The following is a 72,089-nucleotide window of genomic DNA, read 5'->3' on the forward strand; positions in this document are numbered from 1 at the left end:
CGGAAGCGCAGTAAATGAGGAACAGGCAGTGATCGCGTGATCTTGCGACTTGCAAAAAACTCACATGGTGATCTGAAGATGCTCCCTTTGATTAACTGCTAATAATGTAGTACCACTCTTGTTTGGCCGGTTATCTCGATAAGCCTTATTGGTTTTCCCTTTATTCGATGAAGATTCTTCAACTGACAAATGTTGATACCGCTTATTCATCTCATCTTCACAATCTTTCCATGTGGGAATCTTAGAATAATCAAGCCCCTCTTCCCATTCAGCTCGCGTTCCTGCGTCTACCTTTGACATGACTATATGGATCAACATGACGTTAACAATTTTACTGTCGTCACCAACAGACAACAATGATTCATAAATTGCCCTAGCATTGTCAATCAAAGTTTTCAACGACGAAGCAGAGGGTATGCAAGATAAATCAAATAGCCTTGAAACACCTTCGAAAAATATTAGGCACTCATTATCATATACACGTTTTAACGCATCGAGAGCCTTTTTATAATTACTATCCGTTACCTGGAATACCTTTACTGTGCCCAATGCTTCCTTTTCAAGACAGCCAAGCAATTGATTAAATTTCTCTACGTTTGATAGTTGATCATCATCATGCACAAGAGTTTCGAACAGTCCAATAAAGTTTTTGTACTCTGAATAAACGCCACTAAATTTTGGCAGCTTCATTTGCGGTAGCTGTCTATGATGTCCACCAGTTGTATTTAGTGTGTTGTCTTTTAAATCTTGTTGTTGATGTGAGCTTCTAAGCGATTGAAGAAGAGCCCGAGTAGTAACACATACATCTTCCAGCTCTTCACTCGATGCCAACTCCGGATTAATTTTGTCTAATGACCACTGTATATTAAATGCCCTTTTCACGTAAGCGTTAAGCACATCTAATCGACACTCTATCTGTAGTGGGTCTCTTTCTAGAGTTCCTTCAGTTATTGATACTTTAATTCGCGTTATATTGGTGACAAGAATACCTCGCTGCTGAAGAAGTTCCAATTCATCGTCATCTTGTACAAATTAAAAGTTATTACCACTTCGTTTTTTAGGAGGCATGGTATATGTGAAAACGACAAACTTATTGAGCTACCCTCGTAATGCTCACTATATATGAGCCGGCCACAGAACTTTACTACTTCTCAGTTAACGAGTTTACCGCTCTTAAAGAGGAATCAAAGATAACCGTTTCGGGCTGGTGCATGTGTGTGTAGACTGTGCTCCGCCACTTATATACAGCTATGCAACTGTGTATGCGTAGTTGTGCTTTCACTTATATGCCAAAATTCAAATGAACCATTTTAAGATTTATTATAACAACAGAATTTCAATTTGATTATTTTGCTCAAATAACACTGCAATATGTTACCTGGTATTGAGTACTGGCGAGCTGCCGTGTGCAGTTACAGAAACCCATGTGTTTCACTTGTTTGAAACTATATATTATTCTAATGGCAATTAACAATTAAGTCTAATCAAAAATCCAAGGAATCCGTGTGGTCCACCCGGGGGCGCCAAAATGAATAGTCAGAAATTGATAACTATTATTAATCTGTTTCCGTCAGGAAACAGCCACGAAAATGAGGGGCACGGTGTGGATCTGTATAGTATAATTTTTCAACTGCCTTCACTGGCTTTAATAAACTTCTCACATGCATAGAGCTTTAGCCGAGCGCAGCGGCTGCATGTGCAAATACAAGAGAGGAAAGCTTAACATAGGTTTTGATCTTAACATTATGTGTTTACATTCGTTTTACTTCATTGCTTAAAATTTTATTTATTTCATGATTTAATTTAATGTTTATCTAATACCGCGAAATGACTTAACACTATTTTTCCTGTTTGAGCTTTGGTTTTGGTTATTTTAACTATATCTGTTACAGTAGCTGTTATTTTTAGTGTGCTTATAATTAGATCTTTTATAATCAACTTGATATCTGTTATAGTATGGGTTTCAGTATTTTGCCTATATGGATAAAAAATAAAGTTATATGTAAAACAAATATTTTTGTTTGGTTCAATTTGGTTGTTGATATTTACAAATTTAGCTATCACATTACTCTGTTAGTCATCACTTCACTCTATAGTCAAATGTTTACATCGTCAGCATACATGTATAAGTAGAGGCAAAGGACATGATGTTTGGAAGATCGTTAATAAAAGGAACGAAAAGTAATGGACCAAGATGACACAATGAACACAAAGATACTAATTGTGAGTTTATTACCTAATGCCCCAATGCCCACTATCGTTGCTAATGAATGCTTTAGCAAGCTTGATTGTTACAGGTCGACGCTGCTGGCTTTGCTGGCTGCACAATTGATTGTCTTAGTCATAGTGATATGATATACAACAAATAGACTGGTCATTTCATACAACGAAAATGGACACCAAAATTCCGAAGCGACAGGCCCCAGGGCTCTCAGCGGAAGGCCCCGGACACTTCGTGTGCCTTCGAGTTTTTTGCGCTCTCATTCTTATTCTCATTTTGATGCTCGCGCACTCATTGCACGAGTTCGATCGTTCAGTTGCAGAGACGCGCATTTTGAAGAGGGTTGCGCCTGAGCTTGAATTGGTCTTTATATGTATGCGGGTTCATGCATTCTCATACAGGGGTGCATGTGTGCGTTTATTTCAATTCGATGCGGCCAGAATATTTTGTCTTTTGCTACTTTTCAGACTTGGTACCCTAACAATATAGGCTTATTCACTTTTGGATTAATGATAAAAATAAGAATATTATATGTTATAGTATATTTAATTTGTTAAATTTCTATGATAAAAATAAGAATTTTATAATATAATTTTTTAATATTTCAGCATAAATTTAATTTTGGTTTACAAATTCAAATCAGTGGTAGCAGTAAAATGTTTTGCATATATGTATGTATGTATTCCAATTAACAGAAATAAATCTACTGAGATGGGAACAGGGCATATCGTGGTTGAGGAAATTTCAAACCAAATCAACTTTGGTTGTTGTTCTACGAGCGGATGGTGCCTGCATACCCTACCGACGATTGAATTTTAATGGACCGGCAGACTGGCACGCTCACATTTTAAATGATAAGCCTTTGAATTAACAATAGACCATTGGAAAGGATCAATAAATGTATTCGCAAGAGGGGTTTTCCATTACTGACTGACCCTAAGGTTTTGGGGAATTTCTCTGTCTTCTAACAGGATCAGCAGCCAAACTAAAGTTGGGAATTACCCGTTACACACTTTTCAACGAACACAATATAGCCTTTTACTCTAAGAGTGACGGATACAAATAGAAAATAGTTACATTATTTAATCAGTTGAATTTCACAAAATTCTTGGTGCGATATCATTAGTATGGAAAAAGGATTTAGAAGATACACTACTGGCCAAAATAATAAGTACATACATAGGTATCGTGTTTATTTGTTTAGACATGGCTCAAAAGTTATCAAATGTAGGACCGCTAATAGATTATTTTTTAAAGGTTATAGGATTCTAAAACATTTAAATCAAAAATAAAATCGTGGAACCACTTTTATTCAATGCTAAGCATAAATTTGTGCTGGATAAACGTTTAGTCTGGTCAAAATAATATGTACACTGGCATTATTTCGAAATTTTAAAGGATTAAACCTATAATTGAGCTTAGGTATGTTGTGTTTAGTTGACTCCTTGCTTATTTAAGAATATTTAAGAAAAAAAATTCCATGGATGTGCCGAAAAAACGATGTACCCTTCTAACGAACTGATTTTTATGGTCTGCTCGCTACGAGTATCGTGCGGCTAGCTCAGAAGATGTGTGTTGTTTGTCCCACCAAATTTATATAAACGTGACCGCCCGATTGTCTAGTGAGAACGCACAGAATGGTAGGATATATTTACTATCTTTATTTGCCGACTTGGCCCGCGGCCCGGGACTAATGGTGACTAGCTGGTATCTCAACGCCTTCTTCGATGAGTTGTGGTTGCTCCACCGTCGCTCTCCGCTGCCTCGTTTCGTGCTGGTCCGGAACGCCTCCATTGTCTTTGGCCTCGGGGCTGTGAGGGTCTAGGGATGCGTTACCGTTTCCAGACTAGGGTGAACAGGCACTGGGCTCTCAAAGCATACGCCTTTCGCAGCCACAGCCTCCTGTCCCTGGATTTGTCCCGGCCGGTCACACCTGAAGCCTACACAGTTTCTACCTGGTTCAGGCATACGCCGGAAGGCCGTCAATGCAGTCCCTGTGGCAGGACGCTAGGTTCATGCTTCCGCCCTCGCCTCTTAGCCGTAGACTGGATACGCTTAAGTATGGCTTGGTTGCTGCCGGGCCTGCGATGACTGCTCGTCGTTTCTTGTGTCCTCGATGTCCTTGCTCTCCTCACGGCGCGAATCCTTGTCTGCGAGCTCTTGTGAGACTAGGTGCAGCGGGTCTTCGGCTCTCGGGATTTGGTCAGCTGCCTTTCTAGGACTTTGGCGGTGAACAACTGTGCTCTCGACGCATACGCCTCTCGAGACACCCGTGGTTCGGACGCGCGTCCTTCTTGGTTAGTCGCACCAGGGCCTGCACAATTTTCGCCTGACGGTTCAGGCGTACGCCGGAATTCGACAAGGCAATTGTTTTCGCACGGCAGCTGGTTCTAGACAACTTCCCTTCCGAGCCCACCGTTCTATGTCGAAGGACTCTTTTTATTCAATTCTGTCGGACTCGCCGAGCAATACTCCAAGCTCAAATCGCGACAAGAATTAGAACAAAGCGCCTGGACTTAGCCGCGTGATGCCTTAGGGACCTCAGCTACCTGTTTCTCAGCTCGGAGACTTTAACTCTAAGTCCCGAAGATCTTGATGTAGATCTCCTTGTTGACTCGGCGCGGCTGTGCTTCCTCCTGATGTTAACTTGACTTGTTTTGTTTACTGATTTGCTGCTTGTCAACTGATCTCGATGGATTGACTCCTTGTGATTGACTGATCCAGCTTCCTGTGCTCGGCCTGCTTATATAGGCCGGCGTATCCCGTTAATTCTCGGCTTCTCCTTTTTCGTCTTTGCGCACGGCACTATACTAGGGTCCAAAGTGCGCCGTCTTCTACCGTTATTCCCTCTCTCCAAACTCTCTCTCTATCTCTCTCCTCGTTTTCTCCAAACTCTCTCCAGTTATATTCTCCAAACTCTCTTCTCGTTCTCTCAAAACTCTCTCCAGCTTTATTCTCCAAACTTTCTTTTCCAACAGTGCCGTTACTACGCGCATTCACAGCGTATCCAGCAACTGAAAGGCTTCGGTATTCTAAATCTTCGCTTTTATTTGTGCGGAGTTATTTAAACTCTTTATTTAAACTTTCTTCTTCTCTCCAGCTTTTATCCTTGTAAATCCTTGTAGCCTTCGAGTCCTCCTGCTTCTTCAAATGGTGCCCTCGACGCTCACACCTCGTTCCTGAGTTCCACAGCGCCGATGCTCCATTCCTTTTCCCGCCCAAGACATTTCCCCATAGACGTCTCGTGTTCTTAGTATCTCTTTCCTTCTTGAATGTCCCGCCCAAAATGTTTCCCCCTGATTTTTCGCGTTCTAGGTATTTCCTTTCCTCCAAAGTTTGGTCACTCTACAGCTTTCCCGATCGGTCTTCCAGCCGATCTCGATAATTAGAATTAGCGCAGCGTTGCTATCCGGTGGTAGCGATATTTTGTAGTGTGACCCTTCCTGTGCCGACATCTCCAGTGTTCTGTGACGATCCCGCCTGACGGCTAGGCCGCCACAATATATATTTAAGCAATAGTTATCTAAGTTTCACATTATTACCATTAGTATGTAAGAGATTTAAAATGAAGTATTATAATTTAGTAATGGTTAAGCGGTCTTATGGATTTTAGGGTATAAAACCAAAATAGGTCAAGTTTGGTTCCGCACCACCTGCCCGAGGTGGCAACCATAGAGAAAAATACTGGAAAATAGGGAAAATACCAAACCTTCCTTGGTGAGAAAAGGTCCAAAAGGATGAGAGGGTCACACGGCGGTTTCCGGCACTGGGGCTCGGCTCTTGGACTTCGAAGCGATCGGTCGCGCACGCGGACAAAGTAAAAATAAAGGAAACACGTGTGAAAGAGAACGCGGTCGGTAGGAAATAAGGTTAGTGAATCAGTGTAATCGGCGCAGTGAAACACAGGGACGTTTTAAAAACCAAAGAATTAAATGGAGTGAACTCGTACGAAAAGAAACGTCAAGCCGGATTGTTATGCATTTTATTTTTACCCCGTACCCCTTTGTTCCCCGAGTGATTCAGGCCGTTGGCGACTGATGACCCAATTGGAAGCGGTAAATTATTTGCACCATATACATACACGTTATCCTGATCTACTGAATTTCACCCACTAACCTGCCTGCGTAGTGAGGCGGAAGATCCCCTCATTCTCCTACTTAATCCCCCTCCCCCGCGAAGTGGCAGATCCCTTCGTGCCCTACTAACCCCCGCGGCGAGACGGAAGATCCTCTCACGCATCCTCCTCTAATATCCTACCGCGAAGTGGCAGATCCCTTCGTGTCCTACTAACCCCCGCGGCGAGACGGAAGATCCTCTCACGCATCCCCCCCTAATATCCTACCGCGAAGTGGCAGATCCCTTCGTATCCTATTAACCCCCGCGGCGAGACGGAAGATCCTCTCACGCATCCTCTCCTCGTATCCTACCGCGAAGTGGCAGATCCCTTCGTATCCTATTAACTCCGACGGTGAGACGGAAGATCCTCTCACCGGCCCCTATTAATCCCACATCTTAACGGAAAGGCAGATCCTTCCGACTAATCAAACTTGTTTCCAGCCGGTCAACCACGATAGAATCCGGCTGCGGCCTCGCCCGAAGGTCCAGCCCGTGGGATTCTTGCCCCTCGGACCACGTATCTCGGCCAACCACGATAGAATCCGGCTGCGGCCTCGCCCGAAGGTCCAGCCCGTGGGATTCTTGGCCCCTCGAACCACGTATCTCGGCCAACCACGATAGAATCCGGCTGCGGCCTCGCCCGAAGGTCCAGCCCGTGGGATTCTTGGCCCCTCGGACCACGTCTCTCGGCCAACCACGATAGAACCCGGCTGCGGCCTCGCCCGAAGGTCCAGCCCGTGGAATTTTTCGTCCCGGAAGGACTTGGTGGTCTGACGTTATCGTACCCTCGAAGGTCCTGGAGCACTTCGGGATAATTGATCAAAAATCGTCGTTCGCCGCGCGAACATTACTCTCTAGCCCTATGTCTCAGTGACTTTACAAATTTCTTGTAAAAGGACCTCTGGATCCGACTGAGAGTTGTATCCTGGCCAGAGAGCATCCTTACAAGTGGCGCCCGAACAGGGACATTGAGGCTAACTAGAGCAACACCAAAGTGGCCTAAAGACCCACTAAGATAAAGATCTTTATCCCGAAGGATCCCTGCCGAGTGTTACAACTGTGAGAGCAAAAGAAAAGGCAAAGGAAAAGGAAAAGGAAAAGCAAAGGAAAAGGAAGAAGGTTCACGTATCACAATAAACCATGGCTAATACGAAGGAGTCCGACGGCGAGTACGAGGAAGCCGATTCGATAGAAAATCCAGGCGTAGGAGTACGATGGATTTATGCCCGGCGTAAAGATGAGTTAGCCGCTCTAGCACTCGAGTTCGGGTTTAGCGCCGACGGCACCGTAGCAGAAACGCAGAAGGCGTTCGCTACACTCGTAAGCACAGGATCGTTTCCAGAATCGGTGTGGAAACGACTCGCTCAACTACAGGAGCAGTACAGTTCGAGAGCCGTCACTCCGAACCGCCTAGGAGGCGACAAAGGGTTCATGCCGGGAGCCAAGATAACCCAAGTTGACCAGAATCAGGCTCCATATTTCGCCAGTCATAGTTTTCCCGGAAGACTGACAAGCTATCGAGGTGTCCATCCCGGCACGTCACGAGATTTTACCGCCTCATCACTCGGAAATCATGGCGTGTCGAAGCCGCCAGAGTCAGAAGTTCCACTCATTATCACTCTTCCTCGTCATTTACTAGCCGAGCGGATGCATAAATGGAATCTACGATTCGACGGGACGTCGGACCCGCTGACCTTGATCGCTGAACTTGAAGAGAAGATAGCAACCTACGGAATCAACCAGGAGGAAGTACCCCGCGCCATGTCAGAGATTTTGGAAGGTAGGGCAGCGCGATGGTTCCGCACGAGCCGCTTACAGACAGCTACGTGGGCAGAGTTTCGCGCCGAGTTCTTAAGTTTCTTCCTGCCCCCACGTTACTTCGAGCGACTAGAGGACGAAATCCGAGCTCACACCCAGGGAGCGGATGAGACGTTTAAGGAATATTTGGTCGAGTTGAGGACCAAGATGCAGCAAGCCGGATACCAAAAGGAAGAAGAACTCTATCGGATCTACGAAAATATGGCACCGGAATATCGTCTGTATATAAGACGCCACGAGTTCGCGACGCTGGAGCAATTAACCCAAATGGCAACGGAATACGAAAGTGTGAGGCAGCTGACGTCGAGTCGCGCAGGTATTCCTAGGACGACGACTGCAGACCGGGATAGGGCCAACGCCCGTCTGACGCCGAACCCCTTTCGAGGCCACGGGGTACCCGTTCAAGGAGGGAATGCAACTCACCGAATGATCAGACAGCCCCTCTCGAACGTCGACGTACAGCGAGCTTGTAGTAGATGTGGAGAAGTCGGTCACTTTAGGCGGGGTTGTACTAACCCACGTCTGAACTTTTGTTGGGACTGCGGTCGAAGGAACACATTGACCGTCGACTGTTGTCGCCGGGATACCCCGGGAAACGAACAACGTCTTCGCCGAGATGCGGGCGCAGCGGAGACGAATGCAGTAACAGCCCGGCACCAAGAAACCCACCATTAAGGATAAGCAACGGCCTGATCACTGCTTCCGTGCAGATCGGAGGCCGATGGGTGGATGCCACGGTGGATACAGGAGCGTCGAGGAGCTTTGCGAGTGAAGGGTACGCTCGTATGGTAGCAAGACCTGAGGAGATGCAGGAGATCATCACTACGATAGCGTTAGCTGATCGGTCAAGCCTGGCAGTGAAGAAGTTATGGCGTACTCGCGTGGAGTTAGCTGGCACGCGAGTGTGGATGCCATTCTTGGTGATGCCAACCATGTTGGATCGCGTGATATTAGGTATGGATTTCTTGGCGGCAATGGGAACACGGATACAGTGCGGAGAAGCTACCTTAAAGGTAAAATTGCGCCCGTCGGTGGAAGACCCCCGACTGCGGCCGAGCAAAGTCGATCGGATGTCATCAGAGGATACGAACTCGGAAATACTCGAAGGAAGGAGTATGACGGTTCTAGGGGGTCAAGAACCCGACGATAAGGACACCAGGTATGCAGAGCAGAGTGAGGTCCCCGCACACAACCGGATCATGCGTCAGATGGCCCCATCAGGAGAATTAAAGAACGACGGAGGAGACGGGACCGGGAGGCACGACGAACCGGGAAGGGCCTTGCAGGACTTTCCAGATGAAATCGACGAAGCAGAGGGCGAAGAACCAACGGCGGAAGAGGATGATCTGAGACCCGACCAGCGGGAATTCATCACTCGCGAGTTGGCGCTTTTCAAGGAGCTTCAAGGCGTATCACACGTGGCGGAGCATCGGATTGTAATGCGAGACGATAAACCCTTGAAACAAAGGTACTACCCAAGGAATCCGGCAATGCAGAGCGTGATCGACACCCAAGTGGACGAACTACTCCGCGAAGACGCCATCGAACCGTCACGGAGTCCACATAGCGCACCCATAGTGTTGGTCAAAAAGAAGACGGGTGAATGGCGCATGTGTGTTGATTATAGGCAATTGAACGCTCACTCAGTACCCGACGCGTACCCCGTCCCCAGGATCAACCATATTCTGGAGAAGCTACGACAAGCCCGATACATTTCGACGCTGGACTTAAAGCACGGTTATTGGCAAATACCCATGGCCAAGGACAGCCGTCAATTCACAGCCTTCACCGTTCCGGGCAGAGGCCTATACCAGTGGAAGGTCATGCCCTTCGGCCTTCACTCGGCCAGCGCAACCTTCCAACGCGCTTTGGATGGCGTGATCGGTGTGGACATGGAGCCGTTCGCCTTCGCCTATTTGGACGATATCATCGTTATAGGCGCCACGGAGGAACAACATTTGTCCAACCTGGCCGAAGTCTTCCGTAGGCTGCGGAGGGCGAACCTGAAGGTGAATCCAAAGAAGTGCGCGTTCTTTAGGAGGAGGTTAGTTTACCTAGGCCACGTGATTAGCGCCGAAGGGGTACAAACCGACCCGGAGAAAGTGACGGCCGTTACCAACCTTAAGTCCCCTACCTGTCTCAAGGAGCTCCGGCAGTGGCTAGGCATGGCATCTTGGTATCGCCGGTTCGTCCCTAACTTCGCAACCGTGGTCCAACCGATGACGGCCCTGTTAAAGAAAGGCCGGAAGTGGTCGTGGGGTCCCGAACAACAGAGTGCGCTGGAGGAGGTGAAAAGGAGGTTAACCACCGCCCCCGTGTTAGGATGTCCCGACTTCGACAAGACGTTTGTGTTGCAAACTGACGCTAGCGACGTGGGACTAGGAGCAGTCTTGTCGCAAGATATCGAAGGCCAGGAGAGGGTCATCGCGTACGCCAGCCGTCGACTCACGGCCGCGGAGGGCAATTATACGACGACGGAAAAAGAGTGTCTGGCCATTATATGGGCCATTAGGAAAATGAGGTGCTACTTGGAAGGGTATCGGTTCGAAGTGGTTACCGACCACCTAGCCCTCAAATGGTTGAACTCCATCGAAAGCCCCTCCGGTCGGGTAGCCAGATGGGCGCTGGAGTTGCAACAATTCCAGTTCGACGTGCGGTACCGCCGAGGCAAATTGAACGTGGTGGCGGACGCGTTATCCCGGCAACCCTGTGAAGTCTTGCAACAGATGACCGAGATGGAGACACCCTGTAAATGGATCCAAGGTATGCAAGTTAAGATAAAAGAGTGCCCCGAGAAGTTCTCAGACTACATGACGGAAAATGGACAACTATACCGGAATTTGGGACATAGAGCGGATGACGAGGACTACTTCCCATGGAAACTGTGCGTCCCTAGTTCAAACAGGGTCCGAGTCCTCCGAGAATGCCACGACGCGCCCACGGCTGGACATTTGGGCGTCCGAAAAACCGTTTCCCGACTATCGCAGAGGTATTTCTGGCCCGGCATGTTTAGAGACGCGAAGCGTTACGTCCAGCGCTGCGAGTCGTGCCAGAAGTTTAAAACCGCCCAGACGAAGGCGGCAGGCAAAATGCTAACCCGCGTAACAAGCGAACCGTTTGACGTTCTATGCGCAGACTTTGTCGGCCCGCTACCTCGGTCAAAGCACGGAAACACCATGCTCCTCGTGTTTCATGACGTCTTTTCCAAATGGGTGGAGTTGATCCCGTTACGGAAAGCTACCACCGCCCAGGTTCAGAAGGCATTCCGGGAACGGATACTGGGTCGGGTCGGCATCCCTCGGAAGTTCGTCTGCGATAATGGTACTCAATTCACCAGTCGCACTTTGAAAGAGTATTTCAGCACGATAGGGGTAGAGGTCCAATATACTGCCCCATACTGTCCACAAGAGAACCCTACCGAGAGGACGAATCGGACTGTCAAGACGATGATAGCCCAACTCACCGAGGGAGACCAAAGTTCCTGGGACGAGCTGTTACCGGAAATAGCGCTCGCCATCAACGCAAGTGTATCGGACTCGACGGGATACAGTCCCGCCTTTCTGACGCAAGGACGCGAACCCAGACTCCCTACTATGTTATACGACGAGGTCACCCCTGGATCGGCGGTGATATCTAAGGACCCCGCAGGAAAAGCGTTCCAACTCAGAGGAATCTTCGACATCGTCAGATCCAACCTCCAACGTGCTTCCCAAGAGCAAGCACGTCATTACAACCTTCGACGCCGTGAGTGGAGACCGAAGCTCGGTGACAAAGTGTGGGTACGCCAACATCCCCTCTCGAAGGCAGCCGAGGGTTTCGCCGCCAAATTGGCCCCCAAATATGACGGTCCCTACACCGTAACGAGGTTCACATCCCCTAACCTTGTTCTGTTGCGAAGCCCCGGAGAAAGACGTTCACGCTCCGCCAACATCAGCCAACTGAAACCCTATTACTCAGAGGACTTCGAGAATGCCGCCGCAGAAGAAGATGACGAGGCTACCCAGGGGGCCGACACGAGAGGTTAAGTAGGATACAAGGTCATACGGTAATTTCTAAGCTGAATTGTACTAACACACCCTATGTTATTATCTAAGTATTCTAAGTAGAGGTTTCACTGCACCGATAGGTAGGGAGCTTAATCAATAAGGGTCTCGTATCTATAAGTTTAGTCTCCGCTTTCAGATGGAAGAAGTCATCGAGTTGTCGGATGGTTCCGACGATACCGAATCTTTTCATCACGACCTTTCCGATCGCGACGAGTGGGTCGCGGAAGGATACAGCGGAGGAGATTCGGACACATCGGGGGACGAAGAGGGAGAGATCGCAGAGGACCAGGTTACCGACGATGGCCAAGGTGAAGAAGACCCACACGGCGGCGCTGAGTCTTCCGACGACCAGGAGCCTGGGGGTACAGGTGGGTCGCGGTTTGCGGGCATGTGGAGCCCTAAACCCGGCGAAACACGACGACCCGATCGACCATCGGCAGCGTTCAACGTCGAGGACGACTCCAGCAACGCGAGCGACAGCGACGAACGCGACGAGCCTCAGGATTACACGAGATGTCGTCGCTCACAGGGGCCAGGGTATTACGCACCGCGAGGAGACGACGAACAGCCGTGGACCAGGCGAGATCCTCGAGGCGGTCACCCGCGATACACCGAGTCCCACCAACGTCCCTCCATTGAACACTCGTGTCATCGTACGGTCGAAGACCAAGTCAGCCGCTGGGAAGGGCATGTCGCGATGATGCGCTTCGAGGTCAAGTCGGTCGTGTTTAAGATACCCTGGATGGTCCTTACGTGGACGAACCTCCATCACCACCGCTACCCCCCGCTCTGGATTGGGACGCGACGTTCCGTCCCCAGGCAGAGGTCCCGACGTCCCCCGTCGGCCGCCGTGCTCGCCGAAGAAGACCCGCGCGCAGGAGACGCAGACATCCCCGACTTGCTGGCAGCGTTCGCCGAAGCAGACCCGTGCCCGGTCTGTCCAGACGTCGCCAACTTGCCGACGACGCTCGCCGAGGGAGACTCGCGTCCAGGCGGTCCAGACATCCCCAGTCGGACTACGGCGCTCACCACGGGGACCGGAGGGCAGGAGACGAAGCGTTGCCGCGTGAGTTCGCACCACGGGACTCACCACGTGAAATATTTTATGGAGTGCGAGTTGGAAACCGACAGCGAGGACGGGGTAGAAGATCGCCCCCTGTTCCGTCGGGTATTCCAGAACTCGGAGGCAGCCGAGGCCAGTACGGCAGATCCGACCCGACGGACGAGGCCAAGGAGGACGACGTTGCAGTCCAATCGACGTCACACCAATCCCCGATCTGCGCACCGCCAGGAACACCACTGACCGAATGGGAGGACGGAGTTCTCGATCAGGTCTTGACCGAGATCCAGGGGACCGGTTGGGACGGGTCGTTCATGGAGGAGTTGACCTCATCCATAGCAACTCCGGAGGTACCTCGAGACGAGTTAGCCCCGTTACCTGAAGGTTGGATTGGGACGGGCGAACTGCGGCGATTGCCGACATCGGCCATTCGTCTGATCGCCGAGAGGGCGGCCGAACAAGCCGGACGAGGACATCGCGTTCGCTTCGCCGTTAAGGGACTGGATTGGCACTACGTCGTCACCGTGAAGAGCGACGGGCGGTTCATCATCAGCCCCCGGTAGGAAAGGGGGGTGTGACGATCCCGCCTGACGGCTAGGCCGCCACAATATATATTTAAGCAATAGTTATCTAAGTTTCACATTATTACCATTAGTATGTAAGAGATTTAAAGGATGAGAGGGTCACACGGCGGTTTCCGGCTCTCTCGGCTCTTGAACTTCGAAGCGATCGGTCGCGCACGCGGACAAAGTAAAAATAAAGGAAACACGTGTGAAAGAGAACGCGGTCGGTAGGAAATAAGGTTAGTGAATCAGTGTAATCGGCGCAGTGAAACACAGGGACGTTTTAAAACCAAAGAATTAAATGGAGTGAACTCGTACGAAAAGAAACGTCAAGCCGGATTGTTATGCATTTTATTTTTACCCCGTACCCCTTTGTTCCCCGAGTGATTCAGGCCGTTGGCGACTGATGACCCAATTGGAAGCGGTAAATTATTTGCACCATATACATACACGTTATCCTGATCTACTGAATTTCACCCACTAACCTGCCCGCGTAGTGAGGCGGAAGATCCCCTCATTCTCCTACTTAATCCCCCTCCCCCGCGAAGTGGCAGATCCCTTCGTGTCCTACTAACCCCCGCGGCGAGACGGAAGATCCTCTCACGCATCCTCCTCTAATATCCTACCGCGAAGTGGCAGATCCCTTCGTGTCCTACTAACCCCCGCGGCGAGACGGAAGATCCTCTCACGCATCCCCCTCTAATATCCTACCGCGAAGTGGCAGATCCCTTCGTATCCTATTAACCCCCGCGGCGAGACGGAAGATCCTCTCACGCATCCTCTCCTCGTATCCTACCGCGATGTGGCAGATCCCTTCGTATCCTATTAACTCCGACGGTGAGATGGAAGATCCTCTCACCGTCCCCTATTAATCCCACATCTTAACGGAGAGGCAGATCCTTCCGACTAATCAAACTTGTTTCCAGCCGGTCAACCACGATAGAATCCGGCTGCGGCCTCGCCCGAAGGTCCTGCCCGTGGGATTCTTGCCCCTCGGACCACGTATCTCGGCCAACCACGATAGAATCCGGCTGCGGCCTCGCCCGAAGGTCCAGCCCGTGGGATTCTTGGCCCCTCGAACCACGTATCTCGGCCAACCACGATAGAATCCGGCTGCGGCCTCGCCCGAAGGTCCAGCCCGTGGGATTCTTGGCCCCTCGGACCACGTATCTCGGCCAACCACGTGCCGGGCGGCCTCCGGTCGGATTCTTGGCCCTCGGACCACGTCTCTCGGCCAACCACGATAGAACCCGGCTGCGGCCTCGCCCGAAGGTCCAGCCCGTGGAATTTTTCGTCCCGGAAGGACTTGGTGGTCTGACGTTATCGTACCCTCGAAGGTCCTGGAGCACTTCGGGATAATTGATCAAAAATCGTCGTTCGCCGCGCGAACATTACTCTCTAGCCCTATGTCTCAGTGACTTTACAAATTTCTTGTAAAAGGACCTCTGGATCCGACTGAGAGTTGTATCCTGGCCAGAGAGCATCCTTACAGTTCTGTGCCCATCGATCGGCACTATCGTCCAGTGCCAATCGACCGTGCGGCGTGACAAGAAATTTTCTATGGTAAGTTTTCCCTTCTTTCTCCACTTTCACCCTTCTGACTTTTTACTCTCTCTTTTAGCCTTTCGCCCTCCAGTCGCTCTTGGCCGTAGGGCCTCGATGTCGTGAACGGCAAGACCGATGCCGCTTGTACCTTTTTCTTTTTGTTTTTGTGTCATTTATTTGCTTGTATTGTGCGCGTTTGTTATGTTTCCTGTGCCTGTGTTTTCTGTGTTCACTGTGCCGGGGTTTTCTATTTTAATATATTTTATGTTTTTATTTTCTTATTTATTATATATATTTTTTTTAATCACCCGCATCGCATCGGGACCTACGGTGCAGCTCTGCTGTGCCGTCTCCCCCTTTCTCTGGCAGCCAATAGATTTAGCCTGATCTAATCCGTATAAAGTCTACCGACGCTACGGGTTTGCAGTTGCTGCTCGTGTTGTGTAGACCTATTACGGGCGGCGTATAGGCGGATGACTCGGGCGTATGCCCGACGCTGAATCCGACTGCCTCGCTGGGGTTTTTATGCAACCTTTCTTTTCCTTAGGTACCCTGTTTACGTGGCGTATAGGCGGATGACTCGGGCGTATGCCCGACGCTGAATCCGACTACCTCGTTGTGGTTTTTATGCAACCTTTCTTTTCTTTAGGTACTCTTTTTACGCTGAATCCGACTGCCTCGTTGTATGGGTCCCTTTTTTTTTGTTACACCTTATCTACGCCGCGTATCGATGGATGACTCGGACTTATACCCGACGCCCAATCCGTCTGCCTCGTAGTCGGGTTCCCTAGTGTGTCTTACCCTTGTGATTGTCCTTTCTGGGTGGCGTATGGATGACTCTCGCTTCGGCCTGACGCCTAATCCTGTTGCCTTGCAGTCTGGATCAATGTGAAATTGTCCTATTCCTCCGATGTGTCCTCCGTCTGCTCGTTTGCCATTTCTCATTGTTGCTGCTTAAGCAACATACCGCTCTTTCTTTGAATGTGTGTATTTTGCAGATCACTGGAGAGACGAAATCCATAACCTGGTAAGGACCATCGTACCTCGGGGCTAGTTTCGCAGCGAGTCCCTTGGCTGCTTTGGATAGGTGGTGTTCTTTGGCCCACACTATGCCGCCCACCGCTGTTGTCCACTACCTCCTCCTCAGATTGTAGTGTCTGCCCTGGTCCTGGGATGCCTTTTCCGACGTACGATTTCGAAGATCTCTTTTAAATTGTTGTCGTTTTCGTCCGGGGTCTCTGTAATTCTCCCTGAGCCTAACATTTCCTTGTTGTATAATTCATTTGGCAAACGGGGTGCTCGGCCTTGTGTGAGAAACGCTGGGAAGTACCCAGTTGACTAAGATATGCTTGAGTTCACTGCTAGCATAATCTCTGGCCAGTTCTCGCCCAAGTTCTCTGGTCCTTTCCTGCGAATTGAGCTATCATCGTCTTTACCGTACGGTTAGCCCGTTTAGTTGGGTTTTCCTGTGGTGTGTAGGGCGCCGTGAATTGCTGCTTTATTCCCATGTCGCTCAGACATCTTTTGAAGGATCGACTGGTGAACTGCACTCCGTTGTCGGTTATCACTATATTCGGAGCCCCGAACCTTGATATTATGCGTTCTCTGAACGCCTTCTGTAGGGTCTCCGCTGTTGCTAATTTCCTTCCATTTGGAAAACCGATCGATTAACACAAGTATCATCTGATTTCCGTGCTTCGATCTCGGCAATGGACGAGATCCGTACATACTGTTGCCCATGGTTCCTCTGTTACCTGAGTGAGCATTTTCCCTGCAGCCTGCAGCTGATTGGGCTTGTATTTCAGGCACACTTCACACTTGTACATGGGTCCTGGCGTCTCTGTGCATTCCTGGCCAGTAGTACCACACTGCCAGGCGTGCTATTGTTCTTCTACTCCCAACATGACCAGCGGATGGGGAGTCATGGTTTTCTTGTAGTACGGCTTGTCTTAGACCTTGCGGAACGCACAGTTTCCAAGCCACGACATCTTCATTGCCCGCTCTGTGAGGAATTTGCCTATAGAGTGACTCGCCTTCCATTACGTTATCTGGATATTTTTGTGGTTGGGCTTTTATTTTCTCGCACATACTCCTGATCCAGCTGCAGCTATTAGTCGGTTTTGCCGATGTGTATTTCATGCCCCTAAGAATCTCCTGCAAAGGTTGTCGAGATAGGCCGTCTGCCACCACATTCAGCTGTCCTTTCCTGTACGCTATCTCGAAGTCGTATTGTAGTAACTCCAGGGCCCATCTTGCTATCCTTCCAGAAGGGCTTTCTATGCTGTTTAACCACTTTAAAGCCATGTGGTCTGTAACCACTTTAAAAATGGTAGCCCTCCAAGTAAGGTTTCAGTTTTCTGATTGCCCACACGATTGTCAAGCACTCCTTTTCCGTTGTGGAATAATTTTTCTCCGCGCCGTTTAGAGTCCGGCTTGAATATGAAATTACCTTTTTGCCATCCTCTGTCTCTTGAGTCAGGATTGCACCTAAACCATAATCACTGTCGTCCGTCTGCAAGACGAATCTTCAAAAATCTCAAAAAAAATATCTCAAAATCCGGGCATGCCAGCACAGGATCGGCCACAAATCGTGCCTTTACTTCTTCGAAAGCATGCTGGTATTCCGACGTCCATATCCACTTTGTGCCTTTGCGTAGAATATCATTAAGTGGTTTTACTATACGCGTAAAATCTGGCACAAATCGTCGATACCATGAAGCTACGCCTAGGTAGTCGTAGTTCGCGTACCGTCGACGGTGGCTCTAGTTCGGCTCTGGCCGCAACCTTATCGGGGTCTGTGCCTATCCCTTCGCTAGTAACGCGGTGTCCGAGGTAAAGCAGCTCTTGCTTGAAGAATTTGCATTTATCGGCGTTTATTCTTAAGTTTGCTTCGTTGAGGCGCCTAAACACTTCGTTTAGGTTCTCCACGTGTTCTTTCAGCGTGCGTCCGATCACAATAATGTCATTTTAATATACAAACGCGTATGGTGACATCTCCGGGCCAATTACCTGATCGAGAACCCTTTGGAACGTGGCCGATGCTGAGTGTAGTCCGAAAGGCATTACTTTCCATTGAAACAAACCTTTACCGGGTACTATAAACGCCGTATATTGCCTACTATTTACCTCCAGAGGGATTTGCCAATATCCGTCTTTCAAGTCTAGACTGCTTATGTATTTTGCCTCTCTGAGTTGGTCTAGGATAAAATTGAACGGCGGCATCGGGTAGGCATCTTTTATAGACTTCGCGTTTATTTGTCTGAAATCAACGCATAGTCTCCACTTGCCCGTCTTCTTTTTTACCATTACAATGGGCGAGCTTTATGGACTTCTTGAATGTTCTCCTTGGACTCAAACCTCTGTTTGATTGGCTTGTTGTCTTTCATGGTGATGTGGTGCTCGGCCACCGTAGATGTTCCTGACATTGTGCTGAAATCTGTTAACTGTTTGTCGAGCAATTTCTCAATGTCCTCTTCATCACTTCCGTGTGAATCTACAGCCACCGACAGCCTTTCTTCTAGACATCCATTGTGCCGTTTTCATGCAGGTATTCGCAATTCATGCCCGGCATTTCCCGCTTTGTGGCAGCACTCTACGCTCCTGACGCCAACCTTGCAGCACACCCAGCAGAACAGTAATCTTTGGTTTCTGCATCCTCGTGCCCAGTGTTCGTGCACTCCACAACGGCGACATGCATCCTGTGGGTTCATTATGTGGGTCTGTGCATTGGTGGCTCTTGCCATTGGGTTGCGTGTCATCTGATTGGTGGCCTCCATAAGGTGTTCATTGGCTGTCTTTGTTGTGTTACATTGGCGGTGTTTGGTTTACCGTGATGTCTTCACATCTTTTGCATATAGTTTGTGGTGGTGCTGCCGTTTTGTTTCGTGAAAACTTGTGCTCGTGAACGAACTCTTCTCGCTCTTTGTCCAGTTCTTCGTACTCATCAGCCAGGATCATTAATGTGTCCAGATCATCCATTTTGTACGCTCTCAATGAAATTCTCAGGTCTTGTGTGCAGTTGTCCTTGATTATCTCTAGGGTTTCTTTTTGCGAGTACCCGAGTGGCCTCATCAAAGTCTGCATGTCAACCATGTAATCTATGAACGGTTCCCTGAAACCCTGTTTCCGCTGTTTTACCTTGTCTGCCAACTTCGAGAAGAACCCTCTCGGCAGAAAGTATGTTTGGAAACTCTCGCTGAACTCTCCCCATGTTCTCCAATGTTTATTGGTTTGAAATAAACCATTTCAGTGCTTTGCCTTGCAATAGCTCTGGCATTGCACGTGGGATCATATTCAGGTCCAGACCGTACGTGTTTGCGGACCACTCTACCTGTTCTAGGAATTCCAGTGGCTTCTCTGTGCCATCAAATTTGAACGACCATTCTCTCACTTGCTTTGGCGTAATCTGGTGTGCTAGGTCTTTGCTGCCCTGATTTTCTCTCTTGGCTTGTGTTTCGACTCCTGCCAGCTTCCTTCATGCTGTCCACTCCAAGACTTGCTATGAGCTCCTCGGCGTCAGCGTTCAGCAATTTGACGGTTGGGCCTGGCTTATTGTCGTACTTCTCTTCCAGCTCAGCCCAGATCTCTGCTACTCCTGGGTCATTCTGTTTCTTTGTTAGGTACTCTGAGAGGGCTTTCCTCATGTCATCCGTCCTACCCTCCAAAGTGATGCCTAACTTGGCTCCTTTCCCCATTTCTGTTTAGATGCTGATTCTCACCGACCGAACAATCACGTTTTGGGCGCAAGATGTAATGAACTGATTTGTATGGTCTGCTCGCTACGAGTATCGTGCGGCAAGCTCAGAAGATGTGTGTTGTTCGTCCCACAAAATTTATATAAAGGTGACCGCCCGATTGTCTAGTGAGAACGCACAGAATGTTAGGATATATTTACTATCTTTTTTTGCCGACTTGGCCCTCGGCCTGGCACTAATGGTGACAAGCTGGTATCTCAACGCCTTCTCCGATGAGTTGTGGTTGCTCCACCGTCGCACTCCGCTGCCTCGTTTCGTGCTGGTCCGGAACGCCTCCGTTGTCTTTGGCCTCGGGGCTGTGAGGGTCTAGGGATGCGTTACCGTTCCCAAACTAGGGTGAACGGGCACTGGGCTCTCAAAGCATACGCCTTTCGCAGCCACAGCCTACTGTTCCTGGATCTGTCCCGGCCGGTCACACCTGACGCCTACACAGTTTCTACCTGACGGTTCAGACATACGCCGGAAGGCCGCCAATGCAGTCCCTGTGGCAGGACGCTAGGTTCATGCTTCCGTCCTCGCCTCTTAGCCGTAGACTGGATACGCTTAAGTATGGCTTGGTTGCTTCCGGGCCTGCGATGACTGCTCGTTGTTTCTTGTGTTCTCGATGTCCTTGCTCTGCTCACGGCGCGAATCCTGGCTCCGTTGTCTGCGTGCTCTTGTGAGACTAGGTGCAGGGGGTCTTCGGCTCTCGGGATTTGGTCAGCTGGTCAAGGCCATTTCCGCTGGGATAGGCAATGTAATATCACCTCGCCATTTGTCCTGCACCAGCAGCTGTGTTTATGTTTATGTTGCAATTGCAACTGTGTACAATGTAAATACATACGTATGTATATACTTACATACATACACACATACACCATTGTTTGACTCAGACCTCCAATTTGGCTACCTAGATTTGATTTGCATAGTCCTTGGGATATAGTTCGGTATTGACAAATGAAAACCATCGCAATTTCCTTTAATAGAAATCCTTATCGAGAATTAACGTTGACTCTGTTGAGCACCTTGGCCAGCTGTTCCAAAGTCATCCGTTAGATGCCGCCATGAAAGGCGGGAATGAGGCGCTAGCGAGGCTTAAGCGTTTAATAGGTTTTTGGGCGTTAGAGTGGGCGTGGCAAACTTTTATTAGGCCAATCGATAGGTATTGACGAAACAAATACATATCAATTAAAATTTTCATAATAGCATCAAAACTGTGGCCACAGCTTGTAGCTTGTGGGCGTCAGAGGGGGCGTGGCACCATTTTGAAACAAACTTGCGCTGCGTAGGAACTCTTAAAATCTACATGCAAAATGCCAATCTTCTAGCTTTTATAGTTTCCGAGATCTCAGCGTTCATACGGACAGACAGACGGACAGACGGAGAGACGGACAGACGGACATGCCTAGCTCGACTCGGCTAGTGATCGTGAACAAGAATATATATACTTTTTAGGGTCGGAAACGCTTCCTTCTACCTGTTACATACTTTTGCACAAATACAATATACCCTTTTACTTTACGAGTAACGGGTATAAAATGCAAGCTTTCCAGGACAATAAGCCCGAAAAGTTACATTTCATCGAAAACAAAATTTAAATATGAGAAAGTTTCCTGAAAATTATTTGGCATTGTCTGGACCAGAAGGGTCTAAGAAGTAGAATAATATTTTATGGAGCGACGAAACAATAATAAATATTTTTGGAAATGACTTGAGACGATATGTAAGACCCCAAAAGGCAAAGAATTCGACGTCCGGTACACAAAAAAGAACGTTGAGCAACGGAGTGGATGCATAATGATTTAGGTCAGTTTTTCTTGGCATGGCGTTGGTCCGATACATCGCCTAACTGATATTATGACCCGATTCGGATATAAACCCAAAACACCTATAAGCTGGTCAAGGCTTGGTTTACAGAAATTGAGGTAAACTTTATGAGTTGAGAAGACTTAAAACGTCGTATTGGCACAAATACGTTTCTACATGCCAAAGAATTGCGGTGATTTCTTCAAAAAACCTGGTATGGTATTGTCGCAAACTTTTTGCTAGTATGCCAAAATGAAGAAAATTTTACAAAATTAGAGTTGATATACTATACTACCGCTAAGAAAATAGTGAACATTTGTGTTTACGTTTTGAGTTTTTGAGTTTTGAGAATTGTTGTACTTATTTTTTTGACCAACCCTTTTTCATGTTTATTAGATATAATCGATCATAAACTTTAAATATGAATTAAAAATGCTTATGTTAACTATTTTTATAATCTAATCAATGTCAAACAAAAGTAAATTTAAATTTTTCCTTAAGTTTATTAAAAAACATTTTCAATAGTCTGTGTTCATAGTTTAGTACCATTGATTGCAGTAATTTTTATTTTGTCTATTTCTTCTTAGGAATTCTTTTTTTAGGTTTCTGTTAGATTTATGTTTGGGGTGTACATAAGGGGCATATGCTTGTGGATTTTGCGGTATGGTCGGCAAGATCGTTGCATGCTATGCCTACAGGACCGGGGATCCATAATATTTTGATTTTTTGGGGCTAGTTTTGTTAGATACGATCTGATTTTGTTGGAATAAATGTTGTTGTTGTTAGTTATGGCGTCAGTTTCTCAGAGAGAGTCAGAGCAGATCATGAGCACAAGGGTGCTTTTGACTTGGTCGATCGCTATTAGGATGGCTATTATTTCAGCAGAAAGTATTGATGAGTATGGGGGTAGTATTTATTATTTAATAATATTGGTATCTGTTGTAAGTGGAGTTAATTTTTTATCCGTCCGTAAATATGATGTTCGTTCATTTCCGCAGACTGGTAACGCTATGCAATTTTCTAAAATTTTTTTCGTCGATCTGAAGAAAGAAAAAAACCTAAGACGAAAAGTGTACGTCAGCTGTTTCTCTCTCACGACTGGCGTACAGTTTTCGTCGATCTGAGTACTACGCTTCAAAAATTTAATTTTTTGGCGTGCGCTTCTCACTGAACATTTTAAAAAATGGAGGAAAAAAATAAAAAAAACCCGCAAAAGTCGATTGCAGGAGTTTACATGTGAGGACAAAGTAATATTAATACTATCTGGGGTGCCTCTTGTCAGATCAAAAGGTTTCTTAGGTCAACAATTTACGAAAAAAAACAATAAAACTGCAACTATGAACTTTAAATTAGCAAATAATTCTCAGTAAGTTAAAACAAAAACAACTGTTAAATTTAAATCGTATTGTTTTTTTATTTCGTTGTACAACGGCAGTCTTGTCTTGCCAAAGCTTTTTAAAGCTGTTTCTCGCAAATACGATATTTGAATTTTAACTGCTTGTCAACAAACCCAGCTGATTGACAGTACGACCGTAGCTCGCTTATTTCTGATAAACTCTCGAAATTTTGATCACACTGTAAAGATTAAAGTTTTTACGCTAGCGTAGTCGTTTGTCGATCTGAGTACTAGGCTTAAGGAGCAAACGGGAACTAATATTACCTTCATTGTTTCTTACAATATATTCATAAAGTCTGAGATATAGTGTTCTTTTAGCAATTTCGGAAATACAGCTTTAGTTTTATAAAAATCGGACGTTGTTTCTTAAGCCTAGAACTCAGATCGACAAACGAGTATGCTAGCGTAAAAACTTTAATCTTTCCAGTGTGACCAAAATTTCGAGAGTTCATCGGATTTAAGCGTGCTACGGTCGTACTGTCAATCAGCTGGGTTTGTTGACAAGCAGTTAAATTCAAATATCGTATTTGCGGGAAAGAGCCTTTAAAAGATATTATCAACTACATTGGCAAGACAAGTCTGCCGCTGTACAAAGAAATTAAAAGACAATACAATTTAAATTTAACAGTTGTTTTTGTTTTAACTTACTGAGAATTATTTGCTAATTTAAAGTTCATAGTTGCAGTTTTATTGTATTTTTCGTACATTCTTGACCTAAAAAACATTTTGCTCTTACAAGAAGCACCCCAGATAGTATTAATGTTATTTTGTCCTCACATGTAAACTCCTGCAATCGAGTTTTTTTAGTTTTTCCCTCCATTTCTTATAATGTTCAGTGAGAAGCGCACGCCAAAAGATTAACCTTTTTAATATTTTCGCTAGGGTTCACCCAAAGTTCATTTCAGCAGAGTGGCAACGCTATGAAGTTTTCTGGTATTTTTTTCGTCGATCTGAGTACCGACGTGAAAAAAAGGCCCGACGAAAAGTGAACGCCAGCTGTTTCCCTCTCGCTACGGCGTACGGTTTTCGTCAATCTGAATACTAGGCTTTAACAAAATCATATACCCCGAGGTATAGTCATTTTGAACGATTTTAAAGTTGCGGTTTTGTTTTTATAAAAATAGGACGACTCCCAAAGCAACAATCGATAAGCTTATCGAAAAATTTACAAACCTTTGTTTTTTAAATTAAAATAATATTTTTATACCCGTTACTCGTAGAGTAAAAGGGTATATTGTATTCGTGCAAAAGTATGTAACAGGTAGAAGGAAGCGTTTCCGACCCTATAAAGTATATATGTATATTCTTGTTCAGGATCACTAGCCGAGTCGATCTAGCCATGTCCGTCTGTCCGTCTGTCTGTCCGTATGAACGCTGAGATCTCGGAAACTATAAAAGCTAGAAAATTGGCATTTTGCATGTAGATTTTAGGAGTTCCTACGCAGCGCAAGTTTATTTTAAAATGGTGCCACGCCCCCTCTGACGGCCAGAAGCCACAAGCTGTGACCACAGTTTTGATGATATTATGAAAATTTTAATTGATATATATTTGTTTCGTCAATAAATATCGATTGCCCTAATAAAAGTTTGCCACGCCCACTCTAACGCCCAAAAACCCATAATAAGCTTCCTAGCGCCTCATTCCCGCCTTTTGGCGCCATTTAACGGATGACTTTGGAACAGCTGGCCAAGGTGCTCAACAGAGTAAACGTTAATTCACGATAAGGATTTTTTTTAAAGAAAATTGCGATGGTTTTCATTTGTCAATACCGAACTATATCCCAAGGACTATGCAAATCAAATCTAGGTGCCAATTGGAGGTCTGGTTAAACAATGGTGTATGTGTGTTGTATGTGTTATACATATGTATGTATTTACATTGTACACAGTTGCATTGCCGGCAAAGATAACTCCTTTCAAAGAAAGCTATTCGTTATACCCGTTACTCGTGTTGTGCAAACATTTGACTTTAATATACATAATACTATTTAAGAATGTTGTATTTAGCCAATATAAGTATGTATGTTTAATATTTCTAGTCAATTTATTGCACTCAAAAACATAAACATAAACACAGCTGCTGGTGCAGGACGAAAGCTGCCTGCGCTAAAGCAGCGCTGGTGCTGATGCTCGTGCTGTAAAGCTGCCAGCACTAAGAGATCGCCGAATTCAAATTGATAATTTGAACTTTTTGTCCTTTTTTCCTGTGGTCACTATAAATCACATTATGTTAAAAAAAAAAAAAAAAAAAAAAAAAACACAAGAAGGCATATTTATATTAAGTTGTTTAGCTGAGTAACGGGTATCTAATAGTCGAGGCACTCGACTATAGCGTTCTCTCTTGTTTAAATTATTAAAATGCACACTTGTGGTTGTATTAAAAATAGAAAAACAAAACATTTATTCACTTGGTTTAGAAAACGGAAATCATTTCTTAAAATTTAGTTAAACATTTTTTAAAAAAATGTGATTTTTGTTTATGAACATAAATTTGTCAACAATATCAGGCTTGAGGAGAGTCCTGCGGTTAGAAATAATTTGCCCCGCCTTGCTGAAGGCTCTTTCTGACTCGCAGGAAGTGGCAGGGACACATAGAAATTTTTTTGCCACTTCTTTGAAGGGCGCCATACTGTTCGACGACTCCTGAAAGCATAATTAACTACTACAAATAATGACTTAAAACAATTTAGAAACGTACCTTCCAATACTTCAACAGCTCGCACACTTCGGCCTCATTCGTAGTCTCTATATGCTGCCTGAGCATAACTATTGCTTCGGAGCGCGCCGTGGTATTTTTTGCTTGCAAGCAAGTGAAATAGTCCCAAGATGCAGTCTGGCTTGGTACTGACCTTTTTTTTTTTTTACGTAGCTTTCCTTTCCCTTTTTCTCTTGATAGTGACGGCACAGAAACATCGATGATTTAGAAAATTTCAAAAACATCGATGCATCGATGTTTTCATCGAAGTTGCTGCACGTCTAATAAAAACTTCTGCTTGCCGAAATCATCTTCGGCTCTGCGTAAACCATGCTGTTCTTTTGCATAATAGGTTGACTTCATATCATTTTGTTTACCAAATTATTATTACTTTGTGTTTTTTGTATTTTTTTATTAAATGTATTAAACAGAAATAACACTGTGATACTGTTGTCAGAAAGCAAATTATCGAACAGTTTCCTTAGACTAAGAAAATATTCTGTTTTTAAATGTATTAAACACTAATAGCACTGTGATACACCAAAAAGTCACATAAATGAATCTATACTTTCCTAATTAACCAGAAAATTGTATAAATTACGCTTTTGATAAATTGCATTTATTAAATGGGGGAACAAAAGGTGTGAGTCTTATCGACCAGTGTTATAAATGTAAGATTTTGGTATAAGTTGTCAATAGCAACGTTAGTCGTAACATAACACAATACAAATACGTAAAAATTATTCATTTCCGAGTTAACATGGAGGAACTTCAAAAAGTTGGACTTTTTATAGATGATATCTATAGACTGCGTGTTGAGGAACCTAGCCTTGCTGGTGAAAAAATAAAAGTTAAACAAGAATGCTTAAAATACTCGAAAAATTTAACGATTTTCAAGAAGTTAGCTAATGATTTTTGTAAAGTCTCTGAATTGCTTGCAAAAGATGTCGATAGGGAAAAACTATGCGCAATTGGCAACCAGAATCAGCTAAAAACCATTTCAAATCAGCGGCAGAGTGAGCAGCAAGTCTATCGGAACGAGATTTTCGAGCAAACTGTAGAACTAGAACGTTTAAAGAGTGAACTACAGTATTTGCAACGCATCGAAACTGAGCAGAATGAAATAATAAACAATTTTTTTGTAAATCACTATTAAAATTACTGGCGCCTAAGCAGACTTTTATTGGTTGGAATTGCTTAAAATATTCTTACGATAACATGTGAGACTGCATAAAGGAACTTTTGTGGTTGAACAGTTGTAAGCCTTTCGATTTCCACAGCCCCTAACGTAGCACAATTTTGAGGATGGCGGTTTGAGAGGTATTTGTGCTTTTAGAAGAAACTCGTGTCCTGGTGGAACAACTATATAGTTACCTTTTCTGGCACTTATATAGGTTATTTTTGGACATGAGGATTTAAGTGATTGCTTATTGCGAAATGAAGAGCGCTGTTTGTTGGATTCCTGTTTTTTTAACAAGCGCTCCATCGTTTTCTGTTTATCCTTTTCTCGCCGTTCGTCAGCTTGTTGTTTGCGTTTCTGTGATTTAAGAACAGCTCTGTGAATTTCCTCCGCCGTTTGTGGTTTTTCCTTTTCCTTATAACCACTTGGAAGTGCAATTAACTCTTCAACAAAGCCACTTGTATCTGTATCATACAAGGCACGTTGACGAGCTGTCATCAGCTTCGGGTCCTTGATTTTCTTCATTTCCTCATCAACATCGTCCAGCTTTCCTGTTTCTATTGCATTAAGCCATCGTTCTTCGTCACTAGAAGTTTCGCTATTGCGTCGCCTTTTAATTTTTTTACAAGCGTTGGGGGATGTAGTAATATTTGCTAATTTTTTTGTCAAAGTTGTTCTCGTGCGAATGTACGGAAATTCAAGTATGTTGACATTGCACGTCTGTACCTTTGAGCTATCCTGCTCAACAGACGGCACAGAACTTGAAGTAGACTGAGTGAGCGGAGATTTTCCGTTGAGAGGCATGTTAGAAGAGTGCGGTAGCTTTTGCCGTTTAGATAGACTTGGGCGGTGATCTAAAAAAAATACCTGGGTAACATTTAAAACCGCACAAGAATTTATTGTTTTATACTACCTTCTTTTCCCATTTCAAAATCAATGTAATCAAAACAACAAAATCTTAACCAGTGTAACCCTAAGTTGAATAACTGAATATACAATCCGGTTGGAAATATTTCAATTCTAATCTAATGCTATTTCATGTATGTCAAAATAGCGTCGGTGACTGAGCTTCAATAGTGGAACGATGGAATAAGACCATGTGGGTTAAGCCTAGTACTCAGATCGACAAAAACTGTACGCCAGTCATGAGAGAGAGCGAGAGGCAAACAGCTGGCGTTCACTTTACGTCAGGCTTTTTTTCACCTCGGTACTTAAAATGACGAAAAAAATACCAGAAAATTTCACAGCGTTGCCGGTCTGCTGAAATGAACTTTGGGTGAACCCTAGCGAAAAGAATAAAAAATGTAATCTTTTGGAGTGCGCTTCTCACTGAACATTTTATAAAATGGAGGGAAAAAATCAAAAACCCGCAAAAGTCGATTGCAGGAGCTTACATATGAGGACAAAATAACATTAATACCATATGGGGTGCCTTTTGTCAGAGCAAAGTGTTTCTTAGGTCAAAATTGTTCGAAAAAACATAATAAGAGTGCAGCTCTGAAATTTAAATTAGCAAATAATTATCAGTAAATAAAAAAAACAACTGCTAAATTTAAATTGTATTGTTTTTAATTTCTTTGTACAGCGGCAGACTTGTCTTACCAATGTAGTTGATAATATCTTTTAAAGGCTCTTTCCCGCAAATAGGATATTTGAATTTTATCTGCTTGTCAACAACCCAGCTGATTGACAGTACGACCGTAGCACGCTTAATTCTAATGAACTCTCGAAATTTTGGTCACACTGGAAAGATTAAAGTTTTTAAGCAAGCGTACTCGCTTGTCGATCTGAGTACTAGGTTTTAAGCAAAAAAGTTAAATTTATGATAAAATCGCTTTTTAGAGAACACTAGCTTATATAAACACTTTTCTCTGCGCATTAGCACACAAAAAAATTCCGATTTTCCTTCTGAAGAATCATAAATATATCCATTCTGGCCAGAGATAATAATAAAAATCCATTTTTGGCTTTCGAATAAAATTGTCTACGGTGGCACGAATTACTTTGTTTTAGAAAGTAAAAGAAATCAGTTCACAGTTTTGTAATGTCTTCAAAGATATTAACATAATTTAAAACTTTCGAAAAAAAGCCTCGATGTTCGTGGACTTTGATGTTTTCGAAGTTTTTCAAGCAAACATCGATAAGACATCGATATTTAAAAATAAAGAACAAAAAATTAAATTGACTTTACTGATATTTTTTGCTATTTATGCTGAAACATATTAAAAAAATCTGAAGATCCAAGCTATGAGATCAACAGAAAAATGGTTTCATTTTTATTGATCTATAGAGATCTGCCCAGCCCTACTTAAGTTCCTCGCACGAATTCACAGACTTATGCATTGGTAAAACGCCAATCCAGTATTCTAAGCTCCCAGTTAAATATCTAAAAATATGTCATTATAAATATCGTCTGACTCACAAATATCCTGCGATTTCTTCTCTTTATTGATGTGACAAAAACATTAATGGTCCCCAGAACATTGTTTTAAAAAAATTGAAAAAACATCGATGCATGGATTTAAGGGGTTATCCGGGTCTTGAAGCACCAAATAAGGCCTATTTTCATAAATTTTTGTAAAAGATCTTACAAAAGTTTTATAATTTTAATTTATTGCTCGACGCCAGAGCCCGAATTGCCAGTTGTGACGTTCGACGCGCTGGGCTTTAAATTTCTCCCATTCCTACAGTTTTGCTTCGATCGACTTAAAATGTTTGGACAACATTCCTGGCACTTTGTGCTTTGAAACAAATTAATTTTTTGAAGTGTCAAGACCCGGATAACCCCTTAAGCGACGTTTCTTACATCTACTGTGGCTAGTACAAGTGATAGATGTATTTGCAGTATTCTTTCAGTTTTTTGAGATTTTTTCAATGTATACAAAAACAATTATATAATTAATTAGAATTTAATTAGAACCTAAACCATTTATCAAGGGCGTGATAACAATCTCGGCCAACTTCGCGACCAAAACCTTTATTAAGGAGACCCTTAGGCGGCCTTAATTTTTTAAACTCTATTTTATTGCTGCTATCAATTTAGCTATATACCGACATGTAGTGCCCAACATTTCACATTTATATACCCTGCAGCCTAGAAGTAGGGAAGAAACCAAACCCACCTTCACACTTTATAGGAGAGCGAATTGTAACGAACTGATTTGGTTTATGCCTGCCAAATTTGTATTAAACGTTACCGCCCGATTGTCTAAAGAGAACGGATAGAAGGTTGAAATATATATACAGTGGCGGACTAAAGTCTACATACGACCCCTTTTTTTGGAGTTTAGCCAGCTCTATAGCGTTTCCAGTAAAAGTAATGATGCAGTCTTGTTTTAAATTTAATTATAAGACAAAAACCAAAATATCGTGTTTATTCAATAATAATATTCAATAAATACTCCTCTTGAAGTTTTTCTCGCTGCATAGGAGCGCTACTTATAGGGTGTTTTCGAATTTTTCGTTCCAAAATTTCCCAAACGTGCTCTATTATATTCAAGTCCGGACTTTGTGGTGGTGAATGTAATTGCCGGGGGGCATAATACAGCAGCCAATCCTTCACTATCTTCGCTGTATGCTTAGGATCATTGTCCTGTTGGAAGATCCAGCTTGGGCCAAGGCATAGTTTGTCCACCGATGACTTCAAATTGTTTTCCAATATGGTCTTATTTTGGAAACGATCCATATTACCCTCGATGAACACCAAGTTGCCTACTCCCGACGCTGCAACTGCTCCCCAAACCATGACACTCCCACCGCCATGCTTTACTGTTGGAATGAGGTGCTTGGGATCCATTCCAGTGTTGGGTTTCCTCCAAACCTTGGCCCTGCCATCATATCCAAAGATGTTCTATTTGGACTCATCAGTAAACAAAACCTTTTTCCAGAACTCATAATCCTTGTTAAGATGCTCTTTTGCGAACTCCAAACGAAGGGCACGATTTTTCTCACTTATGAGAGGTTTCTTGCGAGGAGTCCTGCTGCGGAATCCTTCATTGTTTAGAGCCCTTGTTATTGTGCGTGGGTTCACATCAATTTTGGATCTGTCAGCTAGTTTCTGGACCAAACTTGTAGCATGTATCCTAGGGTTTTGGCCAACCTCACTGCGGATGAAGGAGATGTCCCTTCGAGAAAGCTTTTTTGGACGGCCACTGCGCGGCTTACTCTCGAATGTGCTCGATTTTTCGAAGTTTTTATAAATTATTTGAACTGTCGCTTTGCTTAAATTTAACAATTTAGCAATTTCGCCAAATGATTTTTCTTCTTTTCTGTGTTTTATCACCAATTTCCGAACAGGAACAGGAATTTCCTTTCGAGGAGACATTTTCGCGATTGTAACGTGTTCCAAATAATAAAATACAAATAAAGCGAAGCCAAATACCGCGTAAAGCATAATTCAGAAAAGAACGGTACTTTACCGTTAGTTGTAAGCTAAAAGGAATACCAGAAACGGCTGTCTAACGAAACGTATGTAGACTTTTATCAGTGCCCTTTTTCAGTTTTTGGTTAAAAACTTTGAAAGCTATTATTGAATAAAGACGATATTTTGGATTTTGTCTTATAATTAAATTTAAAACCGGACTGCATCATTACTTTTACTGGAAACGCTATAGAACTGGCTAAACTCCAAAAAAGGGATCGTATGTAGACTTTAGTCCGCCACTGTATGTGAGTATCTTTATTTGCCGACTAGGCCCTTGGCCCAGGATAGTGACAAACTAGGGACTTGACGCATATAGTAAGTGCTCCGCCGTCGCTGTCCTTCCACCGTGGTTGCTGCGGGATGTGCTGATGTTGGTCGCCTCGTCTCCGGTGCTCCGGGTTGAGTCCGTTGTCGTTGGCCTCGCGCCCATCAGGGCTTAGGGATGGGTCACCGTTCCCAGATTTGGGTGAACAGGCACTGGGTTCTTAAGGCACACGCCTTTCGCAGCCGCAGTTTCCTATCCCTTGCTCTGTCCCAGCCGTTGAAACCAGACGCATCCACAGTTTCTACCTAACGGTTGGAGTATAGCTTGCTTGCCGTTGGGCCAGCGTTTGCTGCTCGTTGTCCTCAGTTTTCCTTGTTTTGTTACAGGCGCGGTGTCTCTGGATTCTAGTCGATCGATCGCGCGTCCTTCCTGGCTAGTCGAACCAGGACCTGCACAATTCTTACCTGACGGTTCGGGCGTACGCCGGAATTCGTTAAGGCAATCTTTTTCGCAAGACAGCTGATTCTAGACAACTTCCCTTCCGAGCCCACGCTTCTTTGTCCAACAACTCTTTTTGTTCAACTCTGCCGGACTCGCCGAGCAATACGTCAAGCTCAAATTGCGACAGAAGTTATAACAAAGCGCTTGGCCGCGTGATGCCTAAAGGTCCGCAGCTACTATCTCAATTCAGATATACCCTTGCAGAATATTCTTTAAGTTATGGCATATTCAATCGTTGAGTTATATGGCGGCTATAGGATGTAGTCGGCCGATCCCAGCCGTTCCCACTTATATACTGCGTGCAAAGGAACGAAGGGTGTGTGCAAAGTTTTAATTCGATATCTTTAAAACTGAGAGCCTAGTTCACGTAGAAACAGACAGACGGACAGACGGAAATGCTTATATCAACTCAGGACGCGATCCTGATCAAGAATATATATACCTTATAGGGTCGGAGATGTCTCCTTCACTGCGTTGCACACTTTTGACCAAAATTATAATACCCTCTGCAAGGGTATAAAAATAGGGAAGCGGTAATGCTGCTGGAGCTGAGACTCAATTCTCTGTATCATTTATAAGAAATCAAACCATAGCAAACCTAGCATAGAGGAAGACCCCAGCGAACGACTAAGATGTCAAAGGCAAAAGTTGTATTTCATTTCTGAAAGAGCAATCTAAATGCTCGTATTAAAAACTACATACGCAACGTTCAAATTAAATGGCTGTGGCTTAGCTTAACTCTTAATGTGGAAAGTTAAGCTGAGGGCTTGAAGCAAAGGTTTTGCCTTTATAATCGACCAACCTATTTAATTTCGACTGAGCTTCAATTTGGAATATCAGAAAAAATGTATATTCTTCTAATTGATTTATTTAGAGTGCATCTAGTTTAAGAAATGACTTTCAAGGTCAGAAAATAGCAATTTTAAAAAAAGATAATAAATTGACACGCGACGATTCATAACACTGGAGAAACGATCGCAATAAAGCCTAGTATCCTGATCGACGAAAACCGTACGCCAGTCATGAGAGAGAGCGAGAGGCAAACAGCTGGCGTTCACTTTTCGTCGGGCCTTTTTTTCACGTCGGTCTCCTGATCGACGAAAAAAATACCAGAAAATTCCATAGCGTTGCCAGTCTGCGGAAATTAACTTTGGGTGAACCCTAGCGGAAAAGATTAAAAAATTTAATCTTTTGGCGTGGGAAAAACTCAAAAAACTCGCAAAAGTCGATTGCAGGTGTTTACATGTGAAGACAAAATAACATTAATACTATCTGGGGTGCCTCTTGTCAGAGCAAAATGTTTTTTAGGTCCAGCATGTACGAAAAAAACAATAAAAGTGCAGCTATGAACTTTAAATTAGCAAATAATTATCAGTTAATTAAAAAAAACAACTGTTAAATTTAAATTGTATTGTTTTTTAATTTCTTTGTACAGCGGCAGACTTGTCTTGCCAAGGTATTTGATAATATCTTTTAAAGGCTCTTTCCCGCAAATACGATATTTGAATTTTAACTGGTTGTCAACAAACCCAGCTGGTTGACAGTACGACCGTAGCACGCTTAAATCTGATGAACTCTCAAACTTTTGGTCACACTGGAAAGATTAAAGTTTTTACGCTAGCGTAATCGTTTGTCGATCTGGATACTAGGCTTAAGTCCCGAACTTGTCTGCTTGCTTCTCACGTTGACTTGATGTGTATTATTTACCCTCGTTCTGTTGCTTGTTTACTGATCCAGCTTATAGCGCTCGGTCAGCTTATATAGGCCTGCGTATCCCGATATTTTCCTGCCCAAGATGTTTCCCCACAGACGTCGTCTAGTCACACTTCCGCTGTCCGATGGGTTTTCAGTTGATATTGATTACTTAAACTAGCGCTGCGTTGCTATCCGATGGTAGCAATGTTCTGTGTCAGTGTCACAATCCATGTGTTGATTTCCAGTATTTTCTGCACATCGATCGACCGTCCCTGGCCTCAGCCTCTTCTTTTTTTTTCTCTGGTCAGGATCGAGGAGTGGGTGGTCCGCCGGGTGCCGGGGTTGCTTCTTCCCCAGCCCACCCAAAGGTCCCCCTCTTGCTCTTCCTTTCTCCTTGGGGTCCGGATTTAGTGGGGCGAAGGCGGTCGGGCCGCTGTCCATCTGGGGGGTTGGGTGGTTGCTTCCTACTTTGGGTAGGGGTGGGGGGCACCCAAAGATTCTCCTCCTGCCCCTCTTGGATGTTACGGGGAGTACTAATCATTTCCGACATTACTCTGGTTACGCGGCGAAAAGGCGGATGACTCTGGCTTATGGCCTACGATGAATCCATCTGCCTCGTTGTGGGGGTCCCTGTGCATCCTTTCTTATCCTTGTGCTGGTAGGTGTCCGCCACTAGATACTACAGTTTGTCATCCTCCGGTTTGGCTTCTTGCTGAAGCTCCCCCGAACCTAAAGCTTGCTGGAGCTTTAGCTAGCTGACATCCACGGTTTTATCCTAGTTTTGACTAACTTTGCAACTGACTGGCGATACTAAATCCATTACCATGTTTGGCCCGTCGTACTTGGGTGCCAATTTTGCAGCAAAACCTTCGGCGGCTTTCGATGGTGTTTTTTTGCCCTTTTTCCTTTGCCTTTTGTCTTTGGTCCTTCCCTGCATACTGAGCAATCATTGTCTTTACCGTTCAGTTCGCTCGCTCTGTTGGATATTCCTGCGGCGTGAAGAGCGTCGTGAATAGCTGCTTTATTTCCATTTCGCTTGATGCTGATTCGCACAGACACAACAATCACGTTTTTAGGCGCCATATGTAACGAACTGAGTTTGTTTATGTCTGCGAATGTCGTGCGGCTAGCTCAGAAGATGTATGTGTTCGTCCTATCAAATTTTTATAAAACGTGACCGCCCGTCTAGTGACAACGCATAGAAGGTTGGGATAGATATATTTGAGGATCTATATTTGCCGAATTGGTCCATGTCCCAGGATGGTGACAAAGTAGGAACTTGTTGCCTTCTCCTCTATAAAGTGAGTGCTCCTCCGTCGCTGTCTTTCCACTCTGGTTGCTTAGGGAAAGAAAAAGCAAGTGGCTGCGATCTTATTGAGAAATGTGCAAGCACAAAAGTATAATCAGTGAGGTTTTAGATTCGCAGCAGTAAAATAAAAACCGACGGCAAAATTAAAAAAAAATCAGATTTCTCCAAAACAAAATATGATTCCGATCAGCTTGCCCAAAGATCTTTCGTCGACTAACCAGCAAAATCGTAAGTTTTAAGCCTCTAGAAAAGACGAAAAACAATTCTCCTTTTGTAATGCTCGCGAGTTTCGACTTATGTGTCAAACTAACCGGTTGTGTTTATTTCAGAGCTCGCGTATTAAAAAAAAAATTGTTTTATTAAAAATTTTATTTTCCTGGGCCGTTTCGATTTTTTGTTTGACTTTCTTACAGAACAATCGCCGGCCTTGCCTTCGGTGTTGACAGGCCGGCTGCTCCGCTTAAACTTTCTTGTTCTTTATTCTATTAGTTCCTTACGCAAGTGCAATGTCAGATGCTGGTATAGTGCCCAAAAAAGATGTCTTCCAATTTGAAGCCATCTCAGCGAAATCTTGCCGTGAAACCAGTCAGGACTCTCATGTGACTAAGCACTCGGTCTTTGCTAAGGACCAAGTCACGCGACCACAGGTCAAAATAGACGAGGCTGCTAAATTAGCTGTTATGAAAGCCGCTAGGAATGCCCTTAAAGTCAACAGGTGCCTCTCTGACACTTTTGATGATTTTAGTTTTGAGAATCTAGAAGTTGATCCACCTCATCTATCCCGACTATGAACATTTTTACCCCCCAAGTGGATTAGTAAGAATGCTGCTGATGAAGAACACTTTACTCAGGTAAATAACCTCAGGAAAAGACGAAATATCAATATCAATAAGCCATCGCTGCTAAACCCTGTTGGCGACCATTAACGTCCTCAAGCTGCAGCCTCTGGCATTATCATACAATCACATTCATCAAATAAAGTCTCTTCCTACTTAGGGAAGAACAATAGCTTTGCTATTTTGACTGACGATGATGATGATGATCCAATGACTTCCACTCCTATTAATGATTTAATCACCACCTCTAAGCTTGGTCATGGTTTTTCTGAGCCATTTAAGCAAACTTGAATTCGGTGTCCCCACGCAATACCTCAAGCTAAAACCAAGAAACGCGATCCCCGTCTTCAACCCTTCCTTTTGAGGAGAAGCACTGATTTTAGGCAACTAATTACCATCTTCTCTGACCACTGGTTTTCGCCTCAAGACAACTGGCAAATCTTCCTGTAGGGTTACTGTGGATGACGGCAACGTTTACCGTGTAGTCCAGAAGTTTTTCAAGGATAATGAAAATGCTGTCAGCACTTTTCAATACAAAAATTAACGAGCCTTTCGAGCCGTCATCAAGGGACTTCATGCATCCACTGAAATAACCGAAATTACTGCGAAACTTAAAGCTTTGGTGCAACCCTCGGAACCGGGATATATTCATTGTTGAACTGGAACCAGCTAGAAACAACTAAGATGTATATTATATTAGATGGTTAAAGTGGAACCGCAGCCTCAAAGAAAGGGTCCTTTAAGGTGTTTCCGATGTCAAGAATTTGGACATTCTAAAAATTATGCTCGCTCTTGCCAAAGTGTGTCAGATGTGCTGGTGACCATGAGACAAAAGACAGCGAGAGGTGTCTAATTGTGGTTCTAATCATTTAGAGGCTATTGAAAGACGTAAGCCCAATGGTTCTGTAAAGCGTAGACCCTCTTAAAAACGTAATTTTAAACTTGCCAAAGCCCCGGCTCAACATGCTTGGTTTACTTCGCGTCTTTTTGCATCCTCAAGTCAGTCTTCACCAGAGTTTTATTCACATCAAAGAGAAAAGACTCCTTTGATTGAACAACCTACTCAGGAGATTTTATTAATAGATTAAGAAAGCAGCAAGAGGCTGTTGCGAAAGCCCAAGCGGCTGCAATTGACAAGTTGCTGTTACGCTTTGATCAAATGATGTCAGTAATGACGACAGCACTACAAATTTTACAGAGCGTGATTTCTAAGCACGCCAATCCATTAGGGTCAACGCATTGCGATGATTAATTACGGTATAAATATCGTTATTTGGAACGCCTACAACTTAGTTGGCAAATTTCTTGAGGTTGAGCACCTCCTCCAGGAACGCATAATTGACATTTTAATGATCTCAGAGACACATTTTACCAACCGTTTATTCTTCCACATTAATGGACATGCACCACAGTTTCTGGGGGTGCAGGCACTTGTGCCCTCGGGGAATCACCCTGATGTCAGTTATTGCTGACTCAAACATGCAGATTTTAACTACTGGCGGACTCACTCATTTTCCTTGGATCAATGACCACCTTCCAAAGGTCATTGATTATGCAGTGTACAGAGGCATCCCGTGCAACCACCTTACTATCTCAGAGAACCCGGGGCTTTCCTCTGATCATATTGCGCTCCTGATATATTTCTGCGTGGCTGCCTATACGATCGTTACCATATCGTCTTTGACTTTCAAAGTGAACGGTCGTGTTTTTTTTCTGCGCTTCGAATTTTTCATTTTGTTTTCGTTTATTCCCATCGGTGGGTTTTATCAAAACTATTTTAATAAATTTAAACTCCGTTCGCTTCGCTTTGTATTTAATACTAATATATTTGTTTTAGTTTTTCGTAATTCTTATCTGTGTTTTCTTTTCTTATATCCCCGCCGTTTCTCTTTTGTGCATGCACTTTAAATTATTTACGCTCCCACTCTCTTTCTCTCTTTGCTTTGAAAGTTCTAAGCGTGCAGTTTCTGCGCTCTTGCGGTACTTATAACTGCTCGTTTATAAATTTCAATTCGCTTTCTTAGTACAGTGGTAAATAAATAAAATGAATAATAAAAATTTAGTTTGCTTCTGCAAAAAATGCAGCCTCGTAATCAGGGCTGACCAGTCTAATATGACTTGCTGGCTGTGTGAAAATATGGTGCACACCAAGGGCGCCGGTTTTACTGGCCGGACAAGTGATGACCTTTCAAAGGGGCCCAATTTGCAGTTTTGTTGTGACGCTTGTGTCGAGGTTGCGAACGAGATGAAATCGTTCATGCGCCAAACTAAAGGCGGCCTGATGGGGCTGATTCGCTGTTTCGGAGTGGCTAGAGATAGTTTTCGCCGAGCTGATGATCTCCTCTCTGCGCTGGATTCGCAGTTTAATAGTCGTAAGCTATTAGAAGAGTCCCCTAAGCGCAAAAAGGCCGCTGGTGGTAAGGAGCAAAAGGGGAACACCCCGCAACCGAAATCAAAAGAACAACAGAGCATTCCGGCGGATCAGCAGCTGATTTCAGCAAACCCTCAAATGTTGCTAAGATCAGCAGCTAAAAAAGATTCGGTATCCGAACAATCCGTTACAGAATGCATCCAACCAGGGACTTCTAAGAATTCCGATTTGTCCGTAGTGGTTTCACAATTAGTGGATCCACCTATCTCTCAGAATGTATCATCTCCACCGCAAGGGACTACTGAGTCCGGACAACCGGCTCAAGTTGGTTTTGCAGAAACAATATCTGCTCCACCAAAATCCCTTTTAGTGGTTCCACTAAAGAAACAAGTTTTCGTTTCTCGGCTTTCCCCCGATCAAACATCTTCTGATGTATTGTCTTATATACAAGACAAAACTAAAGCCCGTGGGAGTAAAACTTCCTAGTCGAGGCCAAACCAGTGTACCAATTTCAAAAAACTAACTTCTAACCTCCTTCTTTCCTATCAGAATGCAAGAGGTTTGCGTAGCAAACTCACTAAATTGTATTCTGCCTTTCCTTTGCATCTCATATTATTGTGTTCACAGAAACCTGGTTAAATTTAGCTCCGAAGTTTTTCCAGGTAAGTACACAATATATAGGTATGACCGTCCCTCTAGACGGGGAGGTGGAGTCTTAATTGGAGTTGATTCAAACTTCCCGTCTGAGGAGTTATTTTTTGATGAATTCAATAGCATTGAATTTATTTGTGTAAAGTTATCGCTTCCTGGTAACTTTATATACATAACTTGCTCATATATTCCGCCGTTGTCTGAACTTCCTGATTATTTAAATCACCTATCCGTTATTAAGTCCGTTGCAAATAAGCTTTCCGATAGGGATCAGTTGATAGTTCTAGGTGATTTTAATATACCTGGAGTTACTTGGTCCACTGAGGATGGATCGAATGTTTTACTACCTATAGCACAGCATGATTTTATTGATGGCCTGCTTGACATATCTCTATCTCAAGTAAACCATGTTCGAAATTCATTAGGTCGCCTACTTGATTTGTGTTTTGTATCAAATCCGTAAGGTGTGTTTCTGTCCAGAGTAGCACCACTCACGCAACCTGAAGATCCATATCACCCAACAATCGAACTTTCATTTGATACGGGTAGAGTTATAGAAGAAAAATCAGAAAAATCCAAACGGATGCATTGTTTTCGCAGGGCAGACTTTCTGAGGCTAAATAATATTATTTCTGGCTTTAATTGGTCTGATTTTTACTTATGCATTAATATGTCCGATGCAGTTAATGTTTTTTACACTGCAATAAACTCTTTTTTTAATTCCTGTGTTCCGTGGTACTATTCGTCAACTTCCAATAAATCACCTCGGTTTAGCAAAGAGTTGACACACTTAAGAAATGTAAAGTTCAGACTTTTTAGGAAATATAAAAATACCGGTTCTCAATCTGTTTTTACTAGATATTTAAGTGCTCGGTCAAGATTTACCGTGCTTAATGCTCAGTGTTATTATAGTTACTTAAACCGTTGTAAGGTCCAGTTCTCTCAGGACCCGAAACAGTTTTATAATTTTGTTAACACCAAGCGTAAATCTAATTCTTTTCCTTCCTCGCTGTCGTTCGAAAACATGACGGCAACCACAGATCAGGCAATAGCCGATTTATTTGCCCAATTTTTTCAAACGACTTACTCTACTTTAGATTATTCATCACAGCCTTATTCTTACACCATTTCCAAGTCAAACCTCATATTCTGTCCCACTTTAACAGAAAGCTCTCTTCTTTTGGATCTTCTTCGTATTAAGCCTGTTTATTCGCCAGGGCCCGATGGTATTCCTGGGTGCGTGCTTAGGTATTGCGCTAAGGCCCTGTGCAAACCACTTCACAAGTTGTTTACCTTATCTCTAGAAACCTCCCAAGTCCCAAATATTTGGAAGGAATCATTTGTTATTCCTCTTTTCAAAAAAGGTAACAAGTTAGAAGCCAGTAACTACAGAGGTATTTCTAAGTTGTCAGCTATTCTTAAGCTTTTTGAAAAAATTATTACTCCTCATTTGCAGCACCTTTGCAGATCAATCATTTCTCCGTGTCAACACGGATTTATAAAACGTAGATCCACAATCACAAACCTTCTAGAGCTCACTTCATTTGTGATAAAAGGCTTCAATAGTAGTTTTGAAACAGACGTCATTTACACTGACTTTAGTAAAGCATTTGACTCTGTAAATCACTTACTTCTCATTCAAAAACTTGACCTTTTAGGTTTTCCAGTTGATCTGCTTAAATGGATTTCAAGTTATCTAAATGGCAGGTCACAAAGGGTCCTTTTTAAAAATTCAATTTCTGAAATTCTCCGTGTTACCTCCGGTGTCCCACAAGGGAGCCATCTGGGTCCGTTACTTTTTACATTATTTATTAACGATCTTCCCTCAATTATAAGTCATTCTCGCGTACTTATGTACGCAGATGATATTAAGTTGTGCCTGCACTATAAGGACATTTCCTGCCATTTAAACTTGCAATCCGATCTAGATAATTTTCAAAACCTGTACCGAGATAATTTACTAAATTTAAACGCATCCAAGTGCAAGCTGATGACTTTTTATCGGCTCAATCCGATATACGCGACTTACACGTTAAATGGCAGCTCTTTGGATAGAATAACTCTTGTAAACGATCTTGGCGTTCTCTTGGACCCTAAACTAAAATTTTCTAATCACATTTCGTCCATGGTTAATAAAGCCAGAGGAGTGCTTGGATTTATTAAAAGGTGGTCAAAAGAATTCGATGATCCTTATTTGACTAAAACTTTATTTATTTCGCTAGTCCGTCCGATTCTGGAGTATGGGTCTCCCGTCTGGAGTCCACAATACGGAATACATATTGGTCGTATTGAATCTGCACAAAAAAACTTCCTTCTTTTTGCTTTACGGCGCCTAAACTGGGATGCAAATCTTATCTTACCTTCTTATTCTAGTAGACTTCTTTTGATTAATTTACCATCCCTAGCCAACCGTAGAACGATGCTTGGTACTATCTTTATTTATAACCTTATACATGGTGATATTGACTGCCCCGACTTGTTAAGTCGGCTAAACTTTTCTTTTCCAAGTAGATTAACTAGAAATTATTTTCCCCTAATTTAATTGTAGATCTAACTATGCCTTGCATGAGCCTTTCAGAGTATTATGTTCTGACTATAATAGACTTTTTCCTGTAATATCAAATCTTGACTCTCTGCCGCTCCTAAAACGATTGATACTTGCTTCATTGGCACAAGATTGATCTAACTATTATTTTTTTCGCCGGACCTTTACCTTTATTTTCCTGTCTCGCGTCTATTTTATCGCGAATCGTGCCGTACGATACACGGCTGCGCCCCTCGGTCGGTTGGGCGGGTAAGTGGGCCGTGGGACTCCGCGAAAAAAAAAAAAAAAAATCCAGGCTTCTTCCTCAGGGTTCGGATATAAAAAGTTTCAGTGCGGAACTTACTGCTCTGACTCAGGAACAACCTACTCTTCTTTCTGCGGACTACGTAGATTCCTTTGCTGAGGTCTTAGTTGAACTGATCCATCAAGTTGCCCCTTCTCCTAGAAGTATACCTATTCCTCCTCCACCTTGGGCTTATTCAAAGCCGGAAATTGCTGCCTTGGTCGGAAAAGGTCATGCACTTCGCCGTGTCTGGATGAGGACGAGGCATACCATCGAAATGGTAAGGTACTGTGTTAGAGCTAAGAAAAGTCCTCCGTTCGGCCTAGTCAGAATTTTTTATGGACAAGCTCAGTGCAATTGATTATAACCAGAATCACGGATATGCGCTGTGGAAATGCACCCGAAACCTTAAAAGACAGCCGCTACAGTGGTTTTCCCTAAACCGTAGCGATGGAACTTGGGCCCACAGTGATTCCGAGATTGCTTAAGTATTTGCTGATGATCTTGATCCATTCGAATTTGCAGCAAGCGAAGAAGTCTAAACAATAATCTCTATCATATAAAACGACTCGTTACTACTAAAGCTCCTGACATGGACGCGATTGATGGCAAAGTAGCAAAGCTTTGCTTAGCTCTGTCGTTGCGCAGCTCTGTCTCCTCTTTAATGCTTTCCTGGTCATTTTTCATAACCTTGGAAACGTGCATTAGTCACAATGGTAGCAAAGAAAGGCAAAGACCCATGCTGCGCGGAATCTTATAGGCTGATTAGTTTGCTGTTCACTTTCTCCAAGATTAACGCCTTTGAAACCAGTTTGGTTTCCGTAGTCGCGATTGTGCTATTCATCAAGTGCGCAGAGAAGTTAATGTTCTGGGTGCTTTCGAAGATCACAAATACTGCCTAGCCGTTTTTCCCGCCGTTCGACAGGCCTTTGACAGGGTTTGCCACGAAAGATTGTTCAACAAGCTAATGCCGCTTTTACCTGAGAGACTCTGGAATCTCATTGTATCGTTCTTGGATAAAAGGGAGTTTGCTGTAGATATTGGTGGAAACCGTTCTGCTGGTGTCCCGCAGGGAAGCGTCCTTGGTCCGGTCCTGTACACAATTTACACTTCGGATCTTTCAAACGCAGTTGCTCGTGGTACACTCCTGGCTGCATATGCAGATGACACTCCATTTCTTGCAGCTGGTAGCATCACTACGTCTGCCTCCCGACGTGTCCAGACATTCTTGGACGAATTTAAGTGCTGGGCTTCTCGATGGAACATTGCGCTAAATGTTGACAAAACGCAGCATGCCAGATTTGCTCTCCCGGACTGTTTATCCTTGGCCATTCTTTTGATTTCTGGTCGTGTTAAACGGTGATTGCCCATGAATTAACAAAACCTTTTCCTCATGGAAAAACAATTTAAATAATAAAAGAATTAAAGAGATTAAAAAAATAGCCAACCTTAGTAATTTACAAATTTTTGTTAGATTTTTTTATAAAGTAAAAACCCAACAAAATAATTGTCTTTGTCGACGCCTTTGATATTGAGAAATATAACAAGCAGGGTGCCCGCAGCTTCGCTTGCGATGTCTTATGTTTGCATTATTTCTGTCTCCATACAGGAAGCTCTTAAATATTAAGACAATATTTTTTAAATAGTGCAATTTATGCAATGTTTATATCGAATAATAAGATTAAAAACTACAAAAACGCATTTATATATAATATGTACAAAATGCAATTATGCTAATTGGTATATTACAACTGCACATAATTAATAAATAACCAAATATTCATTTAAATGTAAATCAATTATGACTTTACTAATTAAGAATAGTAAGAAACGAAACTAACTGGCATAACTCACCAAATTTTTAAGTTAACATCAGAGATATCAACAAATTTGCACATTTTATAGCAAAAAATAAAAATTCCGAGAAAGTCGAACTAAAATAAGAATATTATTGCTCACATACGGTTATACACCAAAATGCACGGTTATGCAACGAAATTTTCTTGATACGACTCTGACCAAATTGAAAGTTTCCCCGTTAACTTCTTCTTTTGCGCACGTGCTACACTCTTTCCTCTCTCTCTATCTACTGCGATCTCTCTTATGTTTCCTAACAGCGCGTGGCAGAACACTGTAAAAATAAACACAGCAAAAAACAATTTGAATGGTATATTTTTACTACACTATCAAAAACCGGGCCAAATAGATTTTAGCAGGGACTGAAGAGAACCGGTACCGGTACCGAAACCGGAACCGTTTCCTTTTTACGGAACCGGAATCGGAACGAAACCGAAATTTTAATTTTCGATGGAACCGGAACTGGAGCCGGAACCGATTATTTGGCATACTGTGGAACCGAAACCGGAACCGAAACCGATATTCTTTTTTTGATAATGAGTCTCGGATTTTAAATCATAAAATATTTCATCAAAGTACAGTTCTAACAGTGCTCGCAATAGGGCAATTGACGAACCAATCAGTTTGATTTTCACAAATTACGTGATAAGCTCGACATCAAGTACTCAGAAACTCAGTTTAGTGTGCAACGCTCTTGGACGCAATAGGAGTGTTTCACGTGATGGGGCGTACACTACAAAATAAAAGCTCATGAGCATTATTCGTATAATGCGGTCCAGAATATATCAACATGCAAAATATGCGAAATTTCCATCAGAGTAAGTTTCAAAAATTATAAATTCAAGTATGAAGTAAATTCAAGATCGATCACAACTAATTTCACGAAACTCTATCGAATGTTGTCGAAGCAATAATGCGCATTACGAAAACAGAAGTGAGATAACGACAAGTGATATAATTTGTTTTGTTTGTACTATGTATACATCGAGGAAAATAAAGGGAATTACGAAAGTCATTCAAATGCGAAGAAAACATTTTGTTCGATTGGAATAAAGTTTGTGTGTCGTTGTTTTGGTTCAAAATTTTTGGAAATTCATGATATAAAGGTTATCAAATTAATGCAGCACCACGTTATTATATTGCATTATTTTTGTCTTGAAGGGAAAGCATGGGAGCAACTTACAAAAACATCTTACAAGTGTGCACAGCTTTGAACCGAGCTACTTTTGCAAGAAAGGACATGAAGATAACGCTAAAAATAACGTCAAGCAACCACAATTGAAGGAACTTGGTTCAATCACTATTCAAATGACCAAAGAGGAGTTAACGAAAGCTTGTGTAGAACTGGCAACCATTGGTGGGCGACCTTTTAGTATGTTCGACGATTCTGGATTCAAGCGAATTGTTGCTCCGATTCAACAAGCTCTGGAGGATAAATGCAAAGAAAGAATAAGAATATCTTCCTCATCAGTGAAAACGTTAGTAACCAAAGAAGCGGATTCAATAAGAAGAAAAATATCAGATGAAGTCCGCAACAGATTAGTACAACTGAAAGTTGATGCTGCAACACGACTGGATAGATCGTTTCTCGGAATCAATATACAGTTCATCGATAAAGAACAAATCGTTCTTCGGACATTGGGACTGAAAGAGCTCAAACAAAGTCACACAGGTATACATAATATTATTATTTCACACAATTTTTTTCCCATATTTTATTGGTCATATATTTTTGTTATTGTGAAACTTTGATTTCTAGGATCTTATCTCAAATTCGTCATTGAACAAGTTTGCGCTCGATTCGGGATTCGATGGGAACAAATTTATACTGTTACGACGGACAATGGCGCAAACATGATAAAAGCAATACAGTTATTGGCAGAAGAGGGAGAGGTGGTTACGGATTAGCAGTCACATGAAGAGGACGCCACTACTACGGATTCGAACGAATTTGCGTCAGAGGAATACGAAATTGCTACTGAAGTAGAAATTATAGAAGAAATCGAGAATGATGTGCAGGATAACGATGGTATTCTTACTGGTGAGGAACAATCAATGAAGTTTTTTGTTTTTATTTGGCAAAGATAAACAAACCGGCACAAAGAAACAAACAAAGAGTTGAACAGACATTCATAAATTTTTCATCATCTTACTTAGAAAATTTTATTTATTAAATTATAAAATTTTACTTTCAAAAATTACACTTTCTCATAATTTTAATAAAATTTGTAGGTTTGAGGTGCGCAGCTCACACTCTTCAGCTCTCCATTGGTGATACTTTGCAAAAGGACAGGAATACTTCCAAGCTCATTGCGAAAGTCAGGGAAATTGCCAAAAAGTTGAGAACTCCAAATATTTTTCATTTCCTCAAAAAACAGAATTTGAAGAAGCCGAAACTTGATGTCGCTACCCGCTGGTCATCGACAGTTGAGATGATAGAAAGTGTTTTGCAGACGAAAGACTTTTGCACTGAATTGCGAGACACAAACTTTTGCGACATTCCGTCTTTAACGGATAAAGAGTGGGACCAACTAGAAGGAATTTTTGCCGCGTTAGAACCGTTTAGAATTTGTACAAAACGTTTGCAATCGGAACAAATGATTCTCAGCGATTTTTACGCTATTTGGTGCGAAACTAAAACAAGAACGACGAAAATTGGTACTGAGTTTTCAAAATCAATCGTCGAAAATATGCTGAAGAGAGAAGAAAAACTACTTGAGCACGAAGTGGTGTTAGCAGCTATTTTCTTAGATCCGCGTTACAAAGTTGTTCTGAACGATTCACTAGTTCAGCAGGCAATAGCTTATTTGATCCGTGTTCATAATAAAAAAGTAGATCTAGAAGTGCGACATGAAATTTCGGCTGAACATGTTGCTGGAGCAGATCTCATTCAAGACACTGATTTGAATCCAGGGTCAAACGCGACCGACTCATACGAGGATGATTTCGAAATTTTTCTCCAAATGAAGGAACGAGAACGAAATTCATCAACGAAAAGTTGTAGCACGCCTCAAAATTCCAAACTCCTTTCGATTCTTCGCAATTATGATATGAATCAAATTCGAATGCCTCGAGACAGTAATGTTCTTCAATTTTGGGCAGAAAAGAGAACGTTCGAACCGGAATTGAGCGAATTAGCTGAAATTATTCTCGCAGTGCCTGCGACGCAAGTCAGTGTATTGCGACTATTTCTGGACTTAGATTCATTCTTTCATCCTTGAGATATAACGTAAAAGACAAACTTTTGGAAGATCAGTTATTGGTTAGAATGAATAAAATTTTCATCGAAAAAGAAAAGAGCTCAAACAAGCGTCCCTCAACTATGCAATTCAAACAAGAATCAAAGAGAAGAAAAATTGATGATTGATTTTTCGAGATGCAAAGCATGTGTTGCGTTGTGGCTCTGTGACTTTTTGATATGTAATTGAAACATGAATAAATGCGAATGATGATATATACATATGTTGTCGCAATTACTTTTCTACACGATTATACATTAAAAAAATGGAACCGATACTGGAACCGGAACCGATTTGTAATATTTTTTAGGAACCGGAACCGAAACCGGAATCGTTTTGCGATTTTTCTTAGGAACCGAAATTGAAACCGGAACCGCTAACAGAATTTTATAGGAACCGAAACCGGAATCGGAACCGGTATTCCAATCGGTTTCAGTCCCTGGATTTTAGCCAAAAAAACGTCTTTTGAGTATTCTGGCAGCAATAACTGTAAAGAGCACTTAAAATCGATAATAGATCGACTTTTTGCTTAGTTTCTTTGTTTAGCTAGAGCTTTGGTGAAACCATCAAATGAATCGTTAAAGCTTAAGGAAAAACTTTACCGAAGGAATTTTTGATACTCAGTTTAGAAGTGCCATTTTTCGACGTTTGAAGATATTTTTGGCTAAATTGTAATTGTAGAACGGGTGTTAAAAATAGTAAAAAGACTTAAATCCTTAAACATTTATAAAGTTGTAAACTATTTTTTGCCGAAAATACGGATTCGATTGGTTAAACGGTTTAGCATCCAGAATTTTTGAAAAGAAAATGTATCTTTTTTCCAATAAATCTTAGCAAATCAGTTTAAAGTTATTAGAATGTAATAAAAATGCATATTAATATTGTTAACCAGTGGTTTTGACTCTGCGCGCGTTCCCAGTTTTCTTACTGATAACTTTATATATAGAGATGAATGAACTCCCTTGGTTGATCGAATACGTGTGTGTATTTCTGTGTGGGCTTTTGCATATGTATATTTCATTCTTTTGAGTCTATTTGTTTTTGAACATATTCAAGTAATTACTATTTGTATTGGGTATTATTTTTTTTTGTAATGGTATTTCGAAGAAAAAAATGACAATCATAAAGCCGAGTCAGGGGTGGAAAAGAGATGGAGATATACATATATATGCAAGTGTATGCTGGATAAGACGGCTACTTTTTAATCGGGTATTAAAAATAGTAAGAAGTTAAAAATTGAAGTCGTCATATTTTTTAAACATTTATTATGCTTTTGACTATTTTTTAGCGAAAACACGGTATCGATTGGTTTAACGGTTTAGCGTACAGGATTTCATTTTCGTATTGAATGAGTTTGGGGCACTTTGGGTGGGGGTGGGTCACCAATAACTACAAACTAAAGTCTACAGAAATTAAAACCGTATTAAAGCTCATTTTATATTTTTAAGGAAGCGCAGGGAAATGCAAGGCAGAGGGAGAGGGAGGGAGACGGAATCATTTGTTGACAATTTGTATAAAAATGCAGAGAGAGATAGCAATAAGCAGGCATAAAACGTATGAAGCTTATGGAGACACTTAAATTCGATAATAGATCGACTTTTTGCTTAGTTTCTTTGTTTAGAAGATAGCTAGAGCTCTAGCAAACCCATCAAATGAATCGTTAAGGCTTAAGGAAAAACTTTACCGAAGGAATCTTTGATCCTCAGTCTAGAAGTGCCATTTTTCGACGTTTGAAGATATTTTTGGCTAAATTGTAATTTTAGAACGGGTGTTAAAAATAGTAAAAAGCCCTAAATCTAAGCGGTCAAATTTTTTAAACATTTATAATGGCGAAACAACGGATTCGATTGGTTAAACGCTTTAGCGTCCAGAATTTTTGAAAGGAAAATTTACCTTTTTTCCAATTGGAAGCGATTGGGGCCACTTGAGGAGCCCCAATAAATCTTAGCAAATCAGTTTAAAGTTATTAGAATGTAATAAAAATGCATATTAATATTGTTAACCAGTGGTTTTGGCTCTGCGTGCTTTCCCAGTTTTCTTACTGATAGCTTTAAATATAGAGATTATGGTCTTAGTTCGAATAAACCGCTTGTACATTTTGCATACACAGTTATATTTATTTAACCACCTATCTCCCTACAGCAATGTATTTTCTCTTTCTAAGCCCGTATTTCGTTATTTTTTTTTAAATTGTCATAGCTTACATTTTAAACTAAAATACAGTGTGAGGAGCTAAATAGCACCGCAAAAATGAGGCAAGGAGTGTGAATGATCACCAAGATATAGACCTACCTGTTGCCAGATGTGATTCAAATTCGCCAGTAGTAACGGCAGTGCGGCGAGTCAGTGTGGTGCCGTGTGCACAGAAAGAGAAAGAAGAAGTTAGAGCGAGGGGGCGATATCGAAAAAGTCCACGTGTCGTGTGCACTGGGCGAAAGGTCGAACAGTTAAACCGTGTACCTTGGAGAAGGAGGCAAGGAGACGACAAGAAATAACGGGATACGCCTATATAAGCAGGCCGAGAGCTGGAAGCTAGATCAGTAAATAAGCAACAGAACGGGAGTAAACAACTGACAAAAAGTCAACATCAGGAGACAGCTGAGTCGTGCCGAGTCAACAAGGAGCAGGATTGCAACATCGAGACGTTCGAGACTTAGAGTTCAAGTCTCCGAACTGAGATCTAGGTAGCTTAGGTCCTTAAGGCATCTAGCGGCTAAGTCCAAGCGCTTTGTTACAACTCCTGTTGCGATTTTAGCTTGGGGTATTGCTCCGCGAGTTTGGCAGAGTTGAACAAAAAGTGTCCTTCGACAAAGAACAGTGGGCTCGGAAGAGAAATTGTCTAGAAGCAGCCAAAGGATTGCCTTGACGAAATCCGGCGACTAATCAAGAGGAGAGAGAGTCGTATTCATCGAGAGCACAGCCGTTCACCGCCAGAGTCCTAGAAAGGCAGCTGACCGAATCCCGAAACCCAAAGACCAAGCTGCGTCTGGTCTTGTAAGAGCAGGGGGAGAGCAGAGCCAGGTGATCGAGCCGTGAACAGAGCGAAGACATCAGGGACACCGAGAACGACGAGCTGGATGTAGTCGGCCGATCCCAGCCGTTCCCACTTATATACTGCGTGCAAAGGAACGAAGGGTGTGTGCAAAGTTTTAATTCGATATCTTTAAAACTGAGAGCCTAGTTCACGTAGAAACAGACAGACGGACAGACGGAAATGCTTATATCAACTCAGGACGCGATCCTGATCAAGAATATATATACCTTATAGGGTCGGAGATGTCTCCTTCACTGCGTTGCACACTTTTGACCAAAATTATAATACCCTCTGCAAGGGTATAAAAATAGGGAAGCGGTAATGCTGCTGGAGCTGAGACTCAATTCTCTGTATCATTTATAAGAAATCAAACCATAGCAAACCTAGCATAGAGGAAGACCCCAGCGAACGACTAAGATGTCAAAGGCAAAAGTTGTATTTCATTTCTGAAAGAGCAATCTAAATGCTCGTATTAAAAACTACATACGCAACGTTCAAATTAAATGGCTGTGGCTTAGCTTAACTCTTAATGTGGAAAGTTAAGCTGAGGGCTTGAAGCAAAGGTTTTGCCTTTATAATCGACCAACCTATTTAATTTCGACTGAGCTTCAATTTGGAATATCAGAAAAAATGTATATTCTTCTAATTGATTTATTTAGAGTGCATCTAGTTTATGAAATGACTTTCAAGGTCAGAAAATAGCAATTTTAAAAAAAGATAATAAATTGACACGCGACGATTCATAACACTGGAGAAACGATCGCAATAAAGCCTAGTACCCAGATCGACGAAAACCGTACTTCAGTCATGAGGGAGAGCGAGAGGCAAACAGCTGGCGTTCACTTTTCGTCGGGCCTTTTTTTCACGTCGGTCCCCTGATCGACGAAAAAAATACCAGCAAATTCCATAGCGTTGCCAGTCTGCGGAAATGAACTTTGGGTGAACCCTAGCGAAAAGATTAAAAAATTTAATCTTTTGGTGTGCGCTTCTCACTGAACATTATAAGAAATGGAGGGAAAAACTCTAAAAACTCACAAAAGTCGATTGCAGGTGTTTACATGTGAGGACAAAATAACATTAATACTATCTGGGGTGCCTCTTGTCAGAGCAAAATGTTTTTTAGGTCCAGAATGTACCAAAAAACACAATAAAAGTGCAGCTATGAACTTTAAATTAGCAAATAATTATCAGTAAATTAAAAAAAAACAACTGTTAAATTTAAATTGTATTGTTTTTTAATTTCTTTGTACAGCGGCAGACTTGTCTTGACAAGGTATTTGATAATATCTTTTAAAGGCTATTACCCGAGTCCCAAGTCTGTCTCCCGGCATACCAGAGCCTCGAGGCGGACCGCAAGACGTGACGTGGAGGCCGAGCCGGGGGAGCCCACGGTCAGTTCGGATAGCGACGTGGAGATGGTGAAGGACTCGGCGACAGAGAGAAGGAGGTGACTGTAGGCAAGCCCTTCCTGATGGATGGCCGAGATTCCCCTCACTCCCGGAGGGGGAGTACGAGGAAGAAACGCCGGCACCGCCCAAATAGACACCGGCACGACCGCCCACTCCTCGCTACGACCCAGCCACAAGGGAAAAGGAGGAGGACCTGCGGGTTGCCCACCACTCTTGCCGCATGAAGAAGCAACACCTGCACCCGCAGGATAGAGCCCAGACGGACCACCCTCTCCCCGATTCATCCCAGGGACGTTTAAGTAGGAGGCAGAGGCGACGAAGGAGGAGGTAGAGGAACCCCGGTTCGAACGGAGATACACATGACGGCATCGGTGCCGGCCTCCCAGTCACGACATCGAGACCCTGTGGAGAAGGGTAAATGGAGGGCTGATGGAGAGATAGTAAATGAAAAGGGTGAAAGTGGAGAAAGAAAGGAAAAAAACACTCCGTAGGTCTACAGGGATGGGTGTGCTCCTACAAGCGGTCGATTGGCATCGATGGTCAAAAAACACTGAAAATATCGGCACATGAAGGGTCACTTCAGAACATCGCAACCATCGGACAGCAACCCTGTTCTACTTTAAGTTATCAATTTCAGAGAGAAAGCCGATCGGAACGGTGGTGAGTGACCAGACGACGGAAGGAAGGAGATACCAAGAAACGCAAGGGAAACGTCCGGGGCGGGAAATTCAAAAAGAATGGAGATAACAAGAACGCGAAATGTGTGAGGGGAAACATCTTGGGCGGAAAATTCAAGAGGAAAGGAGGATCACCGCTGTGAAACAAGGATTTTCAAGGATAAAAGCTGGAGAGACATTTTGTTGTTGTAATATTTACTCAAGTGTTGATCAACCAACTTAATGGCTATAACAAAGAAAAAAATAACATGAAACGTAACAGAAATGAGAAAATTTAACCATTTTATAACAGAGACAGTACTATACTATTGTCTCATGTTTAAGAAGCAAGAGCTTAAATTCTACGGAGGAAACCTCTTTGGGCTGGAACTAAATTGAACGGGACTAAATATGGGGTCCGGAACATATCAAGAGAATTCAAAGGCGAGAAAGATATTTCAGGATAATAACCAAAACGAGTCTCATTACTTTCCCGTTAAAAAGGGTAGAGTGTGAGGAGCGAAAAAACTCCGCACAAATGAGGCAAGGATTGTGAATGATAACCAAAGTGGAAGCCTACCTAACGGTAATGCGGCCAGAGAGTGTGGTGCCGTGTAAACAGAAAGAGAAAGAAGAAGTTAGACCGAGAGGGCAATATCTTAGAGTTCAAGGGCCGTGTGGACAAGGAAATAACGGTATGGCACGGACTTTACACTCTACTGTGGTGCCGTGCGCAGGGTCGAAAGCTCAAACGGTATCCCTGGAGTTTGGACGAGGAGGCAAGGAGACGAAGAATAATAGCGGGATACGCAGGGCGAGCGCTGGAAGACGTCCTTAAAGCATCACGCGGCTAAGTCCAGGCTTCACCGCCAGAGCCCGAATCCCGAGAGCCAAAGACCCCGCTGCGTCTGGTAAAAGCAGGCGAAGAGCATAGCCAGGACATCGCGCCGTGAGCAGAGCGAGGAGAGAACGGTGACGCATCCCTAAGCCCTTACAACCGCGAAGACAACGGCAAGAAATATCAACGCGTCCCGAAGGCGCCAAATCCCTACTTTGTCAGCCCTGGGCCGAGGACCAAGTCAGCGACTTAAGATCCTCTCATATATAGATTACAACCTTCTATAAATTGTGTGACGAACAGGTACATCTTCTGAGTTAACCGCAAAACATTCGTAGCGAGCAGAATAAACAAAATCAGTTCGTTACAAGAATTATTTCCCAAACCTATATTATAAATACATATAAGATTATGAGATAGAACTAAAGCTAAGTATTAGAAAGCGCATGCAATAAATGGAACAATGGACCTTAGGGATCATCGGCAGTGAGCTATGCGAAAGGCGATCATGGTTGGGTGGGGATAGCCCTATCCTGAATGAATACTGAATACCACCATGTCTTAACTCTTCTGTTGTCTTTGCTTTAACTGTTGTCATTCTTTTTACTTTTGTTTCTACCTTAGAAAATGCATGATATGGTCAGGAACCCAAAAATGATTCTGGTAAGCAATGTTTCCTTACACTTAATGGTATTGAATTAAATAAAACAAGAAAGGGGGAGCCGAAGTTGATATACCCTTGCAGAATATTCTTTAAGTTATGGCATATTCAATCGTTGAGTTATATGGCGGCTATAGGATGTAGTCGGCCGATCCCAGCCGTTCCCACTTATATACTGCGTGCAAAGGAACGAAGGGTGTGTGCAAAGTTTTAATTCGATATCTTTAAAACTGAGAGCCTAGTTCACGTAGAAACAGACAGACGGACAGACGGACAGACGGAAATGCTTATATCAACTCAGGACGCGATCCTGATCAAGAATATATATACCTTATAGGGTCGGAGATGTCTCCTTCACTGCGTTGCACACTTTTGACCAAAATTATAATACCCTCTGCAAGGGTATAAAAATAGGGAAGCGGTAATGCTGCAGGAGCTGAGACTCAATTCTCTGTATCATTTATAAGAAATCAAACCATAGCAAACCTAGCATAGAGGAAGACCCCAGCGAACGACTAAGATGTCAAAGGCAAAAGTTGTATTTCATTTCTGAAAGAGCAATCTAAATGCTCGTATTAAAAACTACATACGCAACGTTCAAATTAAATGGCTGTGGCTTAGCTTAACTCTTAATGTGGAAAGTTAAGCTGAGGGCTTGAAGCAAAGGTTTTGCCTTTATAATCGACCAACCTATTTAATTTCGACTGAGCTTCAATTTGGAATATCAGAAAAAATGTATATTATTCTTCTAATTGATTTATTTAGAGTGCATCTAGTTTAAGAAATGACTTTCAAGGTCAGAAAATAGCAATTTTAAAAAAAGATAATAAATTGACACGCGACGATTCATAACACTGGAGAAACGATCGCAATAAAGCCTAGTATCCAGATCGACGAAAACCGTACGGCAGTCATGAGGGAGAGCGAGAGGCCTTTTTTTCACGTCGGTCCCCTGATCGACGAAAAAATACCAGCAAATTCCATAGCGTTGCCAGTCTGCGGAAATGAACTTTGGGTGAACCCTAGCGAAAAGATTAAAAAATTTAATCTTTTGGTGTGCGCTTCTCACTGAACATTATAAGAAATGGAGGGAAAAACTCTAAAAACTCACAAAAGTCGATTGCAGGTGTTTACATGTGAGGACAAAATAACATTAATACTATCTGGGGTGCCTCTTGTCAGAGCAAAATGTTTTTTAGGTCCAGAATGTACCAAAAAACACAATAAAAGTGCAGCTATGAACTTTAAATTAGCAAATAATTATCAGTAAATTAAAAAAAAACAACTGTTAAATTTAAATTGTATTGTTTTTTAATTTCTTTGTACAGCGGCAGACTTGTCTTGACAAGGTATTTGATAATATCTTTTAAAGGCTATTTACCGCAAATACGATATTTGAATTGTAACTGCTTGTCAACAAACCCAGCTGATTGAAAGTACGACTGTAGCACGCTTAAATCTGATGAACTTTCAAAATTTTGGTCACACTGGAAAGATTAAAGTTTGTCGATCTGGATACTAGGCTTAAGCATCATCTGTAACAAGACATCCCACTGAATTTAACAACCCATGTAACCGGTAGACTTTCGATTTCCCACACACTCTCACAGAAAAAAGAGTGCACCCCTAACTTCGGTAGTCTTAATATTTTTTAAAGGTAATTCTTTGGTTTTAAGTCAAAACTGATATTCCAAATCACATTAACCTGAATAAAAGAGAACACCGCCATATTTATAAAAAAGGTATATATAAGAAAGGAACGTTAAGAAGGAAGGCTGTGACGTAAGGAGGGAACTCTCTTGTGCGGCGGTTTCAGGCGGAAACTTTCAGCTGCAGCGGTGTCGCTTCATTGCCAGCAATTCAGCTGGTGGCCTCTGCTCTGAGTTATTGATTTTTGTTTTAAGATGACGTTGGGCATTTTGTTTATTTTAAATGTGCTTTTCAAAACAAATGGTGTTTGGCTTTCAAATTATCCACGAATCAGCGTTAGAATATTATAGAACCACATCACAATTGCACTACTCTTCCATCCCACAGGGCGTCGCTAGTTCTTGAACCAAAATGTTGATATAAAGGGCAGGGAGTGTTTCTATGACTCACTCTGCTGTCTCTTAAGACATAAAACATGAATAAAGTCGTTGGCATAATTAAAATTGTAATCTCTAATAAGAGAAAAGTCCCAATCGCAAAATTCTGCTTATCCTAGACTCTTCATAATTTTGGCTCAGTCACAACATTTTGGTGGCCCAAAATACAGCACGATTGTAACTCATTACAACTAATGCTTATAACTGAATGACATACCGGTGTACCGGTCCAGCCGTCCAGAACGACTTAAAAAAAGAGTTATCCTGAATTAGCGTTTTTATTGTTTGTTTTCGTGGCAGACATCCAAAAGACGTCCCGATGCATCGAGATGCATCCAGATAATCCGTGGATTTGGGATAAAGGTGCTCTACGGGTACGGAACGATGTTGTAGCAGCTCTCGGTTCTGCTGGCACGGATCTCCGGAAATGAGCAGCGAACCTTAAGGTGCTTCTGAGTCATATACCCTAGGCAGATCAATGCTATAATTCTATCTTTGAACTGGATGATCGTGCCGGTGGAGGACGTTTATATAAAATAGGATTGACAGGATCAAGAGCACTTTCGCAGCTGCCGCGGCATAGGGTTTGGCGGAAAGGCTTAAAAAAAAGGAAGGCACTTGCCCTCGAATACAATTAACTATCGATTTGGTGGCACTTGGTTGGTCGCTTATATCATCCCGCGCCTTTCGTATTTTTCTCCATCGTTGGAGCGCGTAGATAAAATAATTGGCGTAATTTATACTGCAATCTCAGCATTTTACTATAAAGTAACAGCAAAGTCTCCACGGCAAAGTTCTGCTTATCTTTGTTATCGATTTCAACTCAATTATAACAGGCGCATATAAATATTCTTAAGCTTCATAAATTCTCACCTTATCATTGTATGCTTTAGCCTGACAAAATTAATTTTCAACAAAATTAGTAGATGTGTTGTTTAAATGTTTTATTGCACAAAGGTCAAACTGGCTTTAGAATTCAATATTTACTATTCCCGGAGAACTTCAGATTTAAAAGGTACGAATTCGGAATTTTCTGTTTGTAATCAATGAGTTGTAAGACGTTTAAAAAACTAACAAAACAATTTGTGCGCAGAATTAAACAAATAAATAAACAGACTGAGCAAATTATTAGTTGTGAGTTTTAAGAATTGCAGAATCGTAAAAAATGTTTTTTAGTTGATTTGCATTTATTTTTAGTTGTAAGAATTTTGAATAAACCAAATGATTCGCAGAGTTCTTAATAATTCTCTCTGTTTTTTAAAGGGGGTATAGTATTTAAATTTGTGTTTGGATTTTTTTTTATTATTTTGTTTTCTGAATGCACAACATTTTAAGAATATTGTATTATAATTTTGGATTGATCCAAAGTTATGGGCAATATAACGTAGGGATAACGTTTTAAATTCGATTTTTGGGTGTTAAAAACTTTAAAACGCTTTCAGGCTTCAACATTTTGGTTTTCAAATACGTTTTTTCTATGTTATATTTATTAATACAGTGATTATTAAAGTTACAATATACCAAATCGATATTTATGCATTTGTCCTATTGTTGATATAATTTGTATACCCTTGCAGAGAGTATTATAATTTCAGTCAAAAGTTTGCAACGCAGTGAAGGATACATTTCCGACCCTGTAAAGTATATATATTCTTGATCAGCAGAGTCGATCTAACCATGTCTGTCTGTCCGCCCGTCCGTCCGTCCGTTTCTACGCAAAATATTCCCTCAGTTTTAAAGCTATATGCTTGAAACTTTCTCAAAAGTAATTGTAAGTCGGAACGAGCAGGATCGGGCGATATCATATAACTCCATAGGAACACTTGGAAAAAAAAATTTAAAAAGTATAACTTTGTTGTTTTTAATTTTTTTTGTTCTTAGGGACTTTGTAATATTTAAATACTACAGAATTATGGCTTTAATTAAATGAAAATCGGTCATCTATATCATATAGCTACCATAGGAAAATCCAAAAATTTTAAAAAAATAAATATTTAAAAAAAAAATAATATGCTGCTTTTCTATTTATCAAAATACTCCTTTGAGATATAGTAATTATTTACTAAATCAAAATTACGCTTTTAGTTTTGTCAAAATCGGACAACAATATCATATAGCTGCCAAAGAAACGATGGCAAAATGCAGCGTAAAATCAACATAGCTTTATTGTTTTTAGTAATATAGGCATATAACACGAAATGTATTAATTTTGTAATAACTGCAAGGGTATATAAACTTCGGCTTTACGAATTTTGCTTCCTTTCTTGTTTTTTATTATATTCGGCAAATTGATATATTCATAAATTTGGTTGAGATATAGGAAGTGAAATTAATAAAAAAAAAGTTTTATACTTCTACAATAATTATATGGATATTAAAATATATTTTTGTTCCCAAACTCAGCAAACTTTTTTTAAATACCTTCCATCGAATCTAAAGCAAGAGTTTGTTGTTTAAATGTCCTAATCTTCTTAGAAAAACATTCAATTTAAAAAAATACAGTTAATAAATGTGATATGTGATCTAAAAAATTATTCTTCTTTATTTTTAATATCTTGTAGTTCTTTCTCTGTTTCTCTTGGGTCTTCTGTGTCCACATATCCCGTTAATTTTTATTAATTATTTGTTAATCCCCTCTTATTCATTTACATGGGCTTTACATCAATTCTTATTACATCATTGAGTTCTTTAACCCTATAATCTAAAATTTTGTAATATCCTCATTGTTTCAGTGTTGGCTTTGCATCCTAGTTAGCCACCCAGTGGGCTTAGGTGTATGTATGTACTTAAATTGTTGTACCAGAGTTCCGTCAGATCGATTACTTGGGTTTTATTTTGGCGATATCAACATGTATGTTGAATAATTAGTGAATATATCTATTCTATTATTTGAACATTTTCAATCTCTTGGAATATTATTGATTACGCCGCCCAATTAGTGTAAACAGTGTTACTACATGTTTATTATTAGGGTTTGTTAATTTTCTTAATATAGACTAATAATTTTTTTGTTGCTCTTTTTGAAATGAACGTTACTTCCTTATTTTCCTATACCTTAAGTTTAGTAAACCTAGGAGTTGTTTTATCCCAACTAAGAATGTGTAAAGTAATTCGATTTCGTAATATTCTTTGACCATTTTATTGGCAATTTCTGCTCCCTAAAACTTTTTAATGTTCCAATTTTGTTAGATGCAAATCTAGATAGTAAAGGCGTATGCTAATTTTGTTAATTTGTCTATTATGGTTAACATTATTTTTTTTTTTCGCGTGGAGTCCCACGGTCCACTTACCCTCCCAACCGACCGATGGGCCCACCCGGCACGATTCGCGAGAAGATAGACGCTAGAGAAGAAAATATAGGTAAAAGGAAGTTTTTCTTCCACGGGACCCATATTTTTATACCCGTTACTCGTAGAGTAAAAGGGTATATTGTATTCGTGCAAAAGTATGTAACAGGTAGAAGGAAGCGTTTCCGACCCTATAAAGTATATATATTCTTGTTCAGGATCACTAGCCGAGTCGATCTAGCCATGTCCGTCTGTCCGTCTGTCCGTCTCTCTGTCCGTCCGTATGAACGCTGAAAAACTATAAAAGCTAGAAGATTGGCATTTTGCATGTAGATTTTAGGAGTTCCTACGCAGCGCAAGTTTGTTTCAAAATGGTGCCACGCCCCCTCTGACGCCCACAAGCCACCAGCTGTGGCCACAGTTTTGATGCTATTATGAAAATTTTAATTGATATGTATTTGTTTCGTCAATACCTATCGATTGGCCTAATAAAAGTTTGCCACGCCCACTCTAACGCCCAAAAACTCATAAAACGGTTAAGCCTGGCTAGCGCCTACATTTCCGCCTTTCATGGCCCGTAGTACCAATGTCTTGGGGTAGATGACTTTGGAACAGCTGGCCAAGGTGCTCAACAGAGTCAACGTTAATTCTCGATAAGGATTTCTATTAAAGGAAATTGCGATGGTTTTCATTTGTCAATACCGAACATATATCCCAAGAACTATGCAAATCAAATCAAGTTAGCCAAATTGGAGGTCTGAGTCAGACAATGGCGTATGTGTGTATGCTGGTGCAGGAAAAAAGCTGCCTGCGCTAAAGCAGCGCTGGTGCTGATGCTCGTGCTGTAAAGCTGTCTGCTCTAAGAGATCGCCTAATTCAAATTGATAATTTGAACTTTTTGTCCTTGTTTCCTGTGGTAACTCTAATTCACATTATGTTAATGCAAAATCTAAAGTTGTTTAGCTGAGTAATGGCTATCTAATAGTCAAGGCATTCGACTATAGCGTTCTCTCTTGTTAAACTTTAATAACAAGCGAAAAAGGCTTACATGCTGGCAGCTCTCTGGATAAAATAACTCTTGTAAACAATCTTGACGTTATTTTATGATTTTATGTCACTAAGACTTTATTTATTTCGCTAGTCCGTCTGATTCTAGAGTATAGGTCTACCGTCCGGAGTCCACAATACAGAATGCAAATTGGCCGTATTGAATCAGTGCAGAAATAAATTTATGCTTCTTACTTTACCGCGCCTAAAGTGGTAAGTCTTATCTTACCTTTTTTTTCGTGTAGACTACAACTAATTAATTTACCTTAGCCAACCGATAAGCAATGCTAGCTACTGTCTTCATTTATAACCATATTCGCTTACTTTCCAAAATTTATTCGATAGGTTATGCTTTTAAAAATATCCTGTGAAAGCAACAACTTCCACTTCGACGTAAACCGTACGCCAGTCATGAGAGAGAGCGAGAGGCAAACAGCTGGCGTTCACTTTTCGTCGGGCCTTTTTTTCACGTCGGTCCCCTCATGATACAATAACATAAGGTAGTCTCGTCGGCAAATTTTGGTACCCTACTATTAAAACAATGAGTGCGAGTGAGATGGGAACTGTTTAGTAAGTGCGAGCAGAGCGACAATAGAATGTGTGGATTAACCCTTAGATGGTTCAGGGGTTTTTCTTTCATAATAAAAGGAGTTTAATTTTTTTATAATTTAATTTTTAATAATTTTGAATTTGAAATTAGGCGTTGTTTTTGTCTCTGAATACTGAGTCTTTTGTTAAGATTCTTAATTCTAAAATATATTCTAATCTTAAAATAAAACTTTTTTATGTCTAAAATTATATTAACATTTTCAGCTGCGATTAGTAAAGTTTCGTTTACATTCTTTGTTATTTTAAAAGTATCACAGCGATTCCTCCCACAGCGCTTTTTTCCAAACATTTCGGTGCCTTTACGCCATCGACTGTTTGCGGCACACATTGCAAAATGTCATGTTGCTCAAGGGATAATTTCCTAAAAATTCGTCCGCAGACAACCTTTCCTTCGAAAGACGAACACGCACTGACCAAAACCCGAACGTTTAGACAGCCGACGAGACTACCTTAAGCCTAGTATCCACTTCGACGTAAACCGTACGCCAGTCATGAGAGAGCGAGAGGCAAACAGCTGGCGTTCACTTTTCGTCGGGCCTTTTTTCACTTCGGTCTCCTGATCGACGAAAAAAATACCAGAAAATTGCATAGCGTTGCCAGTCTGCGGAAATGAACTTTGGGTGAACCCTAGCGGAAAGATTAAAAAATTTAATCTTTTGGCGTGCGCTTCTCACTGAACATTATAAGAAATGGAGGGAAAAACTCAAAAACTCACAAAAGTCGATTGCAGGTGTTTACATGTGAGGACAAAATAACATTAATACTATCTGGGGTGCCTCTTGTCAGAGCAAAATGTTTTTTAGGTCCAGAATGTACGAAAAACACAATAAAAGTGCAGCTATGAACTTTAAATTAGCAAATAATTATCATAAAATTAAAAAAAAACAACTGTTAAATTTAAATTGTATTGTTTTTTAACTTCTTTGTACAGCGGCAGACTTGTCTTGCCAAGGTATTTGATAATATCTTTTAAAGGCTCTTTCCCGCAAATACGATATTTGAATTTTAACTGCTTGTCAACAAACCCAGCTGATTGTCAGTACGACCGTAGCACGCTTAAATCCGATGAACTCTCGAAATTTTGGTCACACTGGAAAGATTAAAGTTTTTACGCTAGCATACTCGTTTGTCGATCTGGATACTAGGCTTTATGTTATTGTATCATGGGTCCCCTGATCGACGAAAAAATACCAGAAAACTTCATAGCGTTGCCACTCTGCTGAAATGAACTTTGGGTGAACCCTAGCGAAAAGATGAAAAAGGTTAATCTTTTGGCGTGCGCTTCTCACTGAACATTATAAGAAATGGAGGGAAAAACTAAAAAAACTCGCTAAAGTCGATTGCAGGAGTTTACATGTGAGGACAAAATAACATTAATACTATCTGGGGTGCTTCTTGTAAGAGCAAAATGTTTTTTAGGTCAAGAATGTACGAAAAATATAATAAAAGTACAGCTATGAACTTTAAATTAGCAAATAATTATAAGTAAATTAAAAAAAAACAACTGTTTAATTTAAATTGTATTGTCTTTTAATTTCTTTGTACAGCGGCAGACTTGTCTTGCCAATGCAGTTGATAATATCTTTTAAAGGCTCTTTCCCGCAAATACGATATTTGAATTTTATCTGCTAGTCAACAACCCAGCTGATTGACAGTACGACCGTAGCACGCTTAAATCTGTTGAACTCTCAAACTTTTGGTCACACTGGAAAGATTTATGTTTTTACGCTAGCGTAATCGTTTGTCGATCTGGATACTAGGCTTAAAGAGCGACCGCTCGCAGGAATATTATCGATAGTTGAAACCTATATCGCATTTTTATCGAAACGACATTTTTCAAAATTGGTGACATCATAGCTCAACGAGAAATTGACCGATCGACTTCAAATTACAAGTCTTCACATAAACACCCTCAATTCGCTAAATAAAACAAAGTTCTCAATTTATTTCTTTCGATTTAGGAATGCAAATATTCTTGTTATATTTCGCCCGCCCTGCTTGGTGTTGGCTGCCAGCTCTTGGATGCACTGGAATCGATTTTGGTGTACAGGACCGTTGCTGGACCGAACTGCGACCCTAACTGAGAGCTATTCGCCCGAGACTTGTCCCGCTTCTGATTTCTGGCAAACCTCATCATTAAGGCCAATTTGCCTTATAGATGGCTCCTGCAAAGCGATATACAGTCCCGCAATAAAGTGTTGGCACACTTGCAATTTTTGACTTTAAATGTTATTTTTAGGCTTGTGTAGCATTTTAATGATTCCATTTTTTTTATTGGTTAAATAAAAGATTTTTTATTTGAAAGGCACCATTCATTTTTAAGTTTCTATAACGTTATTAAAGCTATTTTAACTTTAAATGAAAAGAAACTTATTTCGTGACACCAAAGTCTTGGCACAGCTAAATTATTTTTCTGTACTATTTTTATATTAACTCGGATCTGGTCATACTTTTTTATGAAATTTATACCGGGTTTCCCGTTAACTAACATTTGATCAAAGTTCCAAAGAATTTTTGCTGTGTTGGGTTTTTTTATGCATTTTGTTTTGAATTTTTGAAAAATGGAGAATAAGCGCAAGGAATCCAATGAAGCTCAAAGAAAAATTGTCATTCATCTCTACAACGAAGGAAAATCCTATGGCGAAATTGCCAACATAATGCAAATGAGCCGATTTTCCATCTAAAGCATCGTGCAACTATTTAAGGGAGCTTCCAGTTTGGCGATTGCACCTAGATCTGGACGGCCGAGGATTTTGACTGACCGGGAAGGCAGCTAACTGATTCGAAAAGGAAGGTGGATCCGCAAATAACCTCTTCCCAGCTTGCCGCAGAGGTTAAGAATGAGTTTGGGAAGGAAGTTCATGACTGTGCGAAGGGCCCTGAACGAAGCCAACTACCACAGTCGTACAGCTAGAAGGAAGCCATTGATCTCAGATGTCAATAAAAAAAGCCTCTGCCAAGGACTTTTTGGGCAAGCCAATTAAATATTGGGATCAGGTGTTGTTTTCCGATGAAAGCAAATTTAATATTTTTTGATCCGATGGCCGTCAGCAGGTGTGGAGAAAGAAAATCACTGCATTGGATAAAAAAAATTTGGCGCCAAAAGTGAAACACTGCGGCGGGGGAGTCATAGTGTGGGGATGCATGTCATCTGCGGGTGTTGGGGAGTTGGTATTTATCGAGGGGATCATGGGCAATGGTTATTTCCTCAATATTTTGAAGGACAGCCTTAAAAAAAGTGCCTCAAACCTAAGCATGTCAAACTCGTTCACATTTATGCATGATAATGATCCAAAGCATAGGGCCATAGGTGTTCGCATGTGGCTCACGTACAACACCGCACACGTTCTGCCACATCCACCACAATCACCTGATCTCAACCCTATCGAGCACCTGTGGGAGGAATTGAAAAGGAATATAAGAAAGCATGAAATTTCATCGAAAAATGATCTCAAAAAAGCTTTGATGGAGATATGGTGAAAATTTGCCAAGCGGTGACCAAACAACTGGTACATTCCATGCCTAGAGGACTCGAAGATGTCTTTAAACAAAAAGGACTACCAACTAAATATTAAATTATAAGTTTAATGTAAAAAATAGTATAATTAGGTTAAATGTGCTACGACTTTTGTGTCACAAAATAAGTTCCTTTTCATTTAAATTTAAAATAGCTTAAATAACGTTATGGAAAATTAAAAATTAAAAAAATATCTTTTATTTAACCATTAAAAAGCTACACAAGCCTAAAAATAACATTTAAGGTCAAAATTTGCAAGTGTGCCAACACTTTAGTGCGGGACTGTAACATTATTGCATGGAATCGACGATACTCATCAAGAATGTTTAGGCACGCCGAGCTGGATCAGCTTACCAAAGGCATTCCGACCATTGGAATCCATCCCGATGTCCATCTCTATTATGAAAATAAGTTACTGGAAGCAACAAGGATTTCCGGCGGAGTTCCATAAGGTTCTTTATTAGTATACTTGCTGTGTAATTTTTTGCTGTTGGGACGGGTGGGAAACGACAGCACAAGGCAAGATAAGACCTTTATCCACATTTTCAGCACTCGCGCCAGAAGACCACCATTTCGTTTCTCCAGACCCCCTGGGTAGCCGACACAAGTGGCTATCTAAGGGCCACTTGGGTTCCCGGCCTCCGCCGAGAATAGCCGGCAAAAACAAGATTAGAAAGAAACAACTCTTAATACTTATAAAGTTTCAAAATATAGCATTCTATTTCTTACATCAGCTTTCACTTAGGCCGTTTAAATTTAGTAAATTATCTCGGCAACAGTTTTATCTATCTGCTAAGTACGCAAGAATAAATGTAAAAAGATGCGCCCCAGAGAACATCCCGTAGCTAACACCCAAATTTTAGAATTAGAATTTTAAAAAAATGAATCCCAGTATCCTGTAACTTATTATCGATCTACAAAGGTGCTGCAAATGAGGAGTAATAATTTTTCCGAAAAGCTTAGGGTTAGTCGATAACTTAGATGTACATCTATATTTACTGGCTATAAGTTTTTACCTTTCTTGCGAAGAGGAATAACAAATGATTCTTTCCAAAAATATTGAAATTGGAAAGCTTGTATTTATTTATTGAATTTTCTGAAGAGTTAAATAACTTCGCACAAATAAAGAAAGGGCATACCCGTTTGTGCTACTAGCCAAGAAGGACGCGCGTCCGAACCACGGGTGTCTCGAGGGCGTATGCGTCAAGAGCACAGTAATTCACTGGCAGAGTCTAAGAAAGGCAGCTGACCGAATCCCGGTCAGAGCAAGGACATCGGGGATACGAAGAACGACGAGCGGTCAATGTAGGCCCAGCACAAAGCAAGCCATGGTCCAACGTAGTCAGTCTACGGCTAAGAAGCGAGGGCGGAATGTTCGTCGTGAACCTGGCGTCCTGCCACAGGGACTGTATTGGCGGCCTTACGGCGTATGCCTGAACCGTCAGGTAGAAACAGTCTGGTGTGACCGACCGGGACAGATCCAGGGACAGGAGGCTAGGGCTGCGAAAAGAATATGCTCTCAGAGCCCAGTGCCTGTTTACGCTAGTCTGGGAACGGTAACGCATCCCTACACCCTTACTGCCCCGAAGCCAAAGACAGCGGAGGCGTTCCGGAGCAGCGAGCAACGAGGCAGCGGAGAACGACGGTGGAGCACCCACAACTCAACGGAGAAGGCGTTTAGACACCAATTTGCCACCATTAGTCCAGGGCCGAGGCCCAAGTCTGCAAATAAAAATCATAGAACATACATCCTAAAATTCTGTGCGTTCTCGCTAGACAGTCGGGCGGTCACGTTTATATAAATTTGGTGGGACGAACAACACACATCTTCTAAGCTAGCCGCACGACATTCGTATCGAGCAGACATTTTTATTGTTCGTTACAATCTTCTTTCCGATACTAACAATGAGTGTATCAAATCTTATAGTAATACTAGCAGGGTGCCCGCAGCTTCGTTTGCGATGTCTTATGTTTGCATTATTTCTGTCTCCATACAGGAAGCTCTTAAATATTAAGACAATATTTTTTAAATAGTGCAATTTATGCAATGTTTATATCGAATAATAAGATTAAAAACTACAAAAACGCATTTATATATGTACAAAATGCAATTATGCTAATTGGTATATCACAATTGCACATAATTAATAAATAACCAAATATTCATTTAAATGTAAATCATTTATGACTTTACTAATTAAGAATAGTTAAAAACGAAACTAACTGGCATAACTCACCAAATTTTTAAGTTAACATCAGAGATATCAACAAATTTGCACATTCTATAGAAAAAATTAAAATTCCGAGAAAGGCGAACTAAAATAATAATGTTATTGCTCACATATGTTTATACACCAAAATACACGGTTATGCAAAGAAATTTTCTTGATACGACTCTGACCAAATTGAAAGTTTCCCCGTTAACTTCTTCTTTTGCGCAATTGCTACACTCTTTCCTCTCTCTCTATCTACTGCGATCTTCCGCTCTTATGTTTCCTAACAGCGCGTGGCAAATCACTGTAAAAATAAATACCGCAAAAAACAATTTGAATGGTATATTTTCACTACACTATCAAAAACCGGGCCAAATAGATTTTCGCCAAAAAAAAGGCTTTTGAGTATTCTGGCAGCAATTACTGTAAAGAGCACTTAAATCCGATAATATATTTGGTGAAACCATCAAATGAATCGTTAAAGTTTGTGAGGCACCGTAAAAGCTGCCCCACATCCAGCGATGTATATAATTCCCACAAATATTGGTAGACAATAAGTTAATAATGATAAGATAGTAATTTAAGATGTACATATTGGTAGACAATAAGAAAAAGAACTAGTACTAAGATAGGATAGGCCACGGAGGCAGGCAAGAAGCCAAAAGAGCCGTTGAGTTCAAAAGAACTTCGGCCGTTAGCCGGTAGTTCAAACAGGCGTTATTTAATGTATTAATTAGGATCTCAGCTGATCAGGCACTCTACTCAGCGAGTTAGGCGATCTACACACGATCGGATTAGGCGACCTGCGCACGGTTCCAGTGTTGAGAAGCGAGGACCCGGCTGGCTATATAAACCCGGCGGCTGCTAGTCCAGCTCTCTTTCATACGCCACCAGTCAAAGACCAAGCATCGAAGCAGAGAAAACCACGCAAAGGACACGCAGGACACCAAGGACCCGCAGGACATCAAGGATCAGGACGAAGGACCCTAGTGAGTAGAGTGCGAGAGAGATAGGGAGAGACAGGGAAAGAAAATAGTGCGGCTAGGGAAAATATACAGATAGAAAAGAGGAAGAAAAGCCCACAAAGATAACCAATAAAAATAAAACGAAAACACGGACAATAAGAACAGCGAACATACACCGAGTTGGTTTTATTTCTTCCCTGACCCTCAGAGCCCTGATCCGCGTGTGCTAAAACAGTGGCCTAAGCCAAGCCGGTTGCGTTTTCGAGAAGATTCCTCTGCGCAACTGGACCTTGGTGGCAGCCACGTGCACAGACGTGAAGGCGTGCAAGTACGGGTTTTCTTTCCGCTTGCATAGCTTTCCGTCTCGATTCCGGTCGACGCATCCAAGCCCCCCAAGTAACCCAAACCCGACCCGCGTGTGCCAAACTGTGGCCCAAGCCAAGCCGGTTGCGTTTTCGAGAAGATTCCTCTGCGCAACTGGACTTTGGTGGCAACCACGTGCACAGACGTGAAGGCGTGCAAGTACGGGTTTTTTCTCTCCGCTTGCATAGCTTTCCGTCTCGGTTTCGACCGACGCACACCCATCCCGAACAGTGGGAGCCTGTCCCAGAACTGGGAACGCTGACTTCTGTCCATGTTTAGAGACGATTCCTCTGCGTGGGCGTGAAACAGCGCCCCAGGCGGCGGGAGTTGACACAGTGGTACGGGCCAATTCCCCCACTGTACCTCCTCCGACACGCACGTGACGGCTTTCACTCGTTCGCGTCTGGCCCAAATCCGAGTCCCAAATGCCTGATCTGACCCACCAATAAGGCTCACCGCGCGCATCGGCGACTGCGTCCAGATTGCTCGCCTCAACTCGTCCCCGCTTATTTACAAATTCGATTGTAAAGGATCCTGGGGAGACTGAGCTCCATCCCAGCCGTAGAAACATCCTTACAGTCTGGCCCCCGAACAGGGACGAGCGGAAGACGAGCCGGAGTCCACCAAATTTATGGCCTAAAGACCCATAAGACGCCGCTGGCCGTCGCCGAGCCGCCCGGCCACCCAGAGCGCCCGGCATCGCCACAAAACCACCCCGGCACGCGTGCCGATCACGCCAGCATACATAAATCCTGGCCAGACATCGCTTAGGCCACCAAGGGGCACCGCGCACACCAGCAGCGACGCTAGGAGCTATTTTTTTTTCGCCGCAAACAAGGGCGTCGCACACGTCCGACACACGCCAGCTCAGCAAAACAGACAGGGTCGTTACACGCGCCAAGCACAAGAAAAACCAGTGTCGCAAAAACCCCGCAAACACGCACGCCAATAGGAAAACAATTTTTGATACGCACACGACTGCCGCCATAGTTTTGGTTGGGGCTCTCTCTCCTCTATTTGCAACGGGGGACTTTTATCGTTCCGTTTAAACGTGGCCGTCACCAACGACACCACCGATCCTCGCCAAACCTCGGTTCGGCCGCACAGCGCCGTCGCCAGCCCTTGTCCCGGCCATCGACTCCGCGGATCCTCGCCGGATTGGGGTCCAGACCGCTCAACGTCGCTCCAAGGTGGTCGAGAAGCCTCACCGACGCAGCGCAGCGCCGCCAGCCCCGTTCCGGCCATCGAAGCCACTGATCCCTGCCGGATTTGTGGGCGAGGCGACTCAGCGCCACCCACGTGGTCAAGCATCGCCACCGACGCAGCGCCGCCACCGACGCATAGCCATCACCTACGCAGCGCAGCTTTGTCAGCCCTCGTTTCGGCCAACGACGCCGCTGATCCCCACCGGATTCCGGCCAAGCTGCCCAGCATCGCCGCCAACGTGGTCGCTGGCCATCAACGTCACTAAGCCGCACCGGATTTCAGCCAGGCCGCTCAACGTCGCTCCAAGGTGGTCGTGGACCACCACCGACGCAGTGCAGCTTTGCTAGGCCTCGTTCCGGCCGCTTCGTGCCACCGCCAACGTGGTCGCTGGCCATCAACGCCGTTCAACATCGCCACTATGCCTCGTTTCGGCCACTCTACGTCGCCGCCAACGTGGTCGTTGGACACCGACGCCAAGGATAAAGGAACTGGACATCAAAGACCACCCGGAAACTCACGCCGGACGACAACCTGGAGGAATTAGTCGTAGCAACCGGATGTGAGGAAAAGCCGGCCACCATGGGCGTTCGCTGGATCTCATATCGCCGAAAAGAGGAACTGGAGGGACTCCTCAAGGAGTTCGGATTAGAAACGGCAGGAACGGTAGCCGAGCTGCGAACACGACTAGCCGACTTTATCGGGAAGACAGAGCATGGCCAGGCTACGCTGTCTCGACTCGCACAGCTAGAAGCCCTCTATCCCGAGGCACCATCCGCGAAGGAAGTGCAATCACGGTCCACGTCCCCAATGCCGGAAGCAGGGGGCATGAAGCTGATCGTACCCGGGCGGTCATCCTCACCAGGACGCATGACCACCAGCGCGGAAGCCCAGAACGCAACCACGGCCTCCACTGACCGCGCACCGCGCGATGCCATATCCGCAGCAGTACTGACCGAGAAGCTACGGAGCTGGGGAATCCTCTTCGACGGACAAACGGACCCGGTCCATTTCGTGGAACGAGTCGAGGAAGGAGCAGCCGCCTACAACGTCCGGATCAGCGACGTACCCAGAGCCATCTCCGGATTACTATCTGGAAGAGCGGAAGGCTGGTACCGAGCCTATCGCATGCACTCCGTGCCATGGCTTCTATTTAAGACCGAGTTTTTGGAGTTCTTCCTGCCTCCGAGGTACTTTCAAAGGTTGGAGGACACGATCCGCACCCGGTATCAACAGCCGCAGGAGCCATTCAAGAACTTTCTTGTGGACCTGAGACTCATGATGCAACGCGCGAAGTACACTCTGGCAGACGAGCTCGAAAGGATATATGAGAACTTGTTGCCAGAATATCAGCTCTTTATCCGTCGCCACGAGTTCTCCACCCTCGAAACGCTGACACAGCTCGCCACCGCATACGAGATCACACGGGATCGGGACTCGATCCGTCACGCCGCCCTCGCCCACTTCGCCACCATGGGGTCGGACCAAGCACATAGGTCACCATCATACCATAGGACTACGACTGCAAGAGAACCCAACGCCGTCCCCCTGCCCATCGGGGTTACGAATCACATGATCTCCGACGAGGACAGCCGGCCGGTGGACATTCAGCGTGCCTGCCGCCGCTGCGCAGAGGTAGGCCACTTCGCCAAAGAGTGCACTCGGCCGCCCCGCCTATTCTGTTGGGATTGCGGACGCAGAGGCGTGCGGACAGTAAACTGTTGTCGGCAGTCGGGAAACGGACAGCACCCCCGCTCGAATTGGGAGCGACCGGGGACAGCCAGCACACTTCCCAACCCGTAAAGCCACCACTTCGACTGAAGGACGGGCGGATAGTAGCGACGATTAGCATCAACGGACGACCATTCCTGGCCACGCTAGACACTGGAGCGTCGCGCAGCTTCGTAAGCGAGCGAGTGGCCCAAACTCTGGCCACCACCACCAACAGGAAGGCAGTGCGAACACGGATCTCCTTGGCTGACGGCTCCTCTCAAGAAGTCACCAAAGCCGTGTGGGCACGCGTCAAACTGGACCAGCAAGAGGCCGAGCTACCCCTCCTGGTGTTACCCACGATCCTGGACGACGTTATCCTAGGGATCGATTTCTTGTGCGTCATCCAGGCGTCCCTGATCTGTGGTCGCATTTGCTTGCGACTCTTTCCGGCGCCCCCTCGAGATGCAACGACGGCAACCGAGCCCGAGACACTGCCTGCAGACCCGACAGCCACGAACCCACCCCGAGCGGGTGTCGTAATCGGTGGACACCCACGGGATCCACTCCAGCAGTCAAGTGACGCCACAACGTCAGCGGGCTCTCGAGCCATGTCATCGTAGTCCAGGGCCTCCACGGCCACCTCATCGCCATCGTCATCGTCGCCAAGGGCCTCCACGGCCACCTCATCGCCATCGTCATCGTCGCCAAGGGCCACCACGGCCACATCGTCGTCACCGTCATCATCGCCAAGGGCCACCACGGCCACATCGTCGTCACCGTCATCATCGCCAAGGGCCACCACGGCCTCATCGTCGTCACCGTCATCATCGCCAAGGGCCACCACGGCCACATCGTCGTCACCACCGTCCCCGAACCCTCGAGCGGTACCAGCCCCACCCTCCCGGCCTCCAGGATGACCGGGTCCAACAATGTCATCCGAGCTCCCGCCGCCTGCGGTTACCGGAGGGGCCAGCAAGTACGGGTTGACTCCACTAGCGGATGCAGAAGTGGCCCGTGAGAGGAACCCGTTCCGAAACCAGACCAGTCACGATAAGCTCACGGCAAATCTCGCCGCCATCGCCGAATGTCTGGAAGAACAGCAGCCACAGACACTCACCGGCGAGCCTATGGAACCCCGAACCCTAGCGTTCCTCGAGGAAGAGCTGAAGCAATTGCGGATTGGCCGGGGCATTGGGGCCCAAATAGTCATGCGGGACGAAAAGCCACTGAAGCAGCGGTATTTCCCAAAGAACCCGGCCATGCAGCAGATCATCAGTGATCAAGTCGATGAACTACTCCGGGATGGGAGGATAGAACCATCACGGAGCCCGCA

At 43.1% G+C, this 72,089-nt stretch overlaps 2 protein-coding genes across 3 annotated transcripts; one reads left to right on the forward strand and one right to left on the reverse strand.

The window, feature by feature from the left end:
- Positions 1 to 26,015: 26,015 nt before the first annotated feature.
- On the forward strand, positions 26,016 to 27,350 carry LOC108040922 (intraflagellar transport protein 20 homolog). The gene has a single exon (XM_017118614.2). It carries the CDS (start codon positions 26,760 to 26,762, stop codon positions 27,153 to 27,155), a length of 396 nt encoding a protein of 131 aa, XP_016974103.1. The 5' UTR covers positions 26,016 to 26,759; the 3' UTR covers positions 27,156 to 27,350.
- On the reverse strand, positions 27,180 to 28,203 carry LOC108040913 (INO80 complex subunit B). Of its 2 annotated transcripts, none has more exons than XM_017118592.2 (2): positions 28,093 to 28,203; positions 27,180 to 28,033 (listed from the first exon to the last, which is right to left on the reverse strand). In XM_017118592.2, exons 1-2 carry the CDS (start codon positions 28,103 to 28,105, stop codon positions 27,180 to 27,182), a joined length of 867 nt encoding a protein of 288 aa, XP_016974081.1. In that variant the 5' UTR covers positions 28,106 to 28,203. The 2 variants fall into 2 exon arrangements, with proteins under 2 accessions (XP_016974081.1, XP_016974091.1); XM_017118602.2 differs by having other exon boundaries at positions 27,180 to 28,046; positions 28,093 to 28,194.
- Positions 28,204 to 72,089: the final 43,886 nt, after the last annotated feature.

The sequence above is a fragment of the Drosophila rhopaloa genome, unplaced genomic scaffold, assembly GCF_018152115.1.
Source record: "Drosophila rhopaloa isolate 14029-0021.01 unplaced genomic scaffold, ASM1815211v1 contig_160, whole genome shotgun sequence".
Taxonomy (NCBI): Eukaryota; Metazoa; Arthropoda; class Insecta; order Diptera; family Drosophilidae; genus Drosophila; species Drosophila rhopaloa.

What these genes read in the sequence shown, in the direction of transcription:
- LOC108040922 (XM_017118614.2), top strand. Translation starts at nt 26,760, where the DNA reads ATGGAGGAACTTCAAAAAGTTGGACTTTTTATAGATGATATCTATAGA.